General features: G+C 32.1%; 4 protein-coding genes across 4 annotated transcripts; 2 read left to right on the forward strand and 2 right to left on the reverse strand.

Moving 5' to 3' along the window:
* The first annotated feature begins 28,196 nt into the window (after window positions 1–28,196).
* LOC114185573 lies at window positions 28,197–31,053 on the forward strand. The gene is made up of 2 exons (XM_028073389.1): window positions 28,197–28,768; window positions 30,397–31,053. Exons 1-2 carry the CDS (start codon window positions 28,316–28,318, stop codon window positions 30,754–30,756), a joined length of 813 nt encoding a protein of 270 aa, XP_027929190.1. The 5' UTR covers window positions 28,197–28,315; the 3' UTR covers window positions 30,757–31,053.
* Window positions 31,054–31,196: 143 nt separating this feature from the next.
* On the reverse strand, window positions 31,197–34,253 carry LOC114185574 (vesicle-associated protein 4-1). Its single transcript, XM_028073390.1, has 7 exons — window positions 33,869–34,253; window positions 33,700–33,770; window positions 33,413–33,494; window positions 33,203–33,321; window positions 31,824–31,901; window positions 31,624–31,743; window positions 31,197–31,528 (listed from the first exon to the last, which is right to left on the reverse strand). The coding sequence occupies exons 1-7, from the start codon at window positions 34,077–34,079 to the stop codon at window positions 31,469–31,471; spliced, it is 741 nt and encodes a 246-aa protein (XP_027929191.1). The 5' UTR covers window positions 34,080–34,253; the 3' UTR covers window positions 31,197–31,468.
* Window positions 34,254–52,799: 18,546 nt separating this feature from the next.
* Window positions 52,800–56,682, forward strand: LOC114185493 (probable disease resistance protein At4g27220). Its single transcript, XM_028073241.1, has 2 exons — window positions 52,800–53,101; window positions 53,685–56,682. Exon 2 carries the CDS (start codon window positions 53,694–53,696, stop codon window positions 56,673–56,675), a length of 2,982 nt encoding a protein of 993 aa, XP_027929042.1. The 5' UTR covers window positions 52,800–53,101; window positions 53,685–53,693; the 3' UTR covers window positions 56,676–56,682.
* An 853-nt stretch (window positions 56,683–57,535) lies between these two features.
* LOC114185494 lies at window positions 57,536–58,198 on the reverse strand. The gene has a single exon (XM_028073242.1). The coding sequence runs from the start codon at window positions 57,997–57,999 to the stop codon at window positions 57,730–57,732; it is 270 nt and encodes an 89-aa protein (XP_027929043.1). The 5' UTR covers window positions 58,000–58,198; the 3' UTR covers window positions 57,536–57,729.
* Window positions 58,199–60,948: the final 2,750 nt, after the last annotated feature.

The following is a 60,948-nucleotide window of genomic DNA, read 5'->3' on the forward strand; positions in this document are numbered from 1 at the left end:
TTTCTGCAATCATTTTTGAAATACGATTCCTGAAATAGAATTTTTAAAATGTATAAAATACATTTTGGAACAATTTTTTTAGAATGAGATTTTCTAAAACAATTTTTTGAAAGTCATATAATGCTTTCCAAAATAAGTTTTTGAAACATCCATAATATTTTGTTTCGGAAAGAACCTTTTAGAATGAGTTTTTTTTCTTCATATTTTTTTTCTTCTTCCTTTCTTGTAGCATTCTTTCACTCTTCTTCGCTCTCTGCAGCAACAATGATGTAGTACCATAATAAAAGATGATGTTTGAATTATTTTTATTTTATTACGGGTGTGTCGTTAGTAATTGTGGGGTGCATAAAGTAACAGCCTAACATTGTAATTTTGTTTCGGGGCTTCTCCCTATACCTCCAAATCTACTGCACCTCCAAAAAAAATTAAATTTTCTATAATATCTCTTTGAACCTTTTGGCTATTCAGCGGTAAAAGTTTAAAAAAAAAAATTATCTTTGTCTCTGCTCTGAAATCACGGGTTCTTTAATATTTTGAAACCCGGTAAAATCTTTAACTGGCTTTCGAAACCTGGTGAACAATGCCAAACAGATTTGAAATTATGAACCGGCGTTTAAATTCCGGTTAAGTGATTTAACGAAATTCAAAATTCGTTTTCTTTGTATACCGGCATTCGAAACCCGATTAAGCTTTTAAGGAGATTCTAAATTAGTTTTTTTTGAACCGATATTCGTAGTGTAATTGGTGATTTTAATTTTCTTATTTTTTTTATTTAATTTGTTTATAAGATTTAATTTCAATTGTTTTATAATTTATGTATTAATTATTTAATTTTAAATTATTTATATTTTATATAAGTACATTAAATAAAATTTATTAATTTAATTTTTGTAGTTATTTTTACCGACAATGGAAGTCCAGTTTAGTAAACTATTTTTTTATTTAAAGTTTATATTTATATACCGACATTTGGATTCCGCTAGTTTAATTTTTTTAATTTATTTTCAATAAAAGATTTATTTTCAATTAGATTAATATTATTAAGTTTTTTTGTTGTAATATATTTTATTAATATTTATTATTTTTTTAGTTCTGAACTTGAGCTTTTATTTATTTATTTTTATTATTTTTGCTTTATTTTGTTATATTTTTATTCGTTTTATTACTTTACTATTTTATAATTTTTGTTATTTGCAATTTTTTGTATTAATTATTTTCTACACTTTTTTTAAAGTTTTATTTATTTGATGAATAAATTTTTTATTTGTTTATTTTTAAGTTTTATATATTTGAAATAAATACAAAGCATTTCAAAATTAAAAAAGAAAATCAAAAAAATAAGTAAAGCAAAATAAAAATCGGATTTCCATTTCCGGTTTGTATAAAATAAAATCCGTGATTATCATAAAGATTAGAAGTCGGTTTGTATTAAAAACAATTTCAAAATTAAAATTTAAAGACTTCACGAAATATTTAATTTTTAAAAGTTTGAAAAAAAATATAAATTAAATAAATATATAATGAATCACAAAAAATACAAAAAAACTTAAAAATTTAAAAATTGAAAAGATTTATTATAACATTATGGATATCGAAATCCTTAACAAGATAAAACAGATATCCAAATCTGTTTTCTAGAAAACCGAATGTCGAAATCCGTTTAATTCATGAAAAAAAATAGTTAAAACTTAAAAATAAACAAATAAAAACTCATTCATCAAATAAATAAAACTTTAAAAAAAGTGTAGAAAATCTATAACAATATATAAAGGTGATTCCCCTTTTTGTGTACACATTTCAAAATACCAATTTCACCATTTAAATATAATAATTTATTAAATTTTTAAAAATTGACGGTTACTTTTATAAGTTTTTTATAAAATCAACTATCTCTGCTTTTTGTCTTCTTTTTTATTTATCAATGGTTATTCTTTCATCTGTTCTGATATATTTCACTTTATTTTTAATAAATATAATTTTAGTTTATATATTAACTTAATAACATTATAATATTATTATCTACTAATATAATATCACACATATTTAAAAAATGCATACACATAGGCGCGATAGCGCCTGTGTTTATGCTAGTAATTAATAAAAAAATTGCAAATAAATTTTTTTATAAAACAATAAAGTAATAAAATGAAAAAAAAACAACAAATTAAAACAAAAATAATAAAAATAAATCAATAAAAACTCAAGTTCAGAACTAAAAAAATAATAAATATTAATAAAATATATTATAACAAAACATCAACTTAATAATATTAATCAAATTGAAATTAAATCTTATATGTAAATAAATTAGAAAAATTAAACTAACGAAATTTGAATGCCAGTATATAAATACAAACTTTAAATAAAAAAACAGTTTACTGAACCGGACTTCCATTGCCGGTATATAATTTTATTTAATGTAGTTATATATAATGTAAACAATCTAAAATTAAATTATTAATATATGAATATAAACAAATTAAAATTAAAACTTATAAATAAATCAAATAAATAAAAAAAAACATTAAAAGCTAACAAATAATAAATAAATAAAAATAATTTGAAAATAATTAAATCAAATTAATCTAGATATTATAAAGAAAAATATTTTAAATAAAAATTTATCATTATTAATTAAAAATTAATAAAGTAAAAATAACTACAAAAATTAAATTAATAAATTTTATTTAATGTACTTATATAAAATATAAATAATCTAAAATTAAATAATTAATACATAAATTATAAAATAATTGAAGTTAAATCTTATAAACAAATCAAATAAAAAAATAAGAAAATTAAAATCACCAAATGTATTATGAATGTTTAGGGTTTAAAAAAAAACTGATTTAGAATTTCGTTAAAGACTTAATCGAAATTCGAATGTCGGTAGACAATTCCATAACCGGGCTTCGAATGCCGTTATACAAAGAAAACAATTTTCGAATTCTGTTAAATCACTTAATGTGGGGTATTGGGCTCCCTTCCTATGTGGAGAAAAGGCCCAAAACTTGAAAAGCTCATGTCTCACTTAACCTAGTGGAGAGGGGGCTATAAAATAAAGAGAGAGGCAGAACAAGTCAGAACACACTGAAAGCCTCTTAACACATAGAGGGAGAGGTAGAGGAAAAATTCTGTTTACGTTTTTCATAGAGGTGTCGCAGTAAATTCGGCACTGCGGGTTCGTTCACCGTTGGATCGCGCTGAAATTTTTACAGCAGGTTCGGGACTCATTGCTCTTCATTCTGACCGGTCGGATCTTTGATGCGAGGTCTGAGTTGGGAGATATTAATTTCGCACTGCAACAGTGATTTTTAGAGGTTTTCCTCTCTTGTTCTTCTCTATTTGAAAGCTTTGTTGCTTTGTTATTTGGTTGGGTGTTGGCACTAATTTGTGTTATTGATTGAGACTCTTTTGTACTCTTGTTGATCATAGTGGAGCTATTTCTTTGGTCTGGACGACTCGTGGTTTTTACCCTTGATTTGAGGAGTTTTCCACGTTAAAAATCTTGGTGCCTTTATTTGTGCTTTTGGTGATTTATTATTGCTGCTCTTTGATTATTGCTCCTCATAGATTCTTGCAAGTTAGGGGAAATTATATCCGCTGCATTCTCTGGTATATTGTTTGTGTTATTGTTTTCCCATCATAGTGGCATCAGAGCTCTTGGTTGGGCTATATTTACTTGCTTGAATGATGGAGGCAAATGCAAAGATGGTTGCTTTGAATGGTACAAATTATCATTTGTGGAAGGGCAAGATGAAAGATTTATTATTTGTCAAGAAATTGCATCTTTCGGTCTTTACTACACATAAGCCAAATTCTATGTCTGAAGAAGAATGGGACTTTGAGCACCAATAGGTATGTGGTTTTATTCGGCAATATGTTGAAGATAATGTTTATAATCATATTGCTAATGAGACACATGCCAAAGCTTTGTGGGAGAAGAATGAGTCTTTGTATGCTTCTAAGTCGGGCAATAATAAATTGTATTTGTTAAATTGCTTGATGAATTTGAGGTACATGGAGAATTCTTCTATTTCTGATCACTTAAATGAGTTTCAAGGGCTCCTAGATCAATTGTCAGGAATGAGCATAAAGTTTGATGACGAAGTTATGGGATTATGGTTGCTTAATACTCTACCAGAGTCTTGGGAGGTATTTCAGGTTTCAATTACAAACTCTGCCTCGAATGGTGTTGTTTCTTTTCAGATGGCAAAAAGCGGTGCTCTTAATGAAGAGATGAGAAGGAAGGCACATGGTTCTTCATCTCAGTCTGAGATGCTTGTTACAGAAGCTAGGGGGAGAAATCAGAAAAAGGAACATAAAAGTGGTAGAGAGAAGAGTAGGAGCAAGTCCAAGTCAAGATACAAGAATTTAGAGTGTCATTTTTGTCATAAAACTGGGCACATTCAGAAATACTGTTTGTGGAAAAAGGAGAACAAAGACAAAAAGGGCAAACAGAGAGAGAATGACCATGATGATGATGATCGTGTCACTACTGCTACAGATGGTGATCTTGTTCTTCTTCGTGACTTTGAGTCCGTTAATCTTGTATCTGATGAGAGCATGTGGATTATTGATAGTGGTGTTACACTGCATGTTACACCGAGGAAGGAGTTCTTCACATCTTACACTTCTGGTGATTTTGGAGTGTTGAAGATGGGTAATGATGGTGAGTCTAAAGTGACTGGTGTTGGTGATGTTTGCCTACAAACCAACATGGGAGTGCAGTACCAGTATGGTCCTAGTATCGAAAGTTTTCCTGACAGTGTGGGTCAGGTAAGCGCGTCCCGTTAAGAAGAACGACGGTACAGTAAAGGAGTACTCGTGGTTCGGGATGCTTCCGCTGGAGGGAGAGTGTACCAATGTGTGGTTGAAGGGACTCACCCTTGAGGGGGAGATTGTTAGGAATCCAAGTGTGAGTCTAAGTCCCACATTCGCTAGAAATGAGAAAGTGGAGCACTATATAAGAATAAAGACCCATAAACCCATTGCCTTAAGGTTTTGGGTTGAGAGTGATGTCAGTGTCTTATGTGGTTGGGCTCAGGTCTCATTGGTGTTGTATCTCCCCAGTGATACCTCCTCCTTAAAAACCTGACAAGTGGTATCAGAGCCGATGGTTAAAAACCGGCTCAGACGAGTGCAATATGGTCCTAGTATCGAAAGTCTTCCTGACAGTGTGGGTCAGGTAAAGCGTGTCCCGTTAAGAAGAACGGCGGTACAGAAAAGGGCAGAAAAGGAGTACTCGTGGTTGGGCAGCTTCTGCTGGAGGGGGAGTGTACCAATGTGGTTGAAGGGACTCACCCTTGAGGGGGAGATTGTTAGGAATCCAAGTGTGATTCTAAGTCCCACATTGGCTAGAAATGAGAAAGTAGAGCACTATATAAGAATAAAGACCCATAAACTCATTGCCTTAAGGTTTTGGGTTGAGAGTGGTGTCAATGCCTTATGTGGTTGGGCTCAGGTCTCATTAGTGTGTTGTATCTCCCCAGTGAAACCCCCTCTGTAAACCTAACACTAAATCGGACTTCAAATGCCGATTCACAATTTCAAATCCGTTTGACACTATTCACCGGGTTTCGAAAGCCGGTTAAGGATTTTACCGGATTTCAAAAGCCGGTTAAGGATTCTACCGAGTTTCAAAATATGAAAGAATCTGTGATTTCATAACAGAGGCAGAGATAATCTTTTTTTAACTTTCACAGTTTAATAGTCAAAGGGTTCAGAGGGATACTATAGAAAATTTAAATTCTTTTGAAAGTGTAGTAAAATTCTTTGGAGGTGTAGGGAGAAACCCCGTTTTGTTTTTCTCTCTTTGCAAGAGAGGGATGAGAGATGAAGTTTAAAACGTATTTTTGAATGCATATAAACTCATTTGATTTAAACAAGCTTTTTCTTTTCTTTGTAGATTTAATTTCATACTGACGTAAATTCTAATTTATAGCTCTAAATATAAATGAGTTTATAACATTGTTTAGCCCGTGTTCGTGTTTTAAGTGTATCCAAAGTCTAGAACTATGTAATTCATTCAATTGAAATGATATGATTTTTGCATTAAAGTTTTCCATAAGAATTGAAATTCGTATGAAAATGATAAATAATAAAATATTTATTTTAATTATTTTTTATTTTTACAATAATGCATAAACAATTATTTATTGATATTTTTATTTTAGTGTTATAAATTATGCATGTACAAATCATATTATTTAGAGATGTTACACTAAAAAGGTTTTTTACAATAATTTAGACTTTTTGTGTCTTTTTACATCTTACCTAGACAAGACACAATTGCAGGAGACATAAATTTATATTTGATAAAATACTAAATATAAATTTACATTTTGTGCATATATAACATACGTAAATTTATATCTGTTACTTCTTTAACATATGTAAATTTGTCGTCTTTTTTTTTTATATTTTTATTCAAAATTTATCTTTATTGAAACCATGGAAAATCAATAAATAATACAATAATACATCACTAAATATTTTGGAATTTTCTAAGTAGCATGAGTAACTCAAATAAAGCTATAAAGTATACAAAAATTAGTGAAAAATACTAAGAAAATAAAAAGCATATCGTAAACCTAATTTTCAACAACTTTCATTTGTGGAGCGTCTCCATTCAAGGTCTATAGCAAAAGTTTTGACCATTGAAATTTTTACCTACTAAATCTTGTCAAGTCCAAATCTACGAGGAATATGTCATATTCAAACACTTTAAACTTTGAATATCTAGTAAAGTTACCGCAAAAAAAGAAAATTGAGTTAAAAATCATTTTCTACCTATTAAGCTAAAACAATCACATACAAAGGAGAAGATAAGAAAACTTACCTCAATGACAAAAAATGGAACCTTAGGGTGCAAAACAATGACTATCATGCATACATGCTTATGCTTGCACAGAGTCAAGGATTTCTATTCACGACACAATGAAGAAAGTGAAGGAAAAAGGAGCATGCTAGGATCTTTTTTAGACAACTTTATGTCTGACCCTTATATATATGTTTGACATAAATTTACGTTTGACTAAACATAAGGTTATACGTAAATTTTGACAACTTAATAAAAGAAATGTCACCACTTTTTCATGTTTGACTTCCTTGGGTCAAACATAAATACAATGACAAAATAAGCCTATTTTATGTTATTGTTATTAACATAAAAGGGATATTTTAGATTGTGTTACATGAAGCATCACACATTCCTCCTATATAATTAACACACGAAGGAATCAACTCAAAATCAAAGAACGCTCTTGTGCAAATCTCATGTGTTCAGTGATGGCTTTTCTGGCAATGAATTTTGCAATTCCTTGTCTCTCCGATTTCAATTTCCAATCACCAAATTGTTGAAATCATGTTATTCTTCGAACTAATTGTTGAATTGCAAAGCTAAATACGAATGGTATTTCACATATGTTCACGTTGATTCCATCGTGAACCTTAAGCTTCACCGATTGCAGCTTCAGCGAATCATGAATTTAAAACCATGCATATGACATGAGTGGCTTGAAGGGCAACCTAACTATTAGGATGTAGTTGGATAGGGCTACGTTCAAATTGCATAATACCCCCATGGTCAGTTTGTCAAAAGGAAGGCAGACATTTAACTCGGTGAATAAGGCCACATACATGTAGAGAAAGTCTTCTTGATAACCCTCTCGCCCAAACATACATTGTAAATGGCACAAACCCTATGAACCAAGATGATCTCATACTCAGCACGTCCATCAATCATATATATATATATATATATATATATATATATATATATATATATATATATATATATATGTATATATATATATATATATATGTATATATATATATATATATATACACACACACACATAAAAGCACAAATGGACTGAATAGTATGGAACTATCAATACTTGAAAATAAAAATACTCTCTTACCTGAGGGTCTACCCAATCATATCCCCTTTTAAGGACAACTCATTCTTGGCCCATTCTATGGTTGAATCATCTCGACTTTCCTAAATGTTAGCATCACTATGGCGTGACACACTTGTTGAAGGCATCACCCCCTCCCCATGCCTATGCGCCCTCTCGGCATTATCTAATGTCATATCAAAGGTACTGGACAAAGACATCCTAATTGAGTAAAAGAACGCAATGCCTTCAACCATAATATCTTGCCTCTTAGTGGTGTATATAGGAACAAATGTTGAAATGAGGCCATATTTATAACGATTAGAAGCAAATTTGACTACCCCTGTGTCATCTTCAACTGTTGGATCTGATCAGATCTAACGATCACAACATCAGGTTGTTGCCCTTCCCGAGTAACGAACCCTTCTAACACATGCCAGACCTATCAATCAAGTCTCTTATTCGTTGTGCTTCTCGAGATTGGGGGGACTATTATACCTATGAAGGCCAGGATAAAGGCAGCCAAAGAATACATTTTTTTTTGTAAAATAAAAGTCTCTTATCTAGAAATTATAAAGTTTGGGGGATTGATGTGTCATATGTGACCGAGATGATCTCATCGACCTAAAGCAACACCAAATCGACAAATACATTTCGATCATAACGGCTTGACAACTCAAGATGCAATCATATCAGTAGGGATATCTCGACCATAGCAGCAACACACCTCATCTGATTAAAAGCCTAGGTGAGAATTAATCATAATTGATAAGGAGATTAAGACATAAGATGGATTAGTAAAACTCTAAACAACTTAAAAAAAATATCTACCTAGATGACCTAGGTCCAACTAGGTAAAAATCTATGAAATTACTATAAATAGCATTCAGGTGAAGATTTAAGACATCTATACATGATACATCTCAATCTACACTAGTGTTTGAAAGAGTACATCTTAAACCGAAAGAAGAAAAAAAGTTCAAGAGTGCTTCTCTTATAACCATTTTAGGGTTATCTCGCTTTGCGAGAACAATTTTATATAAATGTAAAATTCTCTAATTAATCTTGAAAAATATATATTTACTCTTTAACAATTCTTCTGTATAACATATCTTTAATATTTTTAAAAGAAATTGGCATCCATCTTGTTTTGAGACTCCCTAGTTTCATGGTCTCATTCTTTGGAGTTTGCAGCGTTTTGCACGCATCCACGATTCAATTAGTAATGAGGGAGTATACAGTTTTGAGACAAATATTTTACCAAATTTTAATCAACACCTTAATATATATGTTGGAATGCATCAAGTAGTATCTGATACACAGTGAAACTGATTTTACAATCGACTTGAAACATGCTTTCTCAAACACAAATAGAGTATTCTGATTCACCCTGTTTTTCACAGAATTGTCCCTGTTTTTCATACAAACAACTGTTACATTACATAAAAAAAAAAAAAAAATACATAGTGTTTGGTACCCCTTAAGATGCAAAACAACAACAAAAATCACTGCAATTCCAACATAGTATTTGAGAAACTATCAGAAAAAGTGTTTAAGGTATTGTGGTAACCTACAACTATGAAGATACAACAAAGAAGATGAAGACAATGTTCTTCCTAGACTGGTAACCTTGAATCCTGCGTCCTGTAACCATCAATAAAATTCTTGACACAATCCAAAATTGCTCGCACAACCGAACTATAGAGCTCTTGGTAACAGACATAAACAATCAAAGCGAAAACACCAACCCAACCCATCACAGTGAACCAAGGAAGGAGTGAAGGTATAGTGGTCAAAACCAAAACTGAAGAAACACATGCAGTCACCACCATGATGCAGACCAAGATTATGAGGAAGTTATCACTACTTTCTGGAAGCATTGTTCCCAACAGACACATTAAGAAATAGAGCACAATCATGAAAACCATAACCGTCGTCAGATTCGGGTGTTCTGTTAATAAAGCTTCTCCCGTTGGTGTGGCTATGGAAGCTATAACTCCAAACAAGCACTTGAACAATTTGTCTAAGATCTCTCGTAACTCCACAAATCGATTCACCTCTTCCTCTCTGAGACATTAAAGAACAATGTCAGAACACCTCAACAGCAGAAAGTAGAAGAGTGTGATGAATCACTTACCTCGTCGGAATTGGATTCACAGGACTAGAATTCATGGCTAACGGGTTTTTCTTGTGCTCTGAACTTGATAACTGGGAAAGTTGATGGATGTATGTATTGTATATATAAGAATCAATATGAAACAGGGGAGAGAGAAGCTCTTATAAATTTCCTATGAAGCGTATTAAACGTATAGTACGTATTTAATTAATTTGTCAAATTGGTGGCTCCACTTAATCTGTTGAAAAAGAAAAAGAAAAAAATAAGAATGTGAAGAAATAAAAATATTGGAAAGAGAAAAATCAAAACACCTTTTAGTTTTGAAGATGGTTCAAACCGTATTAAATTTAGTCAGAAGTACAAAACGCGCGTTGAAATGGAACAGCTCTGTGTTATAAGTTCTTGTGTTTAAGTTGCTTTTACCCGTATTATACTTGAAAGTATAAAACGTGGGTGCATATGAATCAATTGAACTATTTATTTAAGCTTGTCACCAAAAAATAGTTAAGTCTGAAGGGTGGTATTGTTTGACATAGATTTGATTTTCAACAAAAAAAAATGGATGAAGTATAAGTTTAAAATATTTTTTATAATTATAACTTATTTTATGGAAAAATTAAAATGTTTATTTAATAAACAACGGAACCTTTCAAAACAATGTTTATTTTTTTTTTCATTAGTAAAAAAATTTGGCTTCTAACCATCATAAGTGTGAAACGCTTTTAACGATAGAAGAGATGATGAGAAAAGGGAAAACGAGTAATTTAATTAGAATGTATTATAGTGTGAATATATTTTACATTTTTATTAATCATAAATTATAACGGTGAGATTCTTATTTATTTTTTTTAAGTTTTTAAAATTCATATATCATGTCATTTATGATGAATTAATAGTGTAAATTGCACTTTCAAAATATAGTAAAAATAAAGTACACACAATAGCTTTCTATTTTTGTTCAATTTAAAACAATAATAAGAATAAGAAAAGAAAACATGCAATATAGACTCTTAGATGAATATTTGTTATGGATAGAGAAATGAATTACAGTAAAATATTATAAACAAGCCATTCAAAGAAAAACTCTAATTTTACTCTAATAACTATTTGCATATAGTAAATTCCACAAACTTAATAGTTAAATATTTTGATATAAACTTAATAATATTGTGCATCAAATTTTACAACTGAAAGATAACTTTCGTGGCGGCGTTTATGACATAAACGAAGTCATTCGTGTCTCTAGTTACGTTCATCAAAGGTAACTTATTTATTCATATTTCTTCTCCTTTTTTAATCAAGATGAAAAAATTTTCAATCTTATACTTAAAAATTATAAATTATAAAATTAAAAATATTATTAATTTTAGTAAATGAACTTATACAAATTATTATTTTTATTATTTTAGTTAAAGAAAAATAAAGTTATTAAAATCATGTACCATTATTTTATAGAAGAAAAATATTACAAAAATAAATAATTTTTTATACGGATCATAATGCATGTTAAAGAAATTAATTTATGCGAAATGTGTTGAATCGACTCATTTTTGCAGGCCAAATACAACTGAACTAAAACGAGATATATCGACTTATTGTTGTCCTTACTTAAAAAAATTAAAATTCTAAAATTTTATGAAACTAATTAAATTACTTGAAATTAGAAAATTTTAAACATCACCTGAAAAATTAAGAATGTGACTATCTTTATATTTTCAAATGTTTCTTCCCAACTTAATTTTTTAAAATATTATTGACTTGACTAGAATCAAAATTGTTATAATGATTATTTTTGTTGATAATAATCAGGGTTTGTTGTTGTTGATAAAAGTTATTCTTTTTATTTATATTTTTAAAATTATTTTTGTGATTATTGTAAATAATTATTATTCATAGTTTAATATTAATTAGGGTTTATCTGTCAACATTGAGAGGCTAATTTTTTGCAAATATAACTATTAATGCTTCGTTAAGATTTTTTCTGGTTTAAATATTTTTTTTGTCCTCATTTTCGTAGTCTTTGTTGCGGATGTTCATTATTTTGGCAGAATGTTTAAAATGGTCCTCATTTTGGCAGAATGTTTAAAATGATCCTCATTTTTACCGAATGTTTAAAATGGTCCTCATTTTCACAATTCGTGTTTTATTTGGTCCTTTTCTGTAACACCGTTTAAATCATTAACGGAGCATTGTACATGTGACACGGTTTGTATTAGGGTGTGTTATGTGTACTGTACATATGGCTAATTAACGTTAATTTTTCAATTTAGAGAAAATTTTGCAATTAGGGAAATTTCTTCATCTTCGTCTTTCTTGAGCTCGAATTTGCAGAGAAAACAGCTAATACTTGTCATTTCATCATTGGATTGCAGTTGCGCTCTTCATTTCAATTTTCCAGTTAATCATCATCAATGAGGTAAGTGAGTTTAGGGTTTTCTGGGTTGTGTTTGCTCGTGGGTTAGGGTTTTTGTAATTCTATTTTGGGGTTTGTTTGTCTTTCGATTGTTGTGATGTTCTGCATGGTTTCTAAATTACTTCCATGATGGTTGTTTTTTAAAAGGAAAATACGGAGGTGAGTTGTTGAGTGTTGTGGGTAGAGATGGTAATGATCAGTTACTGCCCTTAGTGTATGCTGTTGTAAAAGTTGAAAACAAAGAAACTTGGACATGGTTCTTGGAATTGCTTAATGGTGATCTTGAGACATTGATGTGTGTGGGACAATGACCTTTATGTCTGACCAACAAAAGGTATGTTTAATATATGTTCAATTTATTAATTTTTGTTTAATGTTGTAAGTACTAATAATCTTATCATTGCACAGGAATTAGTGCTTGCCATTTAGGACCTATTACCCACTGCTGAGCACAGGTTTTGCATGAGGCATATGTATGCAAATTTTGGAAAAAGATTCTCTGGCCAAAAATTAAAGATACTCATGTGAAAGGCTGCTAGGAGCACAGTGAATGTGGATGTTCAACATTGCAGCTGTAGGAAATGGCTTCTGACTACTATCCCTTGCTGCCATGCTATTGCAACAATGAATTTCATCAATGTCAATGTTGAGGACTTCATACCAATCATTGATGTAGTGCATTTTGATGAGGATGAATTAATGTTATGAATGTAACATCTTTCAAACTTAGATCAATATCACTTACTTCAATGCTCAGATTAAGATGTCATTTTGAACATGTTGGGACTAATATCAACATAATCAAACTAATTCATTTTTTCATTTAACAATAGTACAAAACAAATTGGACTTTAAAAGATTACACACAATAACAGTACGAATAATACAATAACAACACAAGGTGAACCCTATTACTAATTACAGTCTCTTCTCAGCAACCTTCAGTGACTTCTTCAAATCATTAATGTGCCTCACTTGTGTCATGATGATGACATCCTTTTTATCAACACCACCATTTGAAAAAGTTGCAGCCCACATTATTGGAACCACCACTCTGTAAATCAATAAACCAATAATTAAAACCAATTTATTATTAACACAAAAATAAAAACAGATTGTACCCAAAATTTTCTACCAATGTTCTTTGAAGTTTTTGCTATCCTCAAAGTTGTCATTTCTCCGCAGCTACAAATCGGGGTTAATCCATTTCTCGTTGAACCACCAACAGTGCACGAAGTAATACAACACGGTTGCCTCCAACGATTACAACCAGAGGTAAAGGAAAAAGATTGGGACCGTAACATACCTATATAATGGGATTGCAGGAAGAAGAAGATTACAGCAACACCAATCCAATTGGGAATGGAGGAACAAGATTGCCAAAACTCACCAACTGCCCAAACATTCCTTACCAAAACCCTAGCTCACTTATTTATCCCCAAATATATCTAATTACCACACCTGTACAATACACGTAACACACCCTAATACAAATTGTGCCACTCCGTTAATGATTTAAACGGCGTTACAGAAAATGACCAAATAAAACACGAATTGTGAAAATGATGACCATTTTAAACATTCGGTAAAAATGAGAACCATTTTAAACATTATATCAAAATGAGGACCATCTGCAACAAAAACTACGAAAATAAGGACCAAAAAGGTATTTAAGCCTTTTTTTTCTTGATAAAATATTTAATTAACTTTAACTAAGATCATAATGTATGGAAATTTCGTCATTAGCAACTGTGCATACTTTATACTCACCACTTATGGAATGATTCATGCATGGTACATTATGTACATAAAAAATTTAGTCAGTATGACAACATTCATTATTGGGTTATTTGGATGGTGGACCTTTTTTAAATTATGCTAATACTAATATTGTTTGTAAGTGGGGAGTACAAAGGTAGTAAGTGAGGAGTTGTGATGACTATTTTGGTCTTCATTACCCAGTTTTTATATAAAAATCAAACTTCATTGTGAACATAATATCCTCACACCAACCTTAACATAGTACAAATTCATTTCCATGACCATGACATTAAATACTGGGTAATGTGGCCACGGAGATTTTTTTGGAACTTTCGAGTCACATTATGTTCGAAAGTGAGGAGTGGAGAACAATTAAGTGAGAAGTTATGTTGAATATTTTGGTCATCAATACCAGTTTTTGTTTCATATTTTGAGTTATTGCAACTGATAATAAAAAAATATACAATAACTCCTCACTTATTCCAACATTACTCCCCACATACAGAACCCACAATGAATGATCGTTGACGAAGGAAGGATTCCAACAACAACACTCAAAAAACTTGATTCTCCCAACCTTGCAATCACTCTTATTGCATTATTTGCTTACAATGACTCCTACTACCCAAAAATGTAACCTTTTTGCTTAAATAAACCCAATGTTTCTACTTTTCTGGTGGATCTCACACAGACCAAACATTTCGATGTTTGGGTTGCAGGTTCTTTGTACCAAAGAAATAAACAAATCATGATTAGGTTACCAATCCAGAAATGATGAAGGTGTGAGATAAAATTAAAGGAAACTCACAAACGACTGTGAGCGTGGATGATGGCAACGGAAACCCTTGTTCTCGACGATGTATTTTCGTCACTTGTGTCTTCTCTCAACAAAACAGATTGCCTTTGTCTTCTCTCTGCAAAACACAATGTTTTTTTCTTTTGCCTCCAAAAAGTATCAGCATGTGCAAGAGTTAAAATCTTTTAATGAAAATTAATTTAAAAAACTTAACTGTTGTGTCACCTCATCTATGTCAAAATTGAGTCCAAAAATTTTGTTCAAATATCATTTTTGTTAATTTTTATGTTGACCATTAAAAGCACACTATTTTAATATTTTAAAAATACTTTTAATATATTTAAAACCGTAAAATTAGTGACACTATATTTTGAAGCCATAAAAAAAATATCACATAAAAATCAGTAAAAAAAGTCCAAATTCACCCAAATAAAATCCTCTTCCAAACTAAATCCCTAGGACCCTTCAACAACATAATATATATTGGGGGCTTCTTCCTACACCTCCAAAGAGTTCTACTACACTCCCAAAAATTTCAAAATTCCAATAGTACCCCTCTGAACCTTTCACTATTCAACGGTAAAAAATTAAAAAAAAGATTCTCTGCTCTTCTATGAAGTCACAGGTTGTCATAAATGTCGCACACCTAACACCTTGTAACCTCCCTCCTCCACTTTTTCTTCATTAAAAGAGACGTTTAATCTCACACCCCCAATTTGAAAGCTTATCCTACTAAGGGAGACCCTTTGCATCCAAACCCACACCGGTCGCTGCATTATTCTCTGTTTTTCCAAGAGTGGTAAGCATTATTCTTCTATTTATGGTTATTGTTTGAATGTACTTGGAAATGTGAATGAATATGGTTATTGTTTCAACATGGAAAAAATATATCATGTGTAACATCGTTTATAGCATCGTTCAAGAGGTAGAAGTGAAAAACGGATTTGGGTAGACCGGGTTTCGAAACCCGGTAAACAGATTTAGATTGTGCACCGATATTTGAAATTTGGTTAAGTGATTAAACAAAATTCAAATTCCGTTTTCTTTGTGTACCGGCATTCGAAGCCCCTCGGTTAGGAAATTTAAAATCAGCTTCTTCTTTTTAAGCGGCATTGGTAGTCCACTAATGATTTAAATTTTTGTATTTTTTTATTCATTTGTTTATAAGATTTAATTTCTATAATTTTATAATTTATGTATTAATTATTTAATTTTAGATTATTTATATTTTATATAAGTACATTAAATAAAATTTTATTATTTTAAATTTTGTAGTTATTTTTACTTTTTTAATTTTTAATTAATAATGATAAATTTTTATTTAAAATATTTTACTTTATAATATCTAGATTAATTATATTTAATTATTTTTGAATAATTTTGACTTATTTATTATTTGTTAGCTTTTAATGTTTTTATTTATTTATATAATTTTATTTATAAGATTTAACTTCAAATTTTTTATATTATATATTAATTATTTAATTTGGATTCTATATTAAATAAAACTATATACCGACAAATCCGGTATGTTAACTATTTTTTTATTTAAAATTATATTTGTATACCGGCATTCTATTTCCGCTAGTTTAATTTTTTTATTTATTTTACATATAAACTTTAAACTTTAATTTCAGAGTAGTATTAAGTTACTGTTTAATTATTTTTAGAATATTTTTTTTTTAATTTTAAACTTGAGTTTTTATGAATTTATTCTTATTATTTTTGTTTTAATTTTTAATTTTTTTATTCATTTTGTTGCTTTATTTTTAATTTCATTTTTAATATATTTTTTTAGTTATATATTTTATAATTATTTTTAATTTTTAATTTTTAATTAATAATGATGAAATTTTATTTAAAATATTTGTCTTTATAATATCTAGATTAATTATATTTAATTATTTTAAAGTTATTTTTACTTACTTATTAGTTGTTATCTTTTAATGTTTTTATTTATTTATTTGATTTTATTTATAAGATTTAATTTAATTTTTTTATTTTTTATATTATTTAATTAATTTTAGATTGTTTATATTATATATAATTATATTAAATAAAATTATATACAGGCAATCGAAGTTCGGTTGTTAAACTCAATTTTTGTTTAAAATTATCGACATTCCAATTCTGCTAGTTTACTTTTTTATTTATTTTACATATAAAATTTAATTTCAATTTGATTAATATTATTTAGTTATTGTTTAATTGTTTTTAGAATATATTTTATTAACATTTATTATTTTTTGAATTTTAAAATTCAGCTTTTATATATATACTTTTTTTTAATTTGTTAAGTTTTTATTATTCATTTTATTACTTTATTTTTAATTTTATTTTTCATATATTTTTTAGTTATATATTTTATAGTTATTTTTACTTTGTTAATTTTTAATTAATAATGATAAATTTTTATTTAAAATATTTGCCTTTATAATATCTAGATTAATTATATTTAATTATTTTAATTAAATATAATTATTTTAAAAAAATAACAAATAAAAAATTATTAAAAACTATTTAACATTAAATTAATAAGAAATTAAATTTTCAACGAATTAATAAAATTAAAAATAAAAATATAAAACAAATACGTTAAATAAATAAAATATTATACCTAAAGCTAACACAACACAACTAACAAAATATTAAAAATAATTATAAAAAGCATTTCAAAAAATAAAAAAAAATCAATAAAGCAAAATAAAAACCGCATTTCGATTTCCATTTAATTTGTGAAACGGATTTTTAAATTCGTTTTTGGGCAACCGAATGTCGAAAGTCAGTGTACGTGTACAAATTCGTTTTCTGAAAAATTGGATGTCAAAATCCGTTTAATTTTTGAACCGGATTTCTAAATTCGTTTTTGGACAGAACCGGATGTCAAAACACCTAACGCAGTAACTATTTTAATTATTTTTACCTACTTAAGACAAAAATGAGCCAGAAAGATAAAATGGACTGCGCAATTAATATTTGGGGGTACAGTAAAAGTCTTTGGAGGTGTAAGGAGAAACCCCTATATTTCCGATACCAATAGGTAAGTGTTGTGGGCAATAGATATGCTATTACTTTTGGCACGGCTAAAATTACTAATTGCACCCATACAATACTAGAAAAAGTCTTTAGCATCTTTCATCGTAGGACCACACACACCACACCGTCACTCTTCTATTTCCACGACAGTCACCACCACACCAGTGCAGAGAAAAAGAAGAAAAGAGAAAATGCAGAAAAAAAAAAACTTGTTTTGAAAAAGTTTTCTTCGAAACATATTTAATGTATTTCGAAAAGGTCTTTCTGAAATACATTTCATGTGTGAGAATTTCGAAAAAGTCATTTCGGAAAGTTGTTGAGTTTTGGAAAGTTTTTTTTTTTTTTAAATCATTATGAAAAATTTATCCTAGAACACATTTCATATGTTTTTGGAAATTTTGTTCCGAAAATTCTATTACAGAATTTTTGTTTCAGAAATATTATTTTGAAAATTCTGAAAATCTTGTTCATAAAATATTCAAAATAGGGAATCCGAAAGTCACTTTTTCAAGAAGAAAAATGGTCATTTCGAAAATTTGAGGGGGTGCATGAATAAATTTATGGGGATGCAGGAAATAAAAGTCCAATTAGAAATAGATGAATTAGAAATTTACACAAATTTTTGACACTAAAGCCACTACCACACCTGTGAAAGATTGGAACCTAAAGGTAAGGTTCGGCTTAAACCTGCAACCAGACTTGAATTTGACAACCTAAACGTGGAAAGATTATTTTAGAAAATTTATTTTGTAAAAATCATTCTAGAAAACATTTCACATGTTTCAAAAATTTTATTTTGGAAAAGCTAGTTCTAGAATGCATTTCATATGTTCCAGAAATCTTATTCTAAAAATTTTGTTCTGAAAATCTTATTCCAAAAAGTTCTTCGTTAAAGATTTTCAAAAATGATAATCAAGAAAGCATCGCGGTCGTTAAAAAATAATGGTAGCCAAGTTAGAAGTTATAGAGGTGCAGGAAATAAAAAGGCCTTACATATGTTATCACATTAGATTGGGTCCATAAAAATTTGCAACGTTCATTAGGGTCTTTCTTCCTGCACCTCCAAAATTTCTTTAAATTTTCAAAAAATCCTTTGACCATTCAAGGAAACCCACATACACCATACCTCTAAAATTATGTCAATTTTCGGAAATCAAAATATATGACTTTCGGAAGTCAAAATATATCACTAGAAGTCGACTTTCAGAAGTCCAAATATATCATTAGAAGTCAAAATATATCATCAGAAGTCAACTTTCGAAAGTCAAAATGTATCATCGGAAGTCGACTTCCAGAAGTCAAAATGTATCACTAGAAATTGACTTCCAGAAGTCAAAAATTATCACCGAAAATCGACTTCTGAAAGTCAAAGGAAACCCACATACACCATACCTCCAAAATTATGTCAACTTCCGGAAGTCAAAATATATGACTTCCGGAAGTCAAAATATATCACTAGAAGTCGACTTTCATAAGTCCAAATATATCATTAGAAGTCAAGATATATCATCGGAAGTCGACTTTCGAAAGTCAAAATGTATCATTGGAAGTCGACTTCCAGAAGTCAAAATGTATCACTAGAAGTTGACTTCCGGAAGTCAAAAATTATCACCGAAAGTCGACTTCTGAAAGTCAAAAAACATTACCGGAAGTCGACTTCCGAAAGTCAAAAAATTAATTTTATTTTAAATATTTTTAGTTCTTTTTAAAATTTATGTTTTCTAACTTTTAATTATTTTTTTAGTTTATTATTTATTATTTAATTTATTTTTTATGTTTTCATCTTTCCTAATATATATTTTTTAAAAAATATTAATATTTATATATATAATTTTATTTCTATTTAATATACTGAAAAATAAATATAAAAATAAAAATAAGTAAAATTAAAAATAATATTAAACTTTAAATAAAAAAACAAAAAATAAAACTTTTTATTCTGCTTCATTTAATTTTATTTAATATTTAAATTGATTTTAAAATAATAAAACTTTAAATTAAAAGAATATATATATATATATATATATATACATATTTTCTTTTTCGTTTTTTTTTAAATTTAAAATTTCATATTTACATATATATATATGTTATTTTTAATTTTTTTTTGTTTTTAATAAATTTTTAATAAATTATATAAAAAAATTTAAATTTAAAAATATAAAATATATATAATTGAAAATTTTTTAAAAACATGATTAAAATTAAATTTTAAATAAAATTTAAAAATTCAAATAAAATTTAAAATATTATACACATTAAATAAATAAATAAAATAATTACAATAATATCAATAAAATAAATAAAATTAAAAAAAATTAGAAAACTAATTAAAATTAAAATAGTAAAACTTTAACTAAAAACAATATATATATATATATATATATATATATATATTATTTTTTTTTTCATTTTTTTAAATTTAAAGTTTTATTATTTTAATTTAAATGATTTTTAATTTTTTTTAGATTTTTTTTTACTTATTTTGTATTTTCTAAAGTAATTTTTATTTTAAATTTATATATTTTATAATTTTTAATATTTGTTTTAAAAAATAAAATAAAATAAAATAAAAGTTAGAAAACATAAATTTTAAAAAGAATTAAAAATATTTAAAATAAAATTAATTTTTTAACATTCGGAAGTTTCGGTAATGTTTTCTGACTTTCGAAAGTCAACTTCCGGTAACGAATATTGACTTCTAGAAGTCGACTTCCGATGATATATTTTGACTTCCGGAAGTCAATTTCCGGAAGTCGACTTTCGGTGCTATATTTTGACTTTCGAAAGTTGACTTCCGGTGATATAATTTGACTTTCGGAAGTTGACTTTCAATGATATATTTTGACTTTCGAAAGTTGATATCCAATGATATATTTTGACTTCTGAAAGTCGACTTCTGGAAGTCATATATTTTGACTTCCGAAAATTGACATCCGGAAGTAATTTTAGGGGTGTGATGTCCGTGGGTTTCTTTAAATGGTCAAAGGAATTTTTGAAAATTTAAAAAAATTTTGGAGGGTGCAAAAGAAATGTTTGGAGGTGTAGGAAGAAAAACCCTTATATATATTCTGTTTTTAAGTTAAAGTTTTACTATTTTAATTTAAATTATTTTTCTATTTTATTTATTTTATTGATATTATTATACTTATTTTATTTATATATTTAATGTGTATAGTATTTTATATTTTATTTAAATTTTTAATTTTATTTAAAATTTAATTATTTAATTGTAATCATATTTTTAAATTTTTTTCAATTATATATTTTTTTATATTTTTAAATTAAATCTATTTTAATATAATTTATTAAAAATTTAATAAAAATAAAAAAGAATTAAACAAAAATAATAATTAAAATTATATATATATATATATATATATATATATTTCTTTTTTCTTTTTTTTTAATTTAAAGTTTTGTTATTTTAAAATCAATTTAAATATTAAATAAAATTAAATGTAGCAGAATAATTTTTTTTGTTTTTATATTTAAAGTTTAATATTATTTTATTTTACTTATTTTTATATTTATATTTATTTTTTAGTCTATTAAATAAAAATAAAATTATATATATATATATATATATATATATTAATATTTTTTATTTTTAAAATATATATTAAGAAATATGAAAACATAAAAAATAAATAAAACAATAAATAGTAAACTAAAAAACAATTAAAAGTTAGAAATCGACATCCGGTGATATATTTTGACTTCCGAAAAAGTCGACTTCCGGTGATATATTTTGACTTCCAGAAATCGACTTCTGGTGATATATTTTGACTTCCGAAAGTCATATATTTTGACTTTCGGAAATCGACATCCGGAAACCCTAAATGGTCAAAGGATTTTCTGGAAATTGAAAGAAATTTTGGAAGTGTAGAAGAAATTTTGAAGGTGCAGGGAGAAAGACCCAATCTTAAATCTATTACAATCTAACTCGACTAGACCAAATTATTAAAATTACATTTTTCATTTTTATTTTATTAAAATTATAAAGAATTACAAAAGTTTTAATTGACTTAAAATATTTTCTTTTAAATTGTTTTAAATTTAAAAGGTTTACAAATTTATCTGTACAAGAATTAGATTTTGCCTTAAATTGCATAAACCCATCCCATTTCCATTCATATTGAAATCTCAAATCTGCTACTTGATAACTACAATAATGAAATTAGATTAATGTAGATTTTTGTTTGCAAAATGATGATTTAATGTGGTTTAAAATTTGTGGCACAAACCGATCCAATAATAATCTCTATAGAAGCACAATAATTCTATAAAATATTGATAGTTGCAGAATTCCTTTAATGGATAAATCTTAAAAATATTTTATCTTATCATATTCCTCAAGAATTTTAAACTTGGAAACAACCATTCTAATCAACATGGCATCAAACAATTTCAATTTCAATTTTATATTATGGGGAATGTAAAAGAAATATAAAACAAACTTAATTAGTATTTTTATCTCTTCCATAGTTTCATATTGTTTAAGAGTTCAGATCAAAGACGGTTTAAATAATCCTTCAACCTTCTGAGGCACCAATGTTCTGATCCCAATTTCGTCGAGTGACATCATTAGGGTCAATCACCTCTTACCTGAGATATTGTCCCCTCTGTGCTCCATTTGGCGTCCTTTATGAGAATGACAACTCCCCTTGCCTTCAATTAGGCCATATATTCGGGTACACCCAGTAGTTCCATATCGCTTAAGAGTCGAGGTCGAGCGCAGTTTAAATACTTTTCTCTCTTTTCACCCTTGAGGCATTTTTTAAGGACAAAACCATAACGGAGCATAGGCTCCAAAGAGGACAATACTTCATATGAGAGTGATTAACCATAACGATGTCACTCGACAAACTATGGACAGGAACATTGGCGCCCACCGTGGGACCGATAACGAGGTTCTAAGATGAACCATCGATCTCTTAATCCTTCCTTTGGGGATGGATAGTAATTCCTTCAAACCTCGACTAAAATCCTCCGAGATGCCTTTTAAGGACAAAACCATGATGGAGCATGTACTCTAAAATGAATAATACCTCGAATGAGGGGTGACTAGTCTTAATGGTGTCACTCAACGAACTTGGGATCAAAGCAATTAGTAACAATCTAATGTGACTAGGTGATCCAATCCTCGTTGACAAATATCCTAGACTCTACAACAACTCATTCAATAAGGATGACACACTCCTTCACAGAGGTGCTTGGAATGATAACATATGAAAATAGAGATTGGCATGGAAAACAAAATTGTTTGAATGGGAGAGAAGCACATTTTTGTATTGAACAAGAACTTCCAAATACTAGAGTACATAGGCATAGAGAGGACAAATGGTTGTGACGGGAGGTTAATTGTACATGTAAAATTATAAAGTTTCAGTATAGGTAATATACAACGGGACCATAGGGGAAGAAGCTAAGACATGTGACATGCTATGGAAACTAAATGTACTTTTGTCAACACAACACTTCACTTGAAAAGTGATGCATAACTTGATAACCACAAAGGATAATTTGTATCATAGAGGGGAAAATGTAGGAAGTAGGGTATGTATTATGTGTGAAATAAGTAAAGGAACAATGGGCCATATATTCTTCAAGCATAGAGTGACAAGGGAAGTTTGGGTACGTATGTGTAATAAATGGGTTTGAATTAGCAGAGTGCAACATTGTTTACCCATACAACATTTCCCTCCAGTTTGTATAACAACAACCGAAAAACAAAAGAAAACATGATTTCAAGATGTATTTGGGCAACCATGGTTTGAAATATACGGGAGCGAAAAATTAACATCATTTTTAGGTTAGATAATGTAAATACAAATGAGATTTTCTATTCAGCTCAAGTAAACGTGTGAACTTGAATAACAAACAAAATTACGAAAGCAAAAGTTTTCATATTCAAAATGGTGCTTAAGTCCAATCTAGTGCATATAATTCATATGTTCAAGGCGAAGAAGGATCTAAAACAGAGAATACGAATGCCTTTTAACTAAACATGGAATTGAATTTTTCAGATGAGTTAGATTGTGAAGAGAGTACACATGGAGGATAGGTGGTGCTAAATGTGTTTTTTGCACATAAATTGCAAGAGGACAACAACAAATATAAATAGTACATATAGATGCCGGAGAGAAACACAAGGAAAATATGGGATTAGAGTAGTCGAGAAAAGAACAACTAGTATAATACTTTAGAAAAAAGATTGTTAGTGACTAATATATACAAGAACAAATGTATTATAGACAAAGTATGAAAATAAGAAACCTTACATAACATAAAATGCAAATGCAAAGGTAGACAAATGTAACGTCCCATTTAATTATTAAATGAAATTAAAGGAAACGTCACGCGATAAAGTATAGCAGCGTAGTCTTGGGGTCCTTAACGCAACCCCTACAACCTGGCACACCACGATGCCGACATAAAACAGATACCAACTAACAAAGAGTGTAGAGTAAGAAATCATAAGATGATACAGGGGCCGTAGCCCTAAAGAAATCATGAATAAAATGACTCCAACCCATATGGCTAAGCTGCTGAATCGCCATTCCCTTGCTGACCACGAGAATCTCACCCATCTGCTCCCATCAACCAAGTCGATGATCATCGCAAGAAAGAAGAACCACATACAAGGCAACCATACAACAAGCAGGGTAAGCTAGAGCCAACACATTTTCATCATACAGTCAAATACATTATCATCATCCCATATCCATATAGCAACAAAGCATGTCATGACTCTTCATTCAATACACTACGACTCGACTCGACTCATCCGGATACGTATAACTTAGTCGGATTCAGCGAATGCTTGCACTTGTGGTGGATACCTCTGCTCGAACCTGAGCTGCTCATCCCCGAGCTATGTGTTACAAATGTCACGATGAATCAATTCTCCCTCACCACAAGGTTAGCCCTTAATGAATTTCAGGCCTCCTGCTACTCTCATCACAGGAGTCAGTCTGCTCTAAGTGAGACTAACTGGCCCCTTAGAGTGTCAGGATACAGTCCTTACCTTGAATCCTTACTTAGTTATACAGATGGGGCACCACCATGGACACCCACTAACAGGGGCCATGGGATTACGTCCCGACCACTGAAGCGTAGCCCCGAAGGTCTCACCTAGAGACCCCAAGGAATTACACGCTGACACGGACCAACATTTATAAAACAGCAGCAAGAGAACAACAAAGATCATGTTTGCAATTCCATACCCTTCCCTGAGATTTGTTCCTCGTACACCTCACATTTTGGATCCATGCATCTGATCATCACCACCCCATGAATCTAGGGCCTCATCTCGTATCATTAACGTGCTCCTTTAGTTCCAAACCTCTCATACATTTCACATGCCAATAACATACCCAACCCGTCATACACAATTGGCGATTTGTGCCAAGCACGCATAATACTCCATTTTATACATGTTCCTCATCATACAATTCACACCCAAACCAATATCAATCATCCAAGGATAAACAAACACCCAAACAACGCACTGCCTCGCCCAATCCCCCGCTCAGGCTAAGACGTCTCGCTCAGGCGAGACGTGCTCGCTCAGGCGAGCCCCCCCTTCGCCTAGGCGAGGGTTCGATGGAGCACTCAGGGAACATCACGGGATCTCACTTAGGCGAGACCCCTCTCGCTTGGGCGAGGTGTTCCCTCGCTCAAAAGTTCGAGCAGGTCGCCTGGGCGACCTTTCGTGCAATAGCCCTAGGCGAGCTCCCTGTTTCATCTCGCCTAGGCGAGATTGACTCGCTTAGGCGAGATTAACAGGTCTCGCCACTGTTCTTCACTGCAACAACCATGTATATCGAACCAACCAAGCATACAAAGCATTTAATCACACCAACACGAAGGATTTATTCATGCAATCAGTAACTCACTCAAGAACAGCCAAGACAACACCAAAAGACTGAAACCCTAACTTCCCGTACCTGGAAAATGGGTTCGTACAGGGCGTTCGACGCGTGACTAAGGAGCACAACAGCTCTAGAACGCACAAGGAGCTGAAAATAGAAGGTACACGAAACCAGGGCAGATTAGTACCAAGCCCTAACTGCGGAAAATACAAGGGGAAAGCAAAAAGAGAACTCTGATGATCTAGAGGGGTTACTTACGTGGAGTAGAAACTGATTCGGAGCTAGCTCGAGAGACTTGGGGAGGAACCCTAGCAGAGTTCTAGTGCGGAAGGAGAAGGTGACGGCTGCGGAGTTTCTGCAATAGTGAGAGTGGGTGTGGAATTAGGACAGACCTAGGGACTTATACGTTGGGCCGGCCTTAGGCCCACTTACAAGGGCAGCCCACCAACTTTAGGGCAGAAAAATAAAATGGGGCCTTACAACAAATGGGACAAGATATATTCTTTTATATGTTAAAAGAATGTAAGCAAGAGAGCAATAAACATATTTTTTTCTATTATGTGTTAAACATGTTATATGATTTTTTTTTATGTGTGTAATTCAAAATATTTTTAAATTTGTAAAAGGTTAAATGACTCAAATACTTTCTTTATTCAATCATTATTTATTGTTGAAAAAAAAATGCTTTGTTTTGATAATAAAAAGTATATAAGATAAGAAACATCCTTTTACAAATCCTAAAAAAATATTTAAGACATAGAAAACAAAAAACTCAACAAAAATAAAATATATATAATAAAAACACTAAAAATCTCAGGTTTCTCATGGTAGAAGACATTCACTAAATATCCCCACAAAGTTACTAAGTTTGTATTTCACCTCTAATACATACTTCTCCAATATTATTGACTTAATTTAAGTGAAGTGGTGTTTTTGTTTTTTAATCTCAACACTATATTCAAGATGGGAGTAAAAAAAACATATACGGGTACTACAAGAAGAACCGATATTATTGACGGTTAAAATCCGTTGGTAATGGTCAAAATCCGTCGCTAAATCAACATTACTGACGGATTATCAATGGTTAAAAATTTGTCAGTAAAATGCTTGTCGGTAAAATTTTACCGACATAAATCATGTTCTGTCGGTAATTACCGACGAAAAAATCCGTCGGTAAATCTGTTGATAATTATTGACGAAAAAAATCCGTTGGTAATTATCGACCAAAAAATTCGTCGGTAAATTTGTTGCACTATTCATCTTCTTCCTCCTCCCTCTTTCAATTTTTTTTTTCGTGGTCGTTGTCGCCGTTGTCGTCTTTTGACACCGTCGTCGCCGCTGCCATCGCCACTGCCGCTGCCGCCGCCGTCATCTTCCTCTTTCTTCTACTTCTTCTCCTTCTTCTCCTTCTTCTCTTCTTCTTCTTCTTCTTCTCCTTCTTTTTCTTCTTTTCTTCTTCTTTGCGTCTTCTTATATGGTGAGATTTGGACGGAAAAATTCGTTTATAAAAAAAAAATTAAATTATCGACGGATTTTACTGACGAATTTTGAGTTATGTAAATATCGAGAGATTTATCGACGAAAAAATTCGTCGGTAATTCAAAGTTGGGCGGAAAATTTTTCGCTTCTTTTACCGACAGAAAAATCCATTGATAAATATGTCAGTAAAGAAAATTTGAATTACCGACAAATTTTACCGACGAATTTTTTTGTCAATAAATAAAATTTGTGTTACCGAAGTATTTTTCTGTCGATAATTAAAATTTGAGAATTTGACGAAAATATCCATCGATAATTCAAATTTACCGACAAAAATATATCAGTTAGTAAAATTTCGTCGGTAATTTTAATTTTTTTTTGTAGTTTATATTGCAATTTGGTTTAATTTTAAACTAAAGAAAAAACACTCAAATTATAATAAAAAAATGTGTGATATATTAGATTTGGTTGAAACTAATTACGCAAATGTAAGGATATATAACAGTTTAATGCAAAAAACTTGTACCTTGTTTTATGGCTTCAAAGCTTTCGTTACATGCACTATCTTGGAGATGCAAGCTGTCCTAACACATTTCAGATGCACGTAAACATCACATGCAAAAACACTGCATTAAAAAACTTCGATGTTTAATTACATTATTTTTAACTTACTCACTTTTATGAGGAGGCCTTATTTCTTTTAAACGTATGGAATGACAAATAAAGTCTTAAAAAATCACCCTGTCTTCCCAACAAACATTCCACAAAACACACACACGACGACGTTTAAACCAAAACCCATTTTTTTCGCCACCTTTCTTTCTCCACCCTCCATTATTTCTTTCTTTCGTTCTTTTTCAATTATCTCACAATTCTAATTCGCATTCGCATTCTCATTCTAATCATTTTTCACTCCACCGCCACCACTGAACACCGATGGCGCCTCGTCTCTGGTCCTGCTTCCGCCACAAGCACGCCGCCGGATGCCGTAACGTCGACGGTGGCTTCGAGGAGGAGGAGGAGGAGGCGTTGGCGGCTGTTGAGGATGGACCAATGCTGGTGGAGATGTTCACGTCGCAGGGATGCGCGACGTCGCCGGCGGCGGACCTGGTGCTGTCGCGGTTGGGGAGGGGCGACTTCCAGCTGCCGGTGCCGGTGGTGCTGCTCGCCTTCCACGTGGACTACTGGGACTACGTGGGCTGGAAGGACCCCTTTGGGTCGAGCCAATGGACCGTTAGGCAGAAGGCCTATGTTGAGGTCCTTGGGCTTGACACTTTGTACACCCCACAAATTGTGGTCCAGGGTCAGGCCCAACTCACTGGAAATGACGATACCGCCCTCGTCTCTGCCATCACCTCTGCGCCTAGGTTCCCTGCTCCTACCTTTCAGGTTATTTACCATCTCCATGCATTGCTTCTATGCTTTTCTCTATTTATTTAATTATTTATTTTTCCTTTAACTTATAATTTACAAACATCATGAATATTCAGGTTATAAGCAACTAGTTTTGCGTCAGTAATTGCGTATGTTTAGCTAATTTCAAGAAAGAAAATTAAATTATAGTGAAAATGTGGAATTTATAAACATTGAAAATATTTATGTGGATAAAGCATGGTTTTGATATGGGTGTAATGCTCACCAAATTTTTAGAAGCATACTTGTATTTATGGTCTAAAAATAAATTTACCTTAGCATTTGAATAAAAATAATCTTAAACCCACTTAAAACATTATCGTAATCTTACCCAAAAAATGTAATTGTAAAATTCCAATAAATTTTTTAATGTTAATTCTTCCAAACTTAGTTATATTTGAATTTAATTCATACCAGAGTCTAATCCAAAAATACCCTTTTTAACACAACAACATTAATAATGATGATAATAATAATAGTGCTCCAGAGACTGTGGGAGGAGAATTTGTTTTACTAGGTTGTGAATGCTTTACTCCATTATCTACTATTTGTTTGGATGATTGCTTTGTCAAAGAAGAAAGCAAACTACTATTCTACCAGAAAGCCCGTTTTGAAAAGTATTGTTGGAACCCTTCTGAATTATCATCTTTTACTCACAAAGAAGGATATGATATCATTTTTGCAAAGTGACTCTCTTTCCAGCTCATTCTTTTCTATGGATTGAAATATCACTAATATATTTTAGTATATATTTTTTACAACATTTTGTCATTGATTAAAATTACCAACTTTTTAATGGGATTCACTTTTTATTTGATGATTGTCTACTTAATATTATACTTGGTAATAGATTTAATTAATAAAAAGTGTGCTATAGAATTTATTGGTATAATTTATTTTAGCTGGAGAATGTGACTAACCAAATATAAAACGAGACAGATAGATATGTTATGGGCGTGAGTAGTGAATTTTTGGCAAGAAAATGTGACTCAAAAACTTTAAAGAAAAATAGGGGAAAAGAAAAGGAGGAACATAATTGATAAATCCTTTATTAGCTACTTTTGCGGCGCTTACCTTTCGGCTTTTGATATGCTTTTCTTGTTTATTCACGTTGTTTTGGCTAAGCTCGTGAATTTAGGTGCCAAAAGATTGATTACATCATGTATACGACTTTAGCATCAGGTAAACCTGAATGAAAGTAGTGGTAAATTCAAAACAGATGTTGACATGCAGGATTTTCAATCCTATTTCATCACCTCACACAACAAGTAGGAGACCCCTGCCCCCACCTAATAAATAAATGACAAAAAGAGGTTTCATCGGTTTAGGAAGTTGCTCTGTTCTTTTCATCATCAAAACAAGTTGAATCAAAGTCATCCATTTTTTGAAACCAGACACGTTACTGATTAGTTTGAAAGATTTTCTTCAAGTTCTGTAAAAGAAAGTTTAACTTTTTCTTACATGAAATCACTTGCTGACGAGGTAATTAAATGGGTTCCAACTTCCAAGGGAATGAATGATGTAACAATTTACAAAGTGAAAAAAAAAAAAACTTTTTACTGTGTTTTTAACAGTTGAATGAAACATTGTTTGTTTGCTAGCAGGCAACTTTCAGTAGGCCTACATCAGCTTTTTTGGAAGTGAGTCTAAATGGAGCATTGATGACGAATGTGGACAATTATGGAGCAGATGTGATGGTAGCATTATACGAAACTGGTTTGGTTACGGACTGTCCTAGAGGGGAAAACAAAGGGCGTGTTCTATCCAATGACTATGTTGTTAGAAAACTTGAAAAGCTCTGCACTGTTACAGACCACCCTGCTAGGAAGAAAGTATCAGGAATGGTTTGTTTTTCCTTGTGGAATACATTCAACAGCACCAGGTGTGGCCTCGCAGTCTTTGTTCAAAGCAAATCACACCAAATTTTTGGTTCACAGAGTATTCATCTGCCTGATGATATATGAAACTCGGTAATACTAGTTATGTAATTTTCTGTTTACTGTCTTGTTCCAGTTCCTTTGTTAGGCTTATATATTTTGTACATGATGTGTTCTATTTTAGGATAACATTTGTAAAAAAGATTGAAATTAATTGTGTCTGAAATATAGCATACAGTTTGTTCCACATGCTACAACACAACTTCTGCAATAAAAGTTCCCAAAGACGTTTTCAAATCCACAAAGATGCCATCGACTGCATGTATTTACATGTTGTAGTGGCTACAGGGTTGTTGTTTTCTGTAATACATACCCTTGCAGGTTGCTAACATACTCTTAATACGTAGCATGAGTTTAGAAAAATTAAACTACGGTTGAACAAACTCTCTGATCATGACATGATGCACAAAAAATAAGATTTTTTTTATTATGAATGATTTGTTATTTCAAGATTATTTCACAGCAGATGGCAGTGAGGAATTGCATTTATTATACAAACAAGCAAACTCTACTATGTACAAATCGGACTGTTCCTCCAAAGAACAAGAATTTTGACAGTTATACAATGAATTTTCCACCAGATTGCGTTCTCAAACTACCAATAGGATGCCAACTAATTCCCCCCAACAGAGTTCTTTTGAAGCGCATCCAAGGTTGATTGATGGCAACAGTAGCATACCAATGATATCTTGATTGTGTTTCCCTGAAGAAAACAATTAGCTGGATGAACAAATTGCGTTTACACTGAATCTACTGCTTGAACTTGTTGCCGGGCCAGATACTTCTCTCTTCTCTCTTTCTATAAACATAAGGAAGCAATTTAAGATGTAAATAATAAAAAATACATTAAAAAAAAACTGAAATGAATAATTCATTCTCAGCATTATTGCTTACCCATTCATCAATCACAAGCCCTTCAGCAACAACACGAGGACCTGCCTCCGCAGGAGGCTTCTTCCGAGCTTCAACTGCCGCATCAGCTTCAGCCAACTGTCTTTTCAGTTTTTCCAAAGCCTAAAATCACCAGACTGTTATTTTTGCACATTAATCCAGCATGCCTGTGCTAGGACAATTTGAAGAAAAGTTAGACTTACCGGACTTTGCCGTTCTGGATCTATAAACACAACCCTCAATATTCGTTCCACTGCCACTAGATCCTTTTGTTCATCAAACTGCGTCACATAAGCCCAAAGGCCAAAGTTATTTATTTATTTTATCATTAACAAGTAACCTTGAAATCATTTGCCAAAAGCATGAGTAAATGAAACAGACTATAATCAATAAAACATAAGTTCACACTATAACGAAAATATCCTATAAACAAATACCCATGAAGAGATAAATGTCGAAGATTCATGTTAATTAGAAATATGACCAAATTATAATATAAGATATATACAAACATTACCTTCCAGGCTAGTTTCATGAGGCTTAATTAGACTTGATCCACTTTCTAAAATTAAAATCCTATTCAGAAGTTCAAGTTCGGTTTTCTTGCCTGTACATTTGCTCGACTCTGGAATTTATGTGAAGTCTCGTCATTTCTCCTCTTATTATGTGACTCTACTTTTCACTTTTAGATTCCCTTCACCCCAAAAAGATAATTAATATGATAATTCATGATAAACTAAGTAATGATAGTTCAATTCATCCAATACAAGATCCGATTTACTCCAAAGACCAAGCAGTTGAGAATAGTAAATATATCTACACATATGTTCTACCTAGATTGCGAATCTGTTGATCTAAACTATTCCGTATGATCGTATGTTTTATCTACAATTTAAAGGATATTCCATTAACCGGAGTCTTGAAATGCCTGTGCACTATGACTTCTCCAAATTTCCCAAACATCCTGTGTGGCTTCCAATTGGCCCAATTCTAAGAAGCATGCCGGTATTACCATGTAACCCAAGTCCTGTATCGATTATTTCCACAAACAACCAATCCATTCTCCCCGTATGGCTTTAAGGAGAGAACTACATAGCTTGAGTTTTGGGCAAGTATATCTACCTGAACTATTTTATGCTGTAAATAATATACACCGAGTTAATATTTTTCTGCTCTGTGAATTTAATTCTCTTCTTAGCAACACCTACCCTCCACCTCCAGACAGATATTCAAACCCATAAATGGATTAACGTGTTGTCTCTAGCAAACACGTTAACCCACTGTAGTAAGGTATGTCAGACAATTAAAGTAGAGCTTTTCCTTACGTAGTTAATTTCACATCTAATTCTCCAAACAGAATAATCAGAAAGTACAAGTTAGAAGGCTACCCGAGGGGAGAGGCTGTTGAGATATGTCAGAAAATTAAAGGAGACTTTTTCCTTACCAAGTAAATTTCTCATCTAATTCACCCAACAGAATAATCAGAAAGTACAATTTAGGAAGCAACACTCTCTCTTCCCTCCTGATGGTCTCTCATCAATAGGAGATTCAATATAACAACATCAGAAGGTACCAGACATACCAGCTCAGGTACATAGTCCACTCCTTCTTTCACTTTGAGACTCATGATTTTGAACTTCACCCTCTGCTTCTGATCCGACAACTTCTCATTGTTCTCAGGTTGCTCCACAAACTTGAACACTGAGTGAGCACCAAATTAGGAAAGAAACATAAACATAAGGAAAAAAATAACTAACAACGTGAATCGAAAAGTTGCATATTAAGAAATTACCAGTTGCAATCAAACTTTCCCCGGGAGCAAGAATCCCACCAGGAGGCCGCATGTAACAACTTTTTGGCGCCGTAGTTTGAAACTGAACCAACAAAAGTAAATCCATCACAAAAGTCGATTACGACAACGAGCAGATACATTTTATTTTTCCCCATTACACATCACAAACGGAAGCGCTAAAAACGCGTTTCAAATTTAGTAACACGTTTCAACCAAACGGTGTGCATGCAATGAATGATAAACAATTTTATTTTACATTCAAACTTCACCAACACGTACGTACGCACCTTGAAAGCAACGTGAGACTTGCTCGTGTTTTTCAACAGAACCGCGCTCCTCACCTGCTTCCCCGGTTCATCTTCAAAACAAACGAAATTTCAGCACAACAATAAACCAATTGAGAAATAAACAAAGAAACCGAAACCGAAACCGAAATCGGAATTGGAATGACTTTACATGGAAAATAGAGGTAACTGGAAGGATCGAGACGGAGTCTCCGGCGCGGAGGAAGCAGCGACCTGGCCACCGACGACACCGTTTTGGAGGACCTTTGAACGTTCGCTTCGGAATGGTTCGAAGACAACAATCCGTTCCGCGAACTCCAGAAGGGACAGAGCTTGAACAGCCGCGCGTCGGAGCTCGGGTTTTGGCGGCCGGAGATGGCCATGGGAGTCACCGGTGAGCGGCGGACGTAGCGGCGAGGAATTGCGATTGAACAGAAAAACGCAGCGTTTTGTTGTTACGGATTGGATTGGAATGTTGCAGAAGAAAACGCAGAAGGAAGAGTGTGAGAGTTTGTTTTCCACTGTCAACGACTTTATGCCCACGCTCCTGCACTCGCAACGTGTCCTTCAGGTAGCGTTTTATTTAATGCACACGCTCTTCCTCACTTATTATTAATTAAAAAAAAAACATATTTCATAATTAACTAGTGTCTCATAATTAAGATCTAATTATTTAATTTTGAATGTTATTTTATACTACTACTATGGTATTATGCTTGCAAGCAATGTCCTCTCACTTTTTCTTAACATTCTCAACAAACTAGTCTCCCTATAGATTTTAAGCATTAAATAGATTAGATTCCTTCCAATCCAACATGTTTTTTTTTTATTTTCTTTTTCAAATGAAATATGTATTAAAAAAGGGTAAAATAATTAAAAGAAAAGAGGGATGGGTTAGGATTGAAGGGTGAAGGCATTAATGATGGGAGATTAAGTTAGGTGTGGGTTGATGTAGGGGCATTAACAAATGTGGGCTAGGTTTGTTGGTGTGGGTTTGTTGTTCGTTGGGAAATTGATTATGGGAATTATTATGACATTCCTTTGCTTTATCACAAAGAACCATTTCCCTTATTATTTTCCTACTACTTTCTATACTTCAACTAAGATATTTTATTCATTCAACTTTCACCCTTTCTTTCCATTAAAGCCTCATTCTTACTACACTTTTTCATTACAACTCCTCCTCTTTATTAATTTCAACTTCTTCTTTTTCTCTCTTCACAGACCTCAAACCAACCAACCCACTTGGATTTGCCTTCATTTCATGCCACTAATTAATTACAAAGCCCAATCCATCAACCCTTTCCTTTTCAAATCTGTTAAGTTAGTCCAATAAGAGTCTGAAAAAAAACCAAATATTCAATTAGAAAATATCCATCAAATAAGAATTATTATAATTTAAAACATCTAAGAGTAAATAATAGTACTTTTTTTTTTCCAAAAGAAATGTCTAAAAAAACATAAAAATTGATTGATTTTTTTCACACATCACTCGTGTCACTTCACTTTCCTCGATCCATTTCTCTCCCCTGCGGTAAGCATTTATTCTGGAGCGTGGCTTCATTTGACGAATTTTTTCCATGCTTCAAGTAAATAAAAAAAAAACAATCATTTCTTAAAAGTTAATTGTTATTTTTTCCTCTTTTCTATAATTTTGATCTAATTTAATTTCCTAATTTTGAAAATAGATAAATTTAGTCATTTTAAACAAATTTTATTAAATTTATTTTACGTTTCAAATATTTTTTATGATAATTTTGCAATTAACATTGAAACGAAATTGTGTTTTATGGTATAAACAACTCAAATGCAATAACTTTTGAAACGTCATATAAACTTAAAATAATTTAATTAAAAAGACTAAATTTATACATTTTTAAGATTGAAAGACTAAATTGGACTAAAGTTTTAAAGAGAGACTAATTATAATTTTTACTACAATTTTAAGACAAAAACATATTTAAATATTTTAAAAAATTTCTTTATATTTTTCTTACTACAAGTTTAGTTCAATTTCGTGTCGATACCATTAATGTAACATCCCATTTAATTAATAACCTTAATTAAAGGAGGCGTCACAGAATAATATAATAGCACGGTCTTGGAGTATAAACATTACTCCATACAGTTGTTCAAAAGAAAACAAAAGAGAAACTAGGTGCACCACGACGCCAATAACAAAGTATAATAAAGTAACGACAATATTCTAAAAATAAAGCCCAAAGGCCAGACAATACATGGGCCATACCTCTAAAAGAAAAGCCCAAAAGCGAAATCCATCCCAAAGGCTAAGCAGCGGAACCACCATCTCCCTGCTGACCACGAGTATTTCTTGCATCTGCTCACATCAATAAATTGATGATCATCGCAAAGAGAGAAAAACCACACCACAGAACATACACCAAACAAAAGGGTAAGCTAAATCGAAAAAGGATTTATCATACAATTATATACACTTTCACAGTCAAATATACATACATCATCCAATCATGTTATGACCTTCCAAATAATACACTAAGACTCAGACACGACTCATTCAGATACATATAATTAGTCGAATTCAGCGAATGCTTGCACTTATGGTGGACTTCCCTGCTCTACCGAGCTGCTCTACCAAGCTAATTGTTACAATGTCTCATCCCCCCACACAAGGTTAGCCCTAAATGAGTTTCAGGCCTCTTGCTACTCTCACCACTAGAATTAGTACGCTCTATGTGAGACTAACTAACCCTTTAGAGTGTTAGGATGCAACCTTACCTTGAATCCTTACTAAATTATATAGATGAGGCACCACCATGAACTCCCACTAACATGGGTCATGGAATTACGTCTCGACCAACTGAGGCACCATCATGAGGTCTCACCTAGAGGCTCATGGAATTACGTCCTAACCAATGAGGCACCACCACGAAACTATTGTGGAATTACGTCCTAACCACAAACGAATTATGTTCCACCAACCAAGTAAATACTTATCATGCATATCAATCTCATGCCAACCTTTATAACCAATCCTCATTCATATTCCATGTCAAAACCATACCAAACTCATCATTCTCAATCCATGAATCAATGCATACATGCGACATGCCCAAATCATGTTAAACTCATCCATCACCATAAATTCATCTCACCAATACATAATCACCCAATTCATACTTGAAAAGCAAGATCAATACAAACATATAGCCAACATTTAAGAATAGAGGAACACCAGGACATGACGCATTCTCGCCAGCTTCTCGCTCAGGCAGAAAGGTCTCACTCAAGCGAGCTCTTTTCGCCTAGGCGAGAGCTCGACAAATAGGAACAATGGCCCTCTGCACTTGCTCGCTTAGTCGAGATCTCCTCGCTTGAGCGAGACATTCTCTCGCTCAAAACAAAGATTGGTCGCCTGAGCGACAACTCGCGCAAAAGACCTGGGCGAGCCTCTGCCAGTCTCACCTAGGCGAGACAAGCTCGCTTGGGCGAGATTATCAATTCTCACCATTGTTCGTACCTACAACAGCCATACCTTCATACCCAAAACACATAACCAGGCAGTCCACACATTCACAGTAGCATATAGTCCATACAAGACAAGAAACGTGGTTGAAACAGATAGATTTGCGAAAAGTACTAAAGACCCTAACTTCCCTTACCTGGACAGACGTTAGCCAAGGGCACAAGCACACAACAGGGGCTCACTACAATTCCAAGAACTGGGTTGTGAGCTGAGAATACTGACAGTGGAGCCTAAAACGAGATTACCACCAGGGTCTTAGTTAGGATCACGAAAAATAAGCTGGAAGGGAAATAGTACGAGTTAAGAAATAACTTACATGGAACAGAAATGGCTTGAGTAGCTGCAGTTCTGAAAGAGAATAGGGACAACTCCTGGAAAGTGGACAAAACGAGGGTGTTAGGACTGTTTAGGGGTTTGGGGCACCTTTGAGCCAACCATAAGTCCAACTGATTAAGGCAAACTCTTAAATATAAGGAGTAGAAAAAGTGGTTCTTACGATTATAATCAATATGATTTGTTACTATTTTTTTAAATTTAGTTATTTTATTTGTCAACTATCACTATTAAGTACTTCATTTACTTCTCGTTATATAAAATTGAGAGGAAGTTAAATGGCAATAATCCGTATACTAACAAATTGTATTAAAGACGGTGAAGATAAAATAAAATATTATTAAAAAGTAACTTTCATGATGTATAATATATTTCAATAAACTAATTTTCTAGCAAATGTTCCAGCAAGTCATTTCAAGAAAAATAATTTAATTTTAACAAAAAGTTATTTCAATAAATCATTTTAGTAATCTAGGTTTAAAAATACTTAGAGTTTAAGGGTATATTATTTTGTGAACATGAATTTGAAAGAGAGTGAGTAGATGAATTTGAAGGTAAAGTGTGTGTTGTTTCTTTTAAAGAATTTGATGATAAAAGTGAATAGATTTGAAGATGAAAGTTCATGACTAGGGATGTCAACGGGGCGGGTAGGGTACGGGTAGTAGCTCCCCCGTACCCTATTCGCTGGATAAATATATGCCCCGTACCCGTACCCATATCCGTCGGGTATTCGTTATGCGGGTACCCGTCTATTTTTTTCATATCCGCAAGTATCCACGAGTATCCGCGGGTATTTACAAAATTATTTAAAAATTAAATATTTAATCATAAATTCAAATAAAATAAAATATATCACTGCCATAAATTTTAGATAAAGTTCAAACAAACTCAAGTCTATACAAGTCCAAATAATTATAAAAATAAATATAAAATGACGTTCAACCCAAAGAAAATTCTTTAATTAGTGTTTTGATCAATAAACTCACTTTCTCCGATTGATTCCTGAAAAATAGTCAAATAATAAACCTCAACTGCTGCGTGCCAAGTATTATTACTTTGATTCCATCATTTGACAACAAGCATACCATAAACGTCACTGTCTATATAGAGTTTGATGTATATGCCCAATTTCAAAGAAGGGAAAGAGAAGAATGTTAAGAGGTGTACTTGGAAGAATACAACTTACCAATAATTAAAGCTAAAAAAATGAAGACAAAAGACAAGACAAGATGTGCAACTTAGAAAAAATTAGGCCATAATATTTTTTACTAATATATATATATATATATAAGGGTATTTTTGTGAATTAAAGTTTAGCAGGTACGGGTATCCACGGGTATGGATGCTATGATACCCATACCCGCCCCGTTAACATGCGGGTATCAAAAATACCCGTAGCCGTGGGTAGCGGGTATCCATTTTTAATATCCATTTCCTATCCATTGCGGGTTTTATCCATGGATACCCTCGGGTACGGATATTTTTGACATCCCTATTCATGACAATGGCAGAGCTCTTTAGGAGCTGGCGGGGACCACCCCCCCCCCCCCCCCCCCCCCCCCCCCCCCCCGCCAAATATTTTTCAATTTTTTTTATTTTTTCAATTTTTTTAAATTACATGTTTAAAATTTTTTAATGTTAATAAATAATAAAATATAAAATTAAATATAATAAAGAAAAAAATTATTAAGATAATTTTCATTTTCTCTCTTCTGAGTTTTTCATATGTTGTACTCATCTCTCACTTTTACCTAATTATTTTTATTACTCAAGAAAAAAAAAAAGTTAAACAGAAATTCATTATTTTTATCCTCATTTTTTAATCTTTTCTTTCATTTTAAAGAAAAAAAGAAGGTAACTTTCTCTTGTCTCACTTGGTAATGAAATAGCTGTTTAATATTTAGCACTATTTTTTATCTTATGACATTTTGTATATTATTTATTTTTCATGAATATAGAAGAGTAAGTAATGTATTATGTGATTTTTTATAGACAATTTTTAAGTGTACTTGATTATCATAATTTTTTGTAGTAGTTATGTCTCTTAATGTTTGATTAGATTATGATAAAAAAATTAGTATTAAATTTGTTTTTTAAATAGGTACATTGATGAAAAATAAAAGAATAAATTCATTTTTTTTAAATTGATAAAAGAAAAGTGAAGATAAAAAGGACAATATCATTACTCATTGCATAACAATGAAATGAAATGCTTGTGATGACTTTTGGATCGATATGTGCACATTAGTAAAAGGCAAAATGAATATTTTGTAGATAATATTGTTATTTATATTGGAAAAATAATAGCTGAAAAATGTAGTTATAAGTTCTAGAATATAAAAAAAATGATGGATAATCTTTAGATATGTGTAATTTCTTTTATAGTTATAGCTATACTAAATTATATATTCATTTTTATTGAATTAGTAACAGTAATATTAAATATATAAATTTTAAGTATATTATTTTGGCTCCCCCAGAAATTTTGGTCAAGTTCATGACTGACTTAAGTGATGTGATAGAGAAAAAAAATATTTTAATAAAAAAAATGAAGATTACTAAATTATCCTTATCAATAAATATAACATAAACTAATTTTTGGAAGAGTTGAAATAATATTTTTTTAGAGAAGATGTTAATGAATAATTTTGGAGAGAAAAATTATTCTTGTAAGAAATTAAGAATAAAATGCATTTGGTATAAGAATAAATATAAAATATTTAGATATTAAATAATACAGTGGTTAAATTAAAATATAAAAAATAATAATCATATTTTTTTAGAACAACTTTGTTTTCATCTCGGTTTATTTATCTTTTCATGTTATTTAGAAATTAACATATGAATAAAAAATTCAAAACTTTTTGACAATGACGAAAACATTTTTCTGGGAAATATGTTTCGTAAGTGTCAGTGGAAAACAACAAGTGCATCGGTCACACATAACAAATAATAAGTATTTTATTGTTCTCTTCCAAGGGACTTGTGTCATGAATGACAACTCTCGGAATTCACGACTCAATTTGTCTAAATCTTTCTTGTTTGATCATGCTTTCTTGAGTTCCAACTTGTTTTTCTCCTCCAGAATTGCTTCCTATTGACTTATTTCACACACTCATAATAGAGATTAGAAGTAAAAAATATATAAAACAACTAAAATACAAAACAATGCAAAAACAACATAAACTTGAGGATTAAACAAGATAAAAATTATAGAGAAGTTGATTTTATTCACGGAACTTAACACCAATTAAAGGTAAAAAACAACGTTATCAATGAGCACCGAGGCTATCATTCTCATCTCATTGTTAGGGTGGAGATGATCCATTGGGGCTACCATTTTCACTCTGATCTCAATGTTTGCACTAATGTGGATCCATTTTCATTTTCATTTTTCAACTCTGACCCATTATTATTCACTACAAGAAAATGCTTTATTAGTATCCAATTTTAGTAACCAAAAGTTGTTAGTCACTATGGTGACCAATTTAGATACCAATTAACAAAGCAAAAACATAAATGCACAATTCAAACGTAATAAGCTCACTCCCCAAAGATCCCAAGAAATCATTGAAAGTATGACTCTGATACCAAATGTAACGTCCTAGCTGGAAATTACTTATTAAAAAATAAAACAAAATAAATATAATAAAACAACCTCATTTATTAATAACTTCTTTTCCCAAAACGCGGGAAAATTTAAATTTCAAAACAACGCTTCATTAATAAATAAAACTGCAGTGTTTAGTTATTACAAAACCAATTCATCCATAAAAGTGTTACAAAAGAAAATTCAATAATAAAACTTAGTAAACAATCCCATAGTGATCCCCACTCTGTCTCTATGCATCCGCATGCTCACCTACATCAACATCTGCTCCCATATAACAAGTTACATGATCATCGCCAAACATACAAAAATAGGGTGAGCTCATTTAAATAAACCAACCAAAATGTGACAATAAATATAATAACTCAAAATTCATAACACAAATAGGGTTTGCATTCCCCTTTTTCTTAGCTCCTCAACTTTCAACACTTGCATTAGACGTCTATCATTTCTTTACCCTTTAGGTGAGATCAATGATCGATCTTTGCTGCACGAGTGTCTACTCGCCCCTCCGACTACATGCCACCACCTGTAGTCCACACGTGGAAATACCTTGCCACGGCCTCTCACCGCAACACTAATTGGAGTTCCCCAAAATGAACCTAAGTTCGTAGTTGTTCCCAGACTACCAAAATTCTATCAGATGCACTGAAGAGGGCAATCATCTGAAACCTCATCGTACGAGTCACGATCTCGCACACTCCACTGGACTTCCTAAGCCACCAGGCTACAACCTAGAGTGGCCACGTGTTACCCCAATACAAGATGCACTTGTAACTGGACCCCCAACCAAAGCATCGCATCATGAACATCACCTAAAGTTGTGTAGGAATTCTCCTTGCGCACCATCACTGCACCAAAATTGTCTGGCACGTATCTCACACCGCTAGGCAGAATCTGGTCCCATACCGCCTGGCGGGCATCTAACACCGCTAGGCACCAAGCGCCAAACAGTACCTTTGTCGCTCCGTCACCGCCTGGCGGGACACCCCCTGCCGCCATGCGCGTTCAATGGCCACTGCCACTGTTTTAGGAACCTATCGCCTGGCGACTCGCCCCACGCCTCCAAGCGCCATACTAGTAGCGCAAAGCTACTAGTTTTTGGCATTTTCATCAGGTCTTAAGAGGCCTGGAACATACAATGCATCATTCGTGTCACAATCATAAAATTCCAACCCTACTACCATATCCAAAACGCGATATATATACATATAAATCACACCAAAACAAGGATCATCATGTCTAGCTCATTCTTCACTATTTACACATTGGGTCTAGCCACAAAGTGGTCAATATTGTATATACACTTTGAAACTACACAAACATGGATGCATATAATCTCAAGCACTTCAAGACATCACTCTAAATCATCCATTCAAGATTATAAATCTGAGATGCACTTTTACACACTGCACCTATCATTTTTCTCAATTATTAGCATACTATCTAATTAACAATAATGCGCATTCTACGTCACACTCCACATTACCAATTAACCCACACAAATCATTTAATCAGTAATACATGATTTCCTCATTCTACCTTCCAAATAAGTACAGCCTCCATCAAGTTCATCATACAACTTTATTTAGTTTAAAGCCCATACCCCAATTATGATATACTCATACATAAACCAGTTAATATACTATGCATGGGTTCCCTTCACCTCTCTACTCCCACTAAGTCCTATCATACATACTAATCACAGTCTATCACATACCACAACACATTTAAAGACAACACTTACATTACCTCCCACATAACAATTCCACTTCTTTTAATTCCTCTATATTCTCTAGGATGTCTCAGTCATCCTCATGCCGAAATTTATATACATATACACATTTATTCACCCAATCAAACGCTCCCACAACGCAAACACACACACAAAACCAACTTTTCTGTTGTGCTGATGGGTCGCATGGCGGCAGCCTTGGCGCCGCCAGGCAGTGCATACAAAATTTGTGTTCTGCCTAGGTTTATCCGCACCAGTCGTGACCCCAAGCAATCCCAATTCCATTATCTACCATCATACCAACAAAATTTCAAGGTACCCATCATACAGAGTCTATATATTATTCAAATTAATCACCATTCCATAAAACAGTGCACTAAACATCCTCAAAATTCATGTTTAATTACTTCCACCCCAACATGAACCCTAAATTCCCAAAACTACAAGAAATTCATATCATGATCATAATAGTGTAATTATAAATATCCAAACACCTCCAAATACACTCAAGTACTCAACCAAAATCATCCAGACAACACGAATCAACACAAAACGTCAAACAACAGTGAACTAGGAAATCCAGTTCTGGCCGCTAGGCGGGCAATGTCTCGCCGCCAGGCGGATCATCAAGAAACTCAGAAATTTGGGTTCTGCAGTATCAGTCGCCTGGCGGGTCTCATGTGACCGCCAGGCAGTTTCTGGAAAATTCTAGAAACCCGAATGAAATGCAGATGAAAGCAGACAATGACATTCTCAAATCCTTGGCTCCTCACAAGTACAAACAATTAAATTTAAAACAATCAATAAGAACTCCCCTGACCTGGATTCTCAACTCAATTTGCCAAAACTTGAATCCTTCCTTGAGTTGCACTAACTCCTTTGTTCTTCCTCCTTGCAACACTTCCTTCTCCCTCTCTACAGTCGTGCACCTCTGAAATTCCTCTCCTCACTCTATGCTTCAGTGGCAGCCTCACTAACTCTCTCTCTCTCTCTCTCTCTCCCTTACTTGGTCTCTTAATCATGCCTTAATTGGGGTTAAATGTAGTAAAACGAAAATTCATAAAAAAATAAATTTAAGACTATTGATTCACTATCAAAACATGGTTTTCAGCCTTTTCTAGTTGCCTCCTAGGGTTTTTGCGTCTCCTCACCTCCATACCAAAGTAGGTTTTGACAAAAAAGAAAGTTATTTTGTCCAAGCCAAGGTTTGAACCCATCATAACACAATTGCAATTCAAGTGCACAACCAACTCAGCCATGTCATATTTCATGATAATATTCATACATCAAAGATTATATCCTTACTTATCACTGCGACATGTGTTTTTCATGAAAACAATGCACCTCCAAACTTCTTCTTCCCGTTCTGAATAGTTGATACCTCTTGCACCTCCAAATTTCTTTTGTTCTGTTCTGGTGGTATGTTCTCTCGATAGAAACGCTTATTCTATGAAACGTTTTGCTGCTGAATGTGGTCTTGCTATTAAGTCTGTGGTCCCTCTTCCAACCTCTCAGCCTCTGGTCACTCTTCCAACCTCTCAGGATTTGTTCCATCTTCCAACATCGTGGTCCCCTACCATCTTTCTGTTTGACACAAATAGGTTAGTGTTTGCATTTATATTTCATTGCACGTTATTTTGAATGGCTGATAAATGTCGTTATTATTGGTTGACTGTTTATTTGTTGTTGAGGTAACATAAATCGAATTAAATGCTTATGAAATAATCATCGAAGTACCGATTGTCGACATCTGGTATTTATATTATATAACCAGATGTCGACATCCATTGAAAATATCACAACTTAATATAAATCAGATGTGGACATCCGTTTGTTTTGTGTACCAGTTGTAGACATCCGATATCCAATTTAGTCATGGATTTTATAAACACCGGCTGTGGACATCCGATGTTGGCTGTTGTGAACCGGAAGTGGACATTCTATATATGCTGAATCCAGATATGGACATCTGGTGCATTCTACAAATAGATGTCGGATGCTGTACAAGTTCAATTTCTATTTAACATTTGATTTATATTTTTTCTATTTTTTGTATGTTTTTAAGATAATGATTTATTAATTATTACCTTAATTTAATTTAATTATTTAATATGTGTGTTAAAAAAATTAAAAAAAAAATCAAATTTAAAAAACCTATCGGTTGTGGACATCTGAGTTTTGTTTGAGTCGGATGTGGACATCCGGTGTGTACCACAAATGGATGTGGACATCCGTAGTATAAATGATTTTTAAACAACAATTTGTTTTATTTTCTTTTGTGATACAAGGATTTGACAAACCAAGGTAAATGTTTTTTTACTTATTAAGATAAAAAATTAATACTTATTATATTTTTTTAATTTTATTAATTATTAGGTTGTTAAAAAAATAATATTTAAGAAAAGTAGTTAAATGCTAACTGGATGTGGACATCTGGTATAGTATGGAAATGGATCTCAATTTGTAAGTCAGATGTCCACATCTACAAGCCATGACACTTTTTTGTTTTTTTTTTCATTTAAATAATTTTTGGCCTTTGATTACTGATCCAATTTATCTAGTATATATTATTTTAGATATATAATATTTATTTAGTAATTTAATTGTTTATTTATGTAATTATATATAAATAATATTTTTACATTATTATAGTATGGAAACAGATCTCAACTTTTGTAAGTCGGATGTCCACATCCACAGGCCATTATATTTTATTTTTTTAAATTTTCATTTAAATAATTTTTGGCCTTTGATTATTGATCCAAATTATTAGTATATATTAGTTTAGATATATAAATATTTATTTAGTAATTTATTTGTTTATTATGTATACATATGTAATTATATCTAAATAATTTATTTTTTTTATGTTATTATATTTAAATTTTTTATTAAGAAAACACCAGATGTGGACATCTGATATAATTTAGAAACGGATCTCATATTTGCGAGTCAGATGTCCACATCCACAAGTCATTAGTTTTTTTTTTTTAATTTAGCATTTGAACTAATTTTCTGATTTGGTTTATTATATTTAATATTTTCCTTTTGATTCTTTGTTAATTAATTGTAGGTGGTTATAATTATGGAAGATTATCATTTGAGTTATTTAAGTTTTTTGGATTCTCAAGTAAATTCTAGTTTGGTGTTAGACTTTTCTTCTTTCATTCATGATATATGCGAGAAATATTATATTTCTAACTTTACAACCGATGAGATTTTCCCCACACGTGAAGATTTAATTAAGTGGGTTAGAGGGTGACTTTTGATCTTGGTTTCGTTGTTGTTATTCTAAGATCCGATAAATATAATGGACAACCCGAAAGAAAGACCTATGTATTATTAGGTTGTGAAAGGGGTGGAAAATATAGAAAATACAAATCTGATACAGAACCCAGTTTATCTGGCACACAAAAACGTGAGTGCCCATTTAAATTTAGAGGCAAACTCATCTCTAAATGGGAGGGGTGGGTGTTGAAGGTAATATATGGTTACTATAATCATGATTTGTCAGATATTCTAGTTGGTCACCCATTTGCGGGTAGTGAATAGTCGGTGCTTGTTGATATGACTAAAAGTCAAGTCAAACCTATAATAAATAGATGAAAACTATTTGTCTCAGGGTGCCATCTCTCAACAAAACCCAATATCAATCCAGTATCGGGTTAATCAGACAAAACATCGCACAAAGGTAATAAACCAGAGTTCAACGCAAAAGGCTAAATATAGACATGAGGTCATCCAAATCTTTTAACTTTCTTTTGAATGAGAAACCAATTTCATAACTCGATCCTAAGAAAAAATAATTCATAAAACAATAAAACAACAAATGAACCATAAAAAAACTTTTGACTAACCTGACCCTCCTATATCACACGAGCTACATAATTAGCATAACGAGTCAACAAAGAAGTATCATATGGACCACCAAGAAATCCTACTCTATCATTCCAACCCTCTTGTTCCTGCTCCTGAGCTATGTCGCCATCCCCGTGCTCAATAACATTCTCATCATGATGACCTGACGGTAGGTTTTGGCAAGGTAAAGCGGGTACAACATGCTAACCCCTTCTACAAGCTGAAGTTGTTGGTCTCTTCCTTGTAGAACTCTCGGGTACATCGTGTGCAGAAGAAGAATCACCACGTCTTGTCAAACCACTTCGTGTCCTAGGCATATCTATGAAATTAAAAATCAAATTTTATCTCATTTTATGTTTAATCCACTCAACTAAATAAAGTGTTACGAGCAAAACACTGTCTTAATTTGGACTTTTGCTTTCTCTTAATTGTAAACAATTTTAATTTGGACTCTTTCTTTAGCACAACACTGTCTTTACTTCTAAAAAAAGTTTTTTGTTTAAAAAAAAACTGATTATGGAAAGATTAACAATCCAAGAAAATAATTAATAGTTTCAATAAATAAATATTCAAAATTAAAGATAAATTCAATATATAATATATACCTAGACACAACCTTCAACTTACAAAAGCTAATTATATTTAGAAGGATCAAATAGGAAACAGAAGCTAAAAAGGAAGCATGTGATAAACAAAACATATGTTCCATGAATTGACTTGAAAAAGAAAATTAAGAGAATACGAAAACTTGATCTAACCATGTGCAAATATGTTGATTTAAGCCTCTAAATTAAAATGACCAAAAGAATTGTAGACCAACACATGTGAATCGGATGTCGACATCTGTAATTCAAATGTCTCAACCGAATATCGACATTCGCAATTCAAATGCCTTAACCGGATGTCGACATCTATAATAGTGTAGTTTAAAATTGACATTCGTAACAAGCATTAAAAAACGTGAACCGGATGTCAACATCAACAGTTCAAAAATGTTAACCAGATGTCGACATCAACAATTCAAAAACGTGAATCGGATGTCGACATCTATAATATTTCAATTCAACTGCAACATCTGTTACTATAATAAAAAAAGTGTGAACCGGATGTCGATATCCGCAATGTAAATGCCTCAACTGAATGTTGACATTTGTAATGGTCTTATACAGAGAAAAAAAATTTCTGTACAGAACTCCACTTCTGCGCAGATTCAAACAACACTCATTTACTAATTTAAACATGGATTCCATAGATAAAACATACAAATGATTAAATAGGTGAAGAATGACTTAATTGGAAAGGATGTGAAGCACTAAAAACAAAATGACAACACTGGACTCTGGATCTGGAGGTGGAGGTTGTGGCTGCTGCAATGCGAAGAGAAGAAACAAGATATGGCGGATGTGGAAGAAAAAGGGTTGCTGTAGCAAGGGCTAGGTCAAATTGAATATTGGGGTGCATGAGTGGACTGTTGTATTAAATAGAGGAGAAAGAAAATGTACTTTTACTTTTATTTTTATTGTGGAAGGCAAAGGCGGAATTAAAAAACTATTTGGAAGTAAGAAGAAACCATTGGAGATGCATATAGAAACCCTCCAAACACCAGGGTAAAAAATAGTGTTAGATAAAAGTCTTGTTTGGATAGGTAATGTGTGTTTAACTTCTCGTTCAATCATGCTTCAACCCACTTCTGCCTTGTTTTTAAGTTCCACATTCTTTAGATATAAAGAGCGATGGACTTATACATTTATAATATGCAGAGAAAGGTCAGAAAGAAAGTGAGGCATAAGACTTTTTTTGTGAATGATGAATTGGTATTCAACCACTGTATTCTTAAGCTTTCTAGAAGCATGACAATGCAGAAAGAAATTAGACATAAGTTGATAGACCAACCCTGATATGAATCTTGGAACATCCTATTTTATCAATACCTTAACATTCTATTTTAACTTTTTCGTGTTAGTCTTGAATATGAAAAGAGTGAAATGAGTCTCCACCACCTAATCTTGTCATTATTTTTTATTTAAAAACTTTATCAACAATTATAAATAATGAGTTACACATGGTAATTAATTATAACTCTCTTGCATAGCAACATCAATCAAATTTTAATTACAATTTTCTTTTTAATTTATGTCAACCTTCTATCATTCCCTATCAACTAGAAACTAAAATCTCTTTTTGATCATACATTAATTTTTTTTCGTTGCATTATAATGATCATTTAAGTATGACTAAAAAATTAATATTGTTTAATGACGTCATAGGATAGCAATAACATGTTCCATATCTTCAACGACCACTTTTTCTTGATTCTATCCAAAATTTCAACAAACCTATATGCATCTGTTGAATTTGTGTTTCCCTTAAACAACCACCGGACATATTATATCATCTACACACAAAAAAAAAATTGTATTTAAAATTACATAAAGATGCAACACACATTTTATACCCTATATAATATTAAAAAAACTATTTTATTTTACTTTATCAGTCATTATAACAAGGGTGGTTAGACCTCAATGAACACATATATCCTGAAAGAAGTCAACATCTAAACTCTTATATACAATGAAGTCAGTGACTATAATTGAAAGAGAAAGTGGGAGTTATTAGGTTATACTTACGTCAAATTCGAAAAAATACTTATTGCAAAAGTCCACGATTCTTTAAAATGCCATTTAATTTACAATATTTTTATGTTCTTTCTATTTTCATTTCTAAATATAAAAACATGGACAGAGAAAATACACAAACCAATATATAAAATTTATATTATAGACAATAAATTCCAAAAAAAATTATATATATAGAAGTAATTTTTGTCAAGAATTAGCTTTTACCCACCCAAAAAACAAGGAGAAAACAAAAATAGTTGGATTACAAAGGCACAAGCGTCAGAAATCTAAGAGTTGAACCCTGATTTTTTACAACAAAGATTCACTTTCTGAAATAAATTTGAGACAAAGTTGTTTAAAAAGGAATTATATATATATACTTATATTCTCGTATTGCATTGTTCTATGAAGATAGGTTATTGATTTCTTTGATAGAGAATTTAGGAAGCAATTTTGACATTAGAAATTTTCATTTGTTGTTAGAAAGAGGTAACGATGATGAAGGGTAACATGAGGATGTGCAAATCAGAGAGTGCATTGAGAACGTTATTGCCTGAAAAACCAGTTAAACGACAGAATTCAACGTTAATGTTGGAAGGTTTGGACACAGGGAAGAGTAATATTCCAACGGACTCTAACTATATTGATGGCAAGAAGACGGAGAAAGTAGAGAAAATCATGCACTTGATTTGTTGGGGACCCACCTTGTCTTAGATCTTAGGTTTTTTTTTTGTTCATTGATTTTGTTTTTAACTTTTTAATCATTCTTTTGTGATGGTTGGATTGTAATGCATGTTTGTGCATGCATGCATGCATTTGTGTTCTTCCCAATCCTTGAATCAATTGGGCTAGCAAAAATTTATGAACAATTTTGGATTATTTTTTGTATTTTGTTTTCGAATTTTGCTTCCTAAAACATATAATTTACTAAATGCACCCCAGACTATAGAATAGGCTTAAAAGAATGCATTGTACAAAAAAGCTTGCTTCGAGAAGTTCTTTCCATAATGCATTTTATGTATTCTGGAAAATTTGTTCAAAAAGTTCATTCTAAAAATTTTGTTTTAGAAGGTATTATATACATATCCATAAACTTCCTCCAAAATGCAATTTATACAGAAATCCCGTTCTAGAAATCTCATTCCAAAAATCTTATTTGAAAATTTTGTTACTGAAATCTAGTTTTGGAAATTATGTTCTTGAAATTCTAAAATAGTTTCAAATAGATAATCCAAAAGTCACTTTTAGTTATTTTCAAATTTTAGTGGTGCGTAAAAAAATATTGTGGGGTGCAGAAAAAACAAACCTTAACTTTGTAAGTTCATTGTTTTTTTGGCAATCGCTTCCTCACCCTAACAAAATTCTTCTTGCAATCTATCATTCACTATAAATATTTTCGGAATTTTTTTTTTTCAGAACTACCGAAAATATTTTCAGAAGCAACACCCTTGTTTTTTTAATGAAATATTGAAGAAAATAACGAAGCCCAAGTAAAGGATGGTTTGCATTTCTGAAATGAATTAGAATGGCTAAGACGATAATAGAGTAATTTTTAATTTAACTATAATCTACAAATAGTGTAAAATTCTATTTTTACAATGTTGCATGGTTATAATTATTTTCTTACTTTTAATAAAATATATTTTTGTATTGATATGCAGTAAGTTTGTTGACAATTTTAAAAATTATATTTAAAATATTTTTTCTATTAATAGTTAAATTAGTAATACTAATAATACATAGTAGTTAGACAGTAATATAAGTTGCTGTAAACTTGCATACGTGGGTAATATATTTTGTACTAGAATATTACAAAATATTATTTATTTCTAGTGGAATATCTGAGGGGAAATTTATTTAACAATATAAATACACTTTAAAGTTTGAACATCATTTTGTTGTCAAATGTTAATGCGTTGATTCTTAGCTTGACCTCTTTAATCCTATTAAATTTATTCTGTTGATCTATGAAAAGAAGATGCAGATGGAGGTGGAGGTGTGGAAAGTATGGAGATATGATGGGGGAAGAAGAAGATGAGGACAAATTTGTCTTTTACTTGCTTATGAGGTGTTGTAAGGAAACATGGATGTGCAGAAGAAATTCTCCATTATTTTATTTTATGAATTGTTGAAGAACAGAATTAAGCCCGGGCAAATGATGATTTGCATTTACCAGACGAAATAAAATCACTAATACGATGATAGAGCAATTTTTATTTCACTAGAATCTACCGATAGCGTAAAATTCTATTTTTTTACAGTGTTGCATGATTATACATACATAAATATATATACATATGTATATATATTCCTATTTTTAATTAAATTAATAGTAGTACTGATACATAGTAATTAGACAGTATTTATATATTGTTGTAAACTTGCATTTATGCGTAATATTATTATTTATTTTGTACTAGAATACCTGAGAGAAAATTTATTCAATAATATAAAATAACTCTAAAGTAGAAACTATATTAAATGTGTCTTCTATCAAATTTACCACTAATAATTAGTTTTGTTGTAATGTTGAATGACTGGTTTTGTGCAGAAAATCTGACTAAAAATTGCTATTACGAACTGGAACCTGCGGATTCTTTTTTTTTTTTTTTCTTTGAATGTTTATGAATTACATTTAATACTGTGCGTAACTTTTAAAATTTTTATTTTATGAGTGTTCTTTAAATTCTTTAAGAAAACTTCTATATAAAGTTATTATCTCACCAAATTTCGGTCGTGTTCAAATTTACCTTGTAAAAAATATAACTAAACTTAACTTAATCAAATTTAGGTAAAAAATGGTTTTACTTTTCTGCTAACTTACATAATTCTACCCTTTCATGACATCTTCTCGGGAGAATATTTAATTAATTTTTTTTATTTAAATTACTTTTTCTTTTAAAACTTAACTCTTAATTTAATAAATTAAAAAAATTGAAATATATGAATATTTAATATAAAATACATCACGAACTCTTTTATATAACATGTTTTTTATATTTTTTAAAATTCAAAATCCCAACATCTATTGCAAATTTAAATTTTGTGACTAGAACATGTGAAATTCATCTCTAAGCTAATGTAGTCAATAGTCTAATTTTATATAAGATACTTTGACACAGTTATCCATTATTAGTAGTTTGATGAGTTCAGAACTGGTTTAGAATATAAGCTAAGAATGCAAACAGTTGTAGGTAAAGACTGGTAGAACTCTCCCATGTCAGACAAAAATGATATAATAAACAAGCCTAGAAGAAAATTCATACATTTGACTCACTTCAGAAAGAACAAAACAAGAATACACTCAAACAATATACTGAGAATAAACAACATCTTGGTCTAGTCAATGGTGACTAGAGTGTTTGCGCGTAATTTTGATCCAGTTATATCAGTGAAAATAAAAATGAAAAAGTTGAATTTTGTTAACCAGCACTTGTTTTTTCTACATGCTGACTTTTCAAAGACAATAATACCATGCAGTCACGGCAAAGACATTGGAACACCAGTGGCGTGCATAATTTTTTTCTTCCTTTTTGGGCAAAAATTGAATTCTACCATTCTTGCATGCTCATATTTTTTTCCATGATTCTTATGCCATGTTTGGTTGGTCGTGTTGGTTCACATGCACATATATCATCCTGTTATCATTTGTACGCAGAATAACGATCCCTGGATCAGAAAGCTCCTTGTGTGTTACCTGAACTATGTATTCTTTCTAAGAATTCAAATCTTGCTGTATTCAGGTAAAAATCAGCTTGTTAGTTCCACTGTTTAACACTTTTTGGTTTAATTATTTTAATTCCTGGCCCTTAATTGAGTAAATTCAATTTCCTTTTTCTTGCTGGATGGACACCAGTAAAAGTTGCTTGTTTTCTTTTGCAACTGTATTCTGTTGGCATCATTTTTATTCGAATGTTTTGCCTGCAAATATGATAATAACATGCTTGTCTGGTTCTCCATAATTCAGTTTTTTCAAAAGATCATACGCTTATATGATGTTACATAAATAATCTTAAACCAGAAACAGTTCCTTTGAAGAGAAATTAGCAGAAGCCAGGAACACGAACATGTTAATTAAGAAATTCAACGAGTTTCCTTAAATCTGGGAGATAAATGGTATTCTGCAAGCGCACTCCGCAGACTGCATTATTGAACCATTACAATTTACAAACGTTATTTTTGCATAGCAGTAGTTGGTTTCTAGAATGAATAGCCTTCGAATTAGAACACTTTTTTTTATCTTTTTCTTATTTCCCTTTTACAACTTTCTATGGCAACCAACTGCTTGATTTTTTTCCCTTCCTTTTCTGTTTCTGTTTGCTGCAGGAGCAAGTTATGGCCACTAGAATCATAGAAGGCTTGGTGAAAACCAGTGAAATATATTCTCTAATCTTGGATATGCTTAGCGGATTCAACGGTTTCAATGACAATGTACAAATGCTCGAGATGAAACTAGAAGAGCTATGCAGCCTGGAACATGACATAAACAAAGAGCTAGAAATCGAAGAGCTAGAGCGTGGAAAGAAAAGGAAGCGAGAAGTTGAAAATTGGTTGCGAAATGTTCAAAGAAAGAAAACTGAAGTGCATGGCATGGTTCAGGAATTGAGAGATTGCGGAATGTTTAGGCATCTAAAGCTAATTGTACAAGTAAGGAAACTAACAGGACAAGTTACAGATCTTGTGGCGCGTGGTAGGTTCCCTGAAGGAATTGTGGGCAGTGCACAGGAATCAAGAGGATATGCATTGTTGACAACAGAATTAGCAGGTGCAATGTTTCAGAAGAATGTTGGTAAGATATGGGACTGGTTGATGAACGATGGTGTGTTGATGATTGGTGTGTATGGCATGGGAGGAGTGGGAAAAACAAGTGTGCTAATGCATATACATAATATGCTTTTAACAGCAGTCACCAACTTTGAAAGTGTGTTTTGGGTGACTATCTCACAGTCATTTAGCATTCACAAATTGCAGCGTGATGTGGCAAAAATAGTCGGGATAGATATTTCAAAAGAAAGTGATGAAAGGAAGAGAGCAGCAAGATTATCATGGGCCTTGATGAGAAGGAAAAGATGTGTTCTTTTTCTAGATGATGTGTGGAATCATTTTCCTCTAGAGAGGGTGGGAATTCCTGTGAGAGCAGATGGGCTAAAACTGGTTTTGACAAGTCGTTCCTTAGATGTGTGTCGAAGGATGAATTGTCAAAACAGTGTCAAAGTGGAGCCTCTTTCTATGGAAGAAGCATGGACCTTATTTGTAGACAACCTTGGACAACAGACAACTCTTTCCCCAGAAGAAAAACAGGTTGCAAGATCTGTTGCAAAGCAATGTGCTGGTTTACCCCTTGCAATTATTACAATGGCAAGGAGCATGAGGGGAGTGGAAGAGATTTCTGAGTGGCGGCACACACTGGAAGAACTAAGAAACACAGAAGCAAAGCAGGAGGAAATGGAAATGGAAGTGCTCCGGGTGTTGAGATTTAGCTATGATCACTTGAATGATAAAATGGTACAACAGTGCTTCTTATGCTGTGCATTGTATCCTGAAGATTTTGAAATAGACAGGGATGTTTTGATAGAGAGTTTTGTTGATGAAGGACTGGTGAATGGAATGACAAGTTTGGAGGCCATGTTTGATGAAGGACACAGCATAGTGAATAAGCTTGAGAACATTTGTCTTCTGGGGAAAGTGGAAAATTATGTAGGTGGAAAGAAATGCATGGGGCTACAAGATGCTAGCAGTCATATAGCTATTAGCATGATGAAAAGGGGATGCCAACATGTGGAACCAATGAATAATGTGGAAGGGTATTATGTGGGAAGTCAATTGGTGAAAATGCATGATTTGGTGAGGGCAATGGCTATTAATGTTATGAAGGTGAACAACAATTTCCTGGTGAAGGCTGGATTGCAATTGACTAAGATTCCTGACGAAGTAGAATGGAGTGAGGACCTAGAGAAGGTTTCCTTGATGTGTAATTGGATACATGAAATTCCAACAGAGATATCACCTAGGTGTCCTAAACTTAGAACCTTGATTTTGAAGCACAATGAATCCTTGACAAGGATCTCTGATTCGTTTTTTGTTCACATGTCTGCTCTTGAAGTTCTTGATTTGTCTTTCACAGATATTGAGGTTTTGCCAAAATCTGTGTCTGACTTGAGTACCCTCACTGCTTTGTTGCTAACATCTTGTAAGCGATTGAAGCACATGCCTTCACTGGCAAAGCTTCAGGCCTTGCTAAGGTTGGACCTATCTTTTACTGCAATCACAGAAATGCCTCAAGGTTTGGAAATGTTAGTAAACCTTAAATGGCTTAATCTCTATGCAAAAGATTTAGTTTCGTCAGGAAAAGAAGTAGCAAAACTGACTAGTCTCCAATTTCTTATTCTCCACTGGTGGTCAAGAAAGATAAAAGTGAAAGTAGAGCATACATCATGCCTCAGAAAGTTGGAAACTTTTGCAGCTAACTTGTACAACATGCACCATTTCAATGCCTATGTGAAAACAATGCACATATATGGACCTAGAAGTTACCTTCTTCAGTTAGACACTGAAGAGTCCCATGGTAACTCTCCGTGGTGTTGTTTTGCTGAGGTTTGCTTTAGGAAGGATGTGATAATTTCAAATTGCAAAATCAGAACAGGAGAAACATCCCTTATGCTCCCTTTAGACATTCAACGCTTGAAGGTTGAAAGATGTCATGAGATTCGGAGCTTATGTGATGTTATGTCATTAAAAAATGCCACCTCTTTAAAGCGCAGTGAGATTGCAGACTGTGATGGACCAGAGTACATGTTTTCTTTATCTTGCTCTTCCTCATGTTGCACCTCTCTTCACAGTTTAGAATCATTGGAACTCTATAGCCTAAAAAATTTGCATGGTCTATGTAAGGAAGGTGAAGTTGCAGCTCAAACCTTTCCACCAGGAAGAGCTTTTACTTGTCTGAAGTACTTTTTCATCTACCATTGTCCACTTATCAAGAAGCTTCTCACACCTAGATTGCTAGCTTATCTACCGAACTTGGAAGAGATAACTGTTCATAACTGCAAGTCAATGGAAGAAATAATCTCAGTTGATGGAATAGATTATGAAAGCTTTGGAGGTAAAAAATCTTTTGTGACTAACAGAGATACTATTATAGTCAGACATTCAAAGTTAGTGTCATTATCATTGAAGCACCTACCAGAACTCAAGAGCATAAGTAGTGGACAAATGGTGTGCGAGTCTCTCCAAAACTTCAGGATCTTTAAATGTCCAAAACTTGCGAGGTTCCCAGAAACTGCTACCCCAGTTCAGATTTTGTATGATTCTTTCTAACTCTGGCCTTACTCTATATTGATATGTATATATTGGAAGTATGATGACTGGGTTGGGTGGGTAACTGAAATGAAATCTAATTGAAAAATTGAAATGTAAATATTGGGAATACGACGAATTGATTGCACTAGCTAATTTCTCAAATCCTTAGAGAAGACTCTTAAGACAACTGTAGAGTCAAGTGATTATACAGAATCATGCCCAATGTTAATGTAAAAGTTTACCATCTTATATTGAGTTTCATGTTATTATGACATTGCATAATTTGGCATCATAGCCATATCTCTGTAAATAAAGTGAAAGTAAATTGTTTTTCTTTCATTGATAAGTCTTTAGCTTAGGGAATAACAGACTTTTCTAAATTTTGCTCAGTCCATCCAAAACATCCTCCTTTGAATTAAAGACAGCAAACAAGGTGAATTAGATTGACTGATCTGATTAGATTTGACCAAAATCGCATGAAAATAACATGAAAACATTATTGGGTTATGTGGATCCTTTACTTGTTTATTTCTTGGTAAAAAGGATCCTTTCTAGTGAGAATGTAAATCCAGATCCTGCAAATAATGACTTATTTGCATTATGCAGATAATATTTCTAGGTCAAGCCACAACAGACATTGCAAACCTAAACCTGAAACCCCTACATGTCTCACCATTTTATAATTCGTTTAAGGTTTTATAATCGGCCTATGACAGTAATTTTGGTCACTTGGTCACAAGCGCGAATCAGAACACAGATCAGGTCGATTCCTCTCTTTAACTTTCCACGATTAGGACATTGATGCCCTATGATTTGCCCTCTATAAAAAATTCACAGATCCATATACCCACATAATAAAAAATGGAAACAAAAGCACATAGAAGCTGAAAATCAGACCTTAATTTTCATTTCATAGGATATCATATATGTACCATTTCATGGACAAAATTTTGTGTGAATCAAAGATAGCATATAACAGGATGACATCAGAAAGGCTACAATGCAGCATAAAATCAAACTTGTAGCACAATGATGAATGGGATCCCAGAGGGTGTGGCATTCACTTTCCACTCTAGAACCTTATAGTATTGGGACCCCAACAACCCAAGTCCAGGACTTTCCTCATGGAGTCCTCCTTGGTCCTATTGACCTTGTTGGCAACAGCAGCAGAAGTTGCAGAGGACAAGCTCTTGGTCTGAGTGAATGATCCGATGTTGCTCTTGGCATGCTGCTGGAGTGATCTCAAGGCATAGTTCCACCTGCACACCCCCAGTTGATCCTTCAAGGCCTCCACTGCCCCAATGCTGGATGCAACAATCCAAGCTCTAGTTGCTGCACTCATGTTAAATGCTATGGCTTTTTGACGAACAATTGGTGTGTGTTTTTTTTATGTGTGGATTGAGTGGTTTGTTTGTTTCTATATATATGTGGGTGATTGAGTGATTTTCAGGAAGGTGGTTAATGCCAAACCACAGGCTTAATTAGGGTGGAAGGAATTGAAGAAAAGTAAAACCAGGGGCTTTGTGCCCACTGCTTTCAGCAGAATCACTTAAAAAAAAATAAAAATCCACACGTTGTCTTGTCTCCTAAAAGATTCATGGTAGGCGCTGCTTGTCTTAAATAACAATAAAAATATGAAACACGTATTTATAAGTTACTTTACACAACTACGGAAAAGAATGCGTGGTTCTACCTTTTCTTCTGTTGTTTCGAAGAAAGTAGACGACATAACGTCAAAAAAAAAAAATATATATATATATATATATAAATAAATAAATAATTTTTTGACAAATATTTTGTTAATAAAATCGACAAAATTATTAAATAAAATAATATTTTTTATTTTTTTATGAAAATTATAAAAATAAAGTAATAAAATTTTAAAATTTATTTACTAGAAATAATTGTTTGTCATTGTTAAACAAAATTTTTTAAAACTATCATTTTCCATATATATGTCAATCAATATACTTTTAAGTTATTTAGAATGTTTTAAATAATATTTTACATTTTTAAAGTTTTTAATTGAGTTTCTCACATTTATGAATTATTTTCATTTGGAACTTTCCAGCACTTTCATTAAAAGTCTGTAATAATTTAGTATTGATAATCTTGGATCTTACGCCATAATTCTTTTACAGCTATTTCTTCGTTAACTGTAAAATAAAATATGTTGATGATGTAAGTTTTTTATTTTTGTTATAAAAAATATTTATAATTTACTTGTGTGTTAATCTCTGTATTTTAAGTTAAAAGATATTAAACTATTTTTTTAAGAATTGATATCATTATATATTTGTATATTTTGAAATGAAAATAGCAATTTACTCAACATTTCACTTAACAATCTACGGGAATAATATGTCATAAATAAAATAATCGTTGAAATAACCTTTTAGTTTTTATAATATAGAACTGTTTACATTTTCTTTTTCTTTTTCAAAAGTTATATTCTACAGAAAAAATAGTTTTCTTAATACAGAATTGTTTTCATCATTTTTTATTAAAACAATTATTTTATAATTTTCATGTAAATGTCTAAAAATATCATTTCATTATCCGTAAAACCCTTTAAAATGTGAATTTATCTTTATTTTAAAAGAAATAAAACAATCCTTTTGTTTAAAAAAACACAGAAACTCTTTTTCTGAAAACGGATTCTCCGATTCATCTCCAACTCCATTTTCTGTCTTTTGTTGCTCATTTTTCTTTAACTTTTTTAAAATTCGAGACCTTCATATCGTTCCTTTGCAATGAATTCGTCAAATCAATCAATCAGTTTTTCGCGAGTTTGAAGATAGTTTGGGGACTTTTTAAATTATTGGATTGTTTTTTAAGGTGAAAGAAGCTAAATTGTTGTCTTTTGAATTAGTATGTGATCGTTGATTGTGACGATAAAAATTGTGACCGAATGAACAAATTGGTGGATTTAATTGTCTAGAACCGAAATTGGTTGCAATTATGTTTCATTGTGCCTAAGTTGATATTATAAGTGGTATTAGAATTTAATTTGGTGATTGTTAGGTCAATCGAGAGGGGTTCAATGAAGAGATACAACCACTCATGAGATCTAAGTTCAACCACATAATAAATTGACACTGATCTCAACCAAAAGCTTTAAGGTAATGAGTTTATGAGTCTTCATCCTTATATGATACTCTACTTCCTCATTTCTATCTAATGTGAGACTTAGACTTATACTTGAATTTTCAACAATCTCTCCCTCACGGGTTAATCTCTTCCACATTGGTACACTCCTCCTCCAACGGAAGCATCCCCAACTACGAGTATCACTTCTCGTACCGTTGTTCTTCTTAACAGAATACACTTATCTAGAATTCTTACCACGAAGACTTTCGATACAAGGACCATACTGCATTCGTTTGAGTTAATCACCAAAACTAACATTCGACTTTGATACCACTGTGTTAGGTCTATCAAGAGGGGGGGGGGTTCATCTGATACCGCCAGAGTCCAACTATATAAGGGATTAACACCACTCTCAATCTAAAACCTTAAGGTAATAGGTTTATGGGTCTTTATCTTTATACAATGCTTTACTTTCTCATTTCTATCTAATGTAGGACTTAGATTTACACTTGGATTCCCAATAATGATTTGGATTATGGGCTGGGGTAAATAGTTAATCATGTTTTGGTACAAGTTTTATTTGTGAAAAACTTAAAATTGATTGATGAGTTGTTGAGAATGCCTATGTGAGATTTGAATTGGGTAATATGGCACTGTTTGAGCTAATCAATATGAAACTTATGATCATTGAAATGTTTAAACACTGAGAATTGACTCAAAGAGTGTCAAATTACATAAATCAAACTCAAAATGCGAAGTCTGAGTTTTCTAATATCGTTGGGCACCGTTGCAATGCTGCTAGGTGCCACTTAGGTAGTGGCAACTAACTTTGGGGTGTTGGGCACCACTTTTGGACCATCGGGCGCGCTCAAATCGGTGAGTTCTAGGGGTTCACCCTATTTTTTGTTCTGCGTCATCTTGAGAAAAAAAGAATTCCTGCTTCGTTAACCATTAGATTGAGCTTGAATTTTGACAGTTGATCCTGGACACCTTAATTTTCATTGATGAGATCCTTGATTAGAGGTTTGTAGTTGGTATAATTCTTTTTGCCTTTTTATGTACATAATGAAAATATTGTAATTGAATATGATGAATTAAGCTTATATGAGAATAGATAGATGAGCTATGTACGATTGATGTTGGTATACTAAGATTTGATTTGATATGTTTTGTATAATATGCGATTTTTTCTAAGATAACA

The sequence above is a fragment of the Vigna unguiculata genome, chromosome 5 (genome assembly GCF_004118075.2).
Source record: "Vigna unguiculata cultivar IT97K-499-35 chromosome 5, ASM411807v1, whole genome shotgun sequence".
In the NCBI taxonomy this organism is placed as follows: domain Eukaryota; kingdom Viridiplantae; phylum Streptophyta; class Magnoliopsida; order Fabales; family Fabaceae; genus Vigna; species Vigna unguiculata.

Bases quoted from the DNA above. Each gene is read 5' to 3' on its own strand.
- LOC114185574 (XM_028073390.1), bottom strand. From the start codon at position 34,079: ATGGCCATCTCCGGCCGCCAAAACCCGAGCTCCGACGCGCGGCTGTTC. The intron at 31,744-31,823 runs GTAAGTCTAACT...TGGTGATTTTAG, and splicing joins ATCCAGAACGGCAAAGTCCG to GCTTTGGAAAAACTGAAAAG. The intron at 31,529-31,623 runs GTAAGCAATAAT...TTATGTTTATAG, and splicing joins GGCTTGTGATTGATGAATGG to AAAGAGAGAAGAGAGAAGTA.
- LOC114185573 (XM_028073389.1), top strand. From the start codon at position 28,316: ATGGCGCCTCGTCTCTGGTCCTGCTTCCGCCACAAGCACGCCGCCGGA. The intron at 28,769-30,396 runs GTTATTTACCAT...GTTTGCTAGCAG, and splicing joins TCCCTGCTCCTACCTTTCAG to GCAACTTTCAGTAGGCCTAC.
- LOC114185494 (XM_028073242.1), bottom strand. From the start codon at position 57,999: ATGAGTGCAGCAACTAGAGCTTGGATTGTTGCATCCAGCATTGGGGCA.
- LOC114185493 (XM_028073241.1), top strand. From the start codon at position 53,694: ATGGCCACTAGAATCATAGAAGGCTTGGTGAAAACCAGTGAAATATAT.